Raw genomic sequence first — 61,238 nt, forward strand, 5'->3', positions numbered from 1 at the left:
TACAACGCAGACGCTCACAAAACATGCACACTCACTCCTATGAACATATATACGCAAATTGTATCCATGAGCTAGCAAATCTTTGAGATTGACGAAGTTAACGTTCTCTACCACGAAAAGCATAAACGCCGTTAAATCATGAAATATTTGCTCCACAAGAGTCGAATCTAGGACCTAAACTAGTATAGAGACTAACTAGGCTACGGACTTTTCGCTTCCAACAACAATATTAACTCCTTGCTATGGTCCCGTTCGGCTTACCTTATAATCCGTATTATTCAGTTTATTTTTTTAACCGGAGCAATATTTTCTTTTATAACAATTCAGCCAGAACAATGTTTTTCAGCCAATTCAGTCAAGTTTCAGCAAGCTGAACGGGACCTATATATCTAAAGAAGCCGCAATTTGTCAAGCAAAAAAAATAGTGGTTTCATATGCTCCCCCTCGTTCATGCGATAGTTACTTTGGACCCGTTCGCTTGGCTAAAAAATACGGTTCGAGCTAAATTGGTGTGAGAGAAAAATACTATTTCGACTAAAAAAACCAGCTAAACAGTGCCGCTTCTAAGGTCACCCAAACGGAGCCTTTATGACAAGTGGGCCAGCCACGTCATGATGACAAGTGGGCCTGCCACGCGCAGTTATGGCTATGGATGAAAACGGTACGGATATTTATTCGACCGTCCGTTCGACCGAACAAATATGAACACTTATCTGGATAGTTACTCGGATATCCGTTTTTTTTTCGGATACGGATACTAAAACGGATATCTTAGGCGGATATCAAATACGGATGTAATATCATCGATATCCGGCAGATATCGGATAATCCGGATAAGTGTCGGATATATCCGGATATTTAAAAACGGATATTATCCGGATATTTATTCAAAATTTAAAAATCACAAATTTGAACCATCCAAACTATCTCAAATGGAAAGTTGACCAAAACAACAATTGTAGATCTTGATGGGTTGAACAAACTTGGTATTCAAAACTTTTCAATTTGAAGTCATTTAGAGTTCATAATACTAGAGTCAAAGTGTTGTTTTTTCATTTGACCAAATTTGACTTGGTCAAACTTGCTCAAATGAGACACTAAATGACCTCAGATGAAAAAACTCTGAATACCAAGTTTGATCATCTCAGCAAGATCTACAATTGTTACATACCTCATTTTCCCATTTGAGAAAGTTTTATCAAACACTAGTCATAAATTCTTGAATCTCATATATACTTTCTGAAACTATGTCACACACTTATGAAATTTGAACTATATTTTGTTCAAACTTTCTCAAATGAAAAAATGGCCTATATAAGGATTGTATATATTGATGAGATGAACAAATTTGGTATTCAAAACTTTTCAATTTGAGACAATCTAGGGTTCCGAAAACTAGTTTGTAAACGTCAAAATTTAAAAATCACAAATTTGAACCATCCAAACTATCTCAAATGGAAAGTTGACCAAAAACAAAAATTGTAGATCTTGATGAGTTTAACAAACTTGGTATTCAAAACTTTCCAATTTGAAGTCATTTAGAGTTCATAATACTAGAGTCAAAGTGTTGTTTTTTCATTTGACCAAATTTGACTTGGTCAAACTTGCTCAAATGAGACACTAAATGACCTCAGATGAAAAAACTTTGAATACCAAGTTTGATCATCTCAGCAAGATATACAATTGTTACATAGCTCATTTTCCCATTTGAGAAAGTTTTATCAAACACTAGTCACAAATTCTTGAATCTCATATAGACTTTCTGAAACTATGTCACACACTTATGAAATTTGAACTACATTTTGTTCAAACTTTCTCAAATGAAAAAATAGCCTATATAAGGATTGTAGATCTTAATGAGCTGAACAAACTTGGTATTCAAAACTTTTCAATTTGAGACAATCTAGGGTTCCGAAAACTAGTTTGTAAGCATCAAAATTTAAAAATCACAAATTTGAACCGTCCAAACTATCTCAAATGGAAAGTTGACCAAAACAAGAATTGTAGATCTTGATGAGTTGAACAAACTTGGTATTCAAAACTTTTCAATTTGAAGTCATTTAGAGTTCATAATACTAGAGTCAAAGTATTGTTTTTTCATTTGACCAAATTTGACTTGGTCAAACTTGCTCAAATGAGACACTAAATGACCTCAGATGAAAAAACTCTGAATATCAAGTTTGATCATCTCAGCAAGATATACAATTGTTACATAGCTTATTTTCCCATTTGAGAAAGTTTTATCAAACACTAGTTACAAATTCTTGAATCTCATATAGACTTTCGGAAACTATGTCACACACTTATGAAATTTGAACTACATTTTGTTCAAACTTTCTCAAATGAAAAAATAGCCTATATAAGTATTGTAGATCTTGATGAGCTGAACAAACTTGGTATTCAAAACTTTTCAATTTGAGACAATCTAGGGTTCCGAAAACTAGTTTGTAAGCATCGAAATTTAAAAATCACAAATTTGAACCATCCAAACTATCTCAAATGGAAAGTTGACCAAAACAAGAATTGTAGATCTTGATGAGTTGAACAAACTTGGTATTCAAAACTTTTCAATTTGAAATCATTTAGAGTTCATAATACTAGAGTCAAAGTGTTGTTTTTTCATTTGACCAAATTTGACTTGGTCAAACTTGCTCAAATGAGACACTAAATGACCTCAGATGAAAAAACTTTGAATACCAAGTTTGATCATCTCAGCAAGATATACAATTGTTACATAGCTCATTTTCCCATTTGAGAAAGTTTTATCAAACACTAGTCACAAATTCTTGAATCTCATATAGATTTTCTGAAACTATGTCACACACTTATGAAATTTGAACTACATTTTGTTCAAACTTTCTCAAATGAAAAAATAGCCTATATAAGGATTGTAGATCTTGATGAGCTGAACAAACTTGGTATTCAAAACTTTTCAATTTGAGACAATCTAGGGTTCCGAAAACTAGTTTGTAAGCATCGAAATTTAAAAATCACAAATTTGAACCGTCCAAACTATCTCAAATGGAAAGTTGACCAAAACAAGAATTGTAGATCTTGATGAGTTGAACAAACTCGGTATTCAAAACTTTTCAATTTGAAGTCATTTAGAGTTCATAATACTAGAGTCAAAGTGTTGTTTTTTTATTTGACCAAATTTGACTTGGTCAAACTTGCTCAAATGAGACACTAAATGACCTCAGATGAAAAAACTCTGAATACCAAGTTTGATCATTTCAGCAAGATATACAATTGTTACATAGCTCATTTTCCCATTTGAGAAAGTTTTATCAAACACTAGTCACAAATTCTTAAATCTCATACAGACTTTCTAAAACTATGTCACACACTTGTGAAATTTGAACTACATTTTGTTCAAACTTTCTCAAATGAAAAAATAGCCTATATAAGGATTGTAGATCTTGATGAGCTGAACAAACTTGGTATTCAAAACTTTTCAATTTGAGACAATCTAGGGTTCCGAAAACTAGTTTGTAAGCATCAAAATTTAAAAATCACAAATTTGAACCGTCCAAACTATCTCAAATGGAAAGTTGACCAAAACAAGAATTGTAGATCTTGATGAGTTGAACAAACTTGGTATTCAAAACTTTTCAATTTGAAGTCATTTAGAGTTCATAATACTAGAGTCAAAGTGTTGTTTTTTTATTTGACCAAATTTGACTTGGTCAAACTTGCTCAAATGAGACACTAAATGACCTCAGATGAAAAAACTCTGAATATCAAGTTTGATCATCTCAGCAAGATATACAATTGTTACATAGCTTATTTTCCCATTTGAGAAAGTTTTATCAAACACTAGTCATAAATTCTTAAATCTCATACAGACTTTCTAAAACTATGTCACACACTTGTGAAATTTGAACTACATTTTGTTCAAACTTTCTTAAAATAAAAAAAATGGCCTATATAAGGATTGTAGATCTTGAATCCATGACCATGACTCCATGAGACCCATGAAGCAATGTGCTTGGCTATTTCTACTCATGCCGCGAAGATTGGTGCTTATATGATGTTTGATGTATCTGTATCTTTATCTTATTTGTTGCTTTACTCTTTAGTCTTTCGGCTTAATCTAGATGGATTATGGACTCATAGAGTGGTGTAATGGTTTGCGCACGTATGATATATATATATATATGCTGCTTTTACTCAATATCCGAATAGATATTTGTATCCGACCTTCTCCGAATCCGATTCATACCGTATTCGATACTCATTATTCGTATCCGTAACCAAGTCAATCCGTATTCGTATATGTATCCGAACGCTATCCGTGTCCGAATCCAAATCCGAACAGAAATATAAAAACAAATATAATATGAGTGATATCCGTTCGTATCCGATCCGTTTTCCTCCTAGTTATGGCGCCACCCCCCGCCACGGGACACGAGCCAAGAACCGGTAGGTGGCGCGAACGACTCGTCGTCGTCGTCGTATCCGCGGGCCGGTTCCCGTTCCTCCCGCGAATGCGATGCCCCGATCCCCGCCCTGCTCCCCGTTCTAGTTCTAGACTAATCCCGCCTTTAATTATTCCCTCGGCCTCGGCTCGCGTGTTAATTCACGGATTAAACTCCCACACTGCACGAGTGCCGGGCGCAGAGCCATTCTCGCCCTCGCCCTCCGCCTCCGCAGACGAACTAATTGCCGGCTCGGTCCAAGTTTAGCGCGTCGGACCCTCGCTCCCCAATCTCAGAGGAATGGAGGTGGAGGCGGCGAGGCCAGATAAGCTGGAGCCTCCTCCCTCGCCGGTGAAGGGGGCCGGCGAGAATGGCGCGGCCACCAAGCTGCAGAAGGTGTACCGCAGCTACCGGACCCGCCGGAAGCTCGCCGACTCCGCCGTCGTCGTCGAGGAGCTCTGGTATGGCATCTTCTCCGGACCCTTTTCCTCTCCGGGGCCCATGCCTCTGGTGGTGTGGACATGTGGTTCCTTCCCCTCTGTTCCGTTCGATTTGGTGCTGAACAAGAGCGGCGACATGCGACCCCCTTTGGTCTTCTTGGGGATTGGCTTTTCCCTGGTTCTTGCGGGATCGTGTGTTGCGTTCCGTTCCATCGGAAGTCCACTCATTTGGAGATTTTGCTGTCCCAGGGGGGGAAAATGGCTAAATTTGGTTCTTGATGTTACGTTACGGGTGTTGGAAATCGGTTACACTTTACAAAAGAGTTTTCTTTTTTCCTGATGAGGTAGAGTTTTGATTGAGACTGATAGGATTTGTGATTGGGATGATCAATGAAGGTGGCAGGCGCTGGACTACGCGCGCCTGGAGCACAGCACCGTCTCCTTCTTCGACGAGCCCAAGCCGGAGACCGCTGCCTCGCGCTGGAACCGCGTCAGCCTCAACGCATCCAAGGTCAACTCCCAACTGCTACCACTACCAGAGAAAAGCCCCTCGTGTTCACCACAAACCAATTTGCTTCAGACTTCTTCAGTCCTCCTGACTCCTGTTGCTCATGTCACTGGCTTGCAATTGCAACAGGTGGGTCAGGGTTTATCCAGAGACGGCAAGGCCCTCAAGCTGGCTTTCCAGCACTGGATCGAAGCGGTGAGTACATAACCGTACTAATAATCCACTAGTACCGCCTTTTAGTTTAGTACAATTGCTTTGGATTTGGTGGTGTTCCTATGCGTCTGTGTGAAAGGAGGCTGCTTTCCATTATCAATTGACTTGGACTTTAGTCATGTGTGAACATGGTTCATAAAAATGCCCACCTGTTCAGCTCATAAAAGTTATGTCCGTTTCTTTGATACATTGATAGTCAGTTGTTTGCAATGCTAGATTGCAATGGAGCCTTTATAGCTGTATTCATTTGTTCTGTGTATGTAGATCGACCCGCGGCATAGATATGGGCACAACCTGCACTTCTACTATGATGAATGGTGCAAAAGCCAAGCAGGCCAGCCATTCTTCTATTGGTAAGAACCTCACTGCAATTCCAGAAGCTGTAATCACATTGGCAAATTCTGTTATTTGGACAAAATAGCACAATCGGCACAGCAGATGGAAAAGAGATGTACATATTAAAATGTCTACTCGTACCAGAGATTTCAGTTACCATAGGAATGTCTGTTCATACCTGGAATTTCAGTTATCAGTTTGATGGCATGACAATTTAAGTTAGTTTTTGTTCATACGTAGGCTTGATGTTGGAGAAGGAAAGGATCTAGACCTTCCTGAATGTCCAAGAGCTTTACTAAAGAAGCAATGCATTAGGTATCTTGGTCCGGTAAGATACGTTCCACCAACGGCTGCCTATCTTTATTTAGAGTCTGTGACATATATCCTTGCTGAAACTTTTCTGTGAAGAGCAGTAAGATGGCTTGACTTACTTCATCCACAAAATCTCATGTCGGTGTAATTATCATTATCTTTTCTAATAAAAAACTTTTCCCCAAGTTTGTCTTTATTTTTTTTATCAAATAAAACATGTATGTTTCATCAAGTGACTAAAATAAAACTGTTTTATGTATGAACTGCATTTGATGTAGCCTCAAGTCTGCATTATTGTTACATCTGAAATATGAATGGAATCCAATCACACCCTGGCCTGCTATTATTCACATTATATTTCATTTGTTCATCAATCTGGATGACTAATAAAACTACAATTGTTTTTTTTTGCAACGTTAAACATAGTTAACAACAGGAAAAGGGGTTTGTTTTAAGTTTTAACAGACTCTTTGGATGACTAATAAAACTACATTTGTCCATTGTTTTGCAGCAAGAGCGTGAGCATTATGAATACATCATTAACGAGGGAAAAGTTATCCATAAACAGTCTGGAGAACCACTTGATACAAGGGGTCCTAAGGGGACTAAATGGATATTTGTTATGAGTACAACAAAAAAACTTTATGCTGGCAAGGTATTTTGTCTGCTTTTACTGTCTTACAATGACTTTGCACTCTGCTGAAACAATATTATACCTTTGTTGCATTTCGCTACTTTACTTCTGCTAAACCTATTTCTATATATCCATCAGAAACAGAGAGGCGTATTCCAGCACTCCAGCTTTTTGGCAGGAGGTGCAACTATAGCTGCTGGAAGATTTACTGCAGAAAATGGAGTAATCAAGGTATTATTTTTAGCGACCAATGCCTACTGGAATGTTTGTTTTGTATCACAGTATTTTACTTTCTTGTATTCCTGCTTGTGCTATTCTTACTTTTGGTCAAAAAGTTTTATTTGTGTCTATGAGTTGATTCATTCACTGTGTGTGATCCTCCAGACCATTCTTTTCTGTTCCATAGGTTCACATGATTACCTATTTTTGACAATCCATTTGTAAAGGACAAATATGAAATATAAACCAGAACATTGATATAATATGAAATATAAACCAGAACATTGATATCCATGTATAGAGTATATTTTGCACAACTTTTTTGGCAGTCTATTGGTAACTATAGTTTCTGAATCTACTAATGTCTAGTACACATCAGATATCTACTTATCTTGATTCAACCACTGTGCAAGCTGATGTGGACTCTAGATGACTATGTTGCATCCTTCTACTTTTGAGCTATGCGGCATATAACAATCTCAGTTTGTTACTTTGATTACACCATGTTAGTGTACTTTTTCATTGATGCACTTGGCTAATTCTTTTATTTGTTCTGGATTAAGTCCATCTGGGCGTACAGCGGTCACTACAAACCTAGTGCAGAGAACCTCCGCAATTTCATGAACTTCCTTGAAGAGAATGGAGTCGACCTCAAAGAAGTTGAGGTACACTATCTTAAACATTCACAGTTGAAATTATGCTCGTGCCACCAAATGGTAGATGGTTTCATTTAGTGAGCTTTGTTTTTGGTCGCAGGTGCGCTCATCCACCAGAGAAGACTACAACGAAGATCCAGTGCCTAATGACTCACAGAAGTTTACTTCAGCTATCATGGAACCAGATCTTCCACAAGTGGTTCCCCCTCCAAACACCACAGAAGGCAATGAAGGAGACAACGCTCCTGAAGAACAAGCCAGGCCAACCTACCAAAGGACCTTATCGGGTGGTCTGCAAAGCCCTAGAGCCACCGAAGTCCCCCAGAAGGCGATTCTCGAGAGGATGAAATCCAAGAGCGAGTCCAAGTCCTATCAGCTCGGGCACAGGCTGTCCCTTAAATGGAGCACTGGGGCTGGTCCGAGAATTGGATGTGTCAAGGACTACCCAATGGAGCTCCGGATGCAGGCACTGGAGATGGTGGATCTGTCGCCAAGGGCATTGACTCCGTCGGCGTCAAGGAAACTGCCTCCTTTGTCCCCCACTAAAGTCACATCGCCAACATCACCGCTTGCGTCAATTCAGGCCTCCCTGCCCCAGCCAAGTTAGGAACTTAGAGTAGCTTATTATGCCACCACGCAAATAGCACGAAACCATGCTGTTCAGCTGGCCAGTTACTGCTATTCTGGAATATCATTTTTCAGCACTGCAAAGATCACATGCCTGGTTTGTCCATGCTGCTTCTCCGCTGTCCTGTGGTTCCATTCAGAGAAGCACAGTGCAATGTTCTCCAACTGAAATAGGCTATGGGCAGAATCTGTCACATTTCAGATATGATAGCTTGGAAGCAGATGTGATAGTATGTTTCATTACCGTGGTTAAGGAACTTGCTTTTATATTGTATCCTTTGTAAATGGAATAATGAACACAGCATTACATGTGTCAGTCCTCAGAGCTCAGCAGTAGTCTGCTGGCCATCAGATAAAACCGCTATGCATTCATCAAGAACAAGGTGTATACTCTCAAGTCAGCACATCAGTATAGCAGCCTTAGCATAACATGATGTATTTTGCCTGTTTTGCATTGACCATTGAAAATTCTTCAGGGGTCCTCAGACCTCAGCAAACACAGGTAGCTGCAGAGTGAGAGCCTTTGTGCTGAGCCCATCATTGCAGACGGGCCTAGGAATCATTTCTTTTCCTTCCAAAGATGGGCCTCGCTAGAAGTTTTCTCTTCCCCTCGGAATTCTGTTTTCTTCGTGCTCTGTATTTTGACGTACAGCTCTAAAGAGAATATCGTTTCAGGACAAAAAGCACACACGTCAAGGGTCAAGGGTGAAGCTAGGGGAGAAAAGGTTCTTGCTGTCTGAGTGATGAAATGAGTTACTATGGATTACAAATATACACTTTTTCTGCATCTGAATTCAGTTAAAAAGTCAGGATGTCAACTAGCCATCAACAAGCACACAATCTTCTTTAGATAAGGGGGTGTTTGGTTCCACGGACTAAATTTTAGTCCATATCACATCGGACATTCGGATGCTAATTAGGAGGACTAAACATGAGTTAATTATAAAACTAATTACACAGATGAAGACTAATTTACGAGACGAAATTATTAAGCCTAATTAACCCATCATTAGCATATATTTAATGTAGCACCCATCATTAGCACATATTTAATGTAGCACCACATTGTCAAATCATGGACTAATTAGGCTTAAAAAATTCGTCTCGCAAATTATTCACAATCTGTGTAATTAGTTATTTTTTTAAGTCTATATTTAATACTCAATGCATGTGTCAAACATTCGATGGGACATGAACTAAAATTCAGTCCAAGGAACCAAATATGCCCTAATTACTTCACATGCAGTACGCCATGAACAAACACGCATCCGTGAGCAACCTGGTGTCCTATCACTCTACCAGACATTCAATCTTTAATGCAGAAAATGCAAAACCTCCTAAATACTTCTGCTCCATAGATCTCTCTCTTCCAGGTTTAACTTACAATTAGCTTCCTCAACATAGCAATGCTACGATATTTCACGCAACAAAATGGTCAGCGCCGAAACTACAACACTTGGATACAATGTTTTCTGATCCAATACACCTAAACACATAATGCTGAATCAGCCAGTCTCATGCAAGATGTGTCAAGCTCAACAGTTCTTTCGAAACACAGGATGGATACTAACAAAACCTCTCACACCGAGCAACAGTTTCATTTATTTGCTCAAGTACCTTGGGCAAATCCGCAATATTAGCTTTGATCTTGGATTTGAGGATCTTTACTTTCTCAAGCTCTTGGTCATCTTCGTTGACTGATGTTTCCAAGACAACTGGAACTTCTGCAATATCAATGGACGTGTTAGCAGTTATATTATGGTATAAATAAAAAACTATAACATAATAAATCAAAGCATGCCGAGCCTGGGAAACATCAGTTGTCTCTGAAAATGTTGGAGTTTTCAATTTCTGAAATTATAACAGACCAATACAAGCGAATTGTGGCAACTGGCAAACTAGCAACAACAGATGTAAAAGACTAGCCATTTTTAAATTTTGATAGGTATATTTGAACTGTGCAAGCATAACTTGGTACATAAAGTCAAACTTCTCTAACTTCGACAATGTTTTTAGAAAAATATAGTAAAACTAGAGGTTTAAATAAATGCAATATCAAAACATATTTCATAGGTGATCTTTTATCCTGTATCCACCTGTTGGTGTATTTTTCTATAAACTTGCTCAAAGTTTACGAAGCCTGGTTTAGGACAAAGTAAAAGTGAACTATAATTGCAATGGGGGGAGTATTAACATTGCCACAACTAGCAAAGGCAGTGGAAATTGGTGATTAGTACCATTTAACAACGGAGCGCTGTACGAAAATTCACTAAACCACATCCATAGGCAAACAATGGATTCTGAATATAGGCCAGAAATTTGCCATGCCAGGAAAACTAAATCTCTTCATTTTTACTCTCGCTCAAAGTCATAGGCTTTTAGACAAATATATATAAACAAAGGCTTCCCCAAATGTAACCACGCAAAACCGGGTGGCCTTGCGTATCCAAAATTAATCCCCCCTAAAGTGACAATTTCTTCACGTATGCCGCCGAGAACAAATCCACGGAACACACACAAATAGCATCACCGCCACACAACACAAGAGGGCGGAGCAGTCTCAAACCCTAGCACGGCACGGTAGCTTGGCTGGCAGGAAGAGGGGGCGTACCGAGACGTGCGGGAGGGCGGAGCGCGGCGAGGCGGGAGAAGGCAGCGTCGGGGAGGCGCGTGGCGGTGCGGCGGAGGTGCTCGAGGGTGCGGCGGTCCAGATCGGCTACCTCGCTCTCCACCTCCGCCTCGTCCTCCGCGGCTGCAGCGGGGGCCGGAGCCTTGCACTTGCGCTGGTCGGGCGGGGCTCCACCAGTCTGGCCTGGCGCGAGCGAACCGCCAGCCATGGTGTGGATTTGGGAGCGGCCGGCTGCAAGGAGGGGCTGGCAGGTCGCGAACAGGCCGGGGCCGACGAGGCAGGGAGCAGAGCGGATTCAGTTTGGGGGAGGAGCGCAGGGTGCGACCGTGCGTGACGAGCAGATAGGCCCGGCCCGGTTCAAAATTAGGGGCTCCTCAGACATGGGCCCCGCATGGGTTAGGTCGGCCCAGATACGAATGGAAAAATTAGGACACATTCAGAGCAGAAATACAACTAAAAAACGAAACACTTGCAACATACATCTAAAAGCAGATAAAATACTTGAAACGTGCATCTGAAACACTTACAAAAACACATAAAAAACACTTGAAAACCGTTGTAAAACATACGCAACATCCAGATAAAACACTTGCAATATATGTGTTAAACATATGGAACATTCAAATAAGCACACTTACAACGTAAGTCTAGAAAAAAAATAGGCAAAACATTGGGAACAGAAGATTGCAACATACGTGTACAACCATTGCAACATATATGCAACGTCTCGATCTACTTTTGCAACATCCGTATTAAACACTTGCAACATATCTCTGAAACATCTGAAACACTTGAAACATACACTTGCAACATGCGCTTTCAGTACAATGTCACCTTGCTGCTTGGACGAATGGACGCTCGTCGTTGCAGAGCTCGATGGCGGCGCGGAGGTCGACGGCGGCGCATGGAGCTCGCTGGTGCAGCAGTGGCATGACCCTCCTGCGATTCTCTATCGCCTGCTCACGGCCTAGGCTCGCGCCTATCGGCGTGGCCCTGTTGCTCTCGCTCGACCGTAGTCGTGTCCAGCGTTGTCCGCTCGCAGGGGATTGGGGGCAGTCGGCAATGGGGTGCAGCGCGGTGGGGGAAGGGCACGACGCGATGCTACGACGGGGGATGGGACATGGTGGGAAAGGGGGCGTAGCGGGGCAGGCGGATGAGCGGCTCAGAATCTCAGCACGCCGCGACGAACAGATGAGTGGAGTGAGGATTTTTTTTGAGAGGCCGATCTGCTGCGCTGCGCAAGACTGGGAGCCAAGTCCGATGGGACGGACGCCCGGGAATGAGACGGCAAGCTAACCAGTAGTAATCATTTTTTTAATTTTAACCGTTTTTTGAATATAATTTTAAATCTAACACTGTCGGATTTTTTTTAAAACTAACACTTTTGGCCGCGCCTATTTTCGTGGCGCGGCAGAGGGCTGACATGGTGGTGACCCAGTCCGCTGACCGCTGACGGGGCAGGGCTCTGCCGCGCCACCGGTTTTGGCGCGGCACTGCCGCGCCCTGATTCATGGCGCGGCAGGGCCAAATAAATATAGCGCGCGAGCCACCCGCCCGCAAGCACCCCTGCCCGCCCGCGCATGCCGCCAGCCAGCCGCCGCGCCCCGCCGCCGCCCAGCGCACGCCTCCGGCGCCCGCACGCAGCCGTGCCCGCCCACGCCCTCGCCGGCCACTCCCGCCAGCCGCGCCCGCCCGCGCCTCGCAGTACCCTCGCCGGCCGCGCCACGAACGCCGGCGCGTCAAGGCCGCCCGCTCCTAAGGTACCTCTCTTGATTTAAAGTTATTTTGATTGTTATTGTATTATGATAATTAGTTTGTGATTTACGTAGGTAGTTTTTAGATTTTAGGTATTTATTATTTAGTTTGTGATTATTATTGTTTTAGGATATTTAGTTTGTGATTGATTAGGTATTTATTATTTAGTTTGTAGTTAGTTATTTAGTTAGGGATTGTAGCGAGCCAGTCGAGGGATTGTAATTCATTCGAACGTTTCGATCGTGGGTTAATCCTATCGTGGCCGTAACGCTGAGCGTAACTCGCTCCCTCGCTTCTTGGTTGGTGTTTATTTTACGATCTCTAGCCCCTATCCACGTCCATAGCACATGACCATCGGGCTTTACCTCTTTCGCTCGCTTGTTTATCCTAGCCTTGTACCGATATATACATGTGCTTTCATATTGCATTACAAGTAGTTCAAATTTTGCAATGCTACATAATGTTAATTTAAATTTTGTTAATTTGAATACTCTAACGTTTTGTTTATCAATTTGTAACAGGATGGCCCCTCCCACGCAGCACCCGTTGTACCCCATTCTTGAGGTGGAGTATGACGACCAGCACCGAGCACACATCTTGAGCGACAACGACGCAGAGGTGGCCTTGCCTCCTTTGAGGCCCCGCACGCACACCAGGGCGCATCAGTGGGACGAGCGTTACGTGCCGTACATACGGCGTGCTGGCTTTCTCGAGCTTGTCCGTGTTGTCAACCACGGTCTTCCGCCCCTTGACCCAGCACTACTTACTGCAGCTGTAGACAGGTGCGAGTGCATTCATTGTACGTAAACTTTCTTTTAACAAATTTGAGACTACTAACAGTCGTTCTATTCTTATAACAGGTGGAGGCCTGAGACCCACACGTTCCACCTACCTTGTGGCGAGATGACCTTGACGTTGCAGGACGTGAAGGCTATTTTAGGCTTTCGGTTGGGAGAACTTCCAGTGACAGCGATAGTTGTTAACGATCACTGGAGGGAGCTGGTGGCTCAGTTTACTGGTTTTCTTCCACCAGACAACGAGGCCTCCAAGAAAAATAAGTGAGAAATTCAAGTCTATTTAATACTTGCATTGCTTTACAGCTGGCATCGGGTCTCATTTTCTTTGATCAATTACAGGAAAAGTTCCGGTGTTTCGTCGTCCTGGATCACAGAGCGCTTTGAGTACTTGGATCCACAAGCTGAGGAGGCACAGATGGATAGGTTCGCTCGAGTGTGGCTCTGGCACTTTCTTGGTGCTTTCCTCTTCCCAGACGCCTCGGGCAACACCATCAGCTGGATCTTCCATGACATACTTCGCCAGCCATGGGAGAACATAGCAGGGTACAGCTAGGGCAGCGCAGTCCTAGCATGGACGTATCGATAGCTATGCGTTGCCTGCCGTCGTACCTCAGGACATGCGAACATTGGCGGTTGCTCCTACCTACTCCAGGTTTGGTGTTGGGAACGATTGCCCGTTGGGAGGCCCCTTAATAATGGTTTACCGGTAAGTACTTTGGTTCATTATATTCTTCCAGGCAGTTAGATATGATGAGATTATTTGTTGCTAATTCGTTATCGTATTGAATGCAGCAATGGAACGGGCATGATACACTCCCTACAGCTCTGTATATCTGGACGGAAGCACAGTTAGTTAGAGGGAATGCGTGGCGCAAGTACAGGGAGTATACGGATGGTCTCGATGTCCCGACACAGCACCAGGTTACGCTCTCTATACTATCGTAGCAGTGTCTTCTTCGATGTACACTATATCACAACCTAACACAATTACGAAATTTCAGGTGTTTTGGTGTCCTTGGGATTCTCCGGAGCTCTAGGACTATCTGAGTCCTATCACTAGGGACGAGTCACACGAGTATCGCTGCGACGTCCCTCTTTATTTTCTTCCATGTGGTCGAGATTCACTTACACATCCGGGTCTGCAGACAGTTTGGAAGAATGACATGGTGCACACCACCGCTTTACTCTACCAATCAAGAATTGCATGGGTGCGTTATCGATTAATAACAATGCTACAATTTAGAGGTGTGTTCTGTACAACTAACATCGTTTTGTTGTAGGTTTGACTGCAGGAAGAGGTACAAGACCAAGGATTGACGCGTGACACATAGCTCGTACATCCATTTGTGGCAGACCAGAGTACCACATGCGGTCCTTGAGGGTCCTCCACACGACCAACACACCTTCGATGAGTACCTGCGGTGGCTTCATAGGTCTACGAGGACACATATCAAGCCCCCGTATACTGACGTGGCGATTGACGAGGACTCAGAGGAAGATGTCATCGAAGATGTGTACGGCATCACCACTAGGGAGGACACACAGCTACAGAGAGCCCCGCTTCAAAGATACGTGGTAAGATACTTGAATGGTACAATTTGTTATCCATTTGGTATTAAGTATGTGTACTAAAACTATCCAACCGCGTTTCTATACCCAGGCGACACAATTGTCAATGATGTTGAACAAAGCAGCGTTCCGGCTTCACGAGTCTAGAGGGCAGGGGCCAGGCGTTCTCGCGGCTTTTGTGGAGGTAAACATAAACTTTTCCTTTTCGAAAATATTTCTTTATTGTATATGCGTTTGGCTAATGAACTAACTTTAACGTCTATTTATGCAGAAGGTGAAGAAGAGTTGCAGGAAGCTAGCTCAGAAGTTGAGCTGCATGGACACCCCTTATGAGGAACCGCCACTCCCCGCGCGGTCGGGTGGCACGTTTTCAGCCTCTTTGAGGACACCAGCCGGCTCTTCTCAGGCGATGACGCAGGGTGCCACTTCCGCGGTGCGTACACCACCACATCTTAGCGCTGGGAAAGACCCTACAACCGAGGACGAGGAGGACGATGACGAACCCCCAAGCTTCCGTGGACAGCACGACCAGTGGGACGAATGGTCGCAGGACGAGATCGGCATGTCTCAGCTAGGTGGTGCCCCATTTGGCACCCAAGGAGCCTCACAGGTACTAACAAAGATAGTTTGTTTCAGTACGTAGGCTCCATGAACTAACGATCATAAAGAATTATAAGTAATCGTGCATATCATATACCTGCAGGGTACGAGCCGTACGCACCGTCGACGCGACCATACCGACGTTGGCTACACTCCCAATGTGTTGCCAACAAATTCGAAGAGACAGTGGCGTCCGAGGGATCCTTACACTCCTGGGTCTTAGTTTGTTTAGGTCAAACGAATATTGACATCTGAAACTTGCGGGGTTATTTGGTTATTTTATGTCAAACTTATGTCAAAACAATGAATATGTTATGTGGCAGCTTGTCAACTTGCTTCTTATTCGTTTCGTTGAGTCACGGCAACACTGCCGGTGAGATTAAGTATCCTGCAGTCCCGGCGTATCTAGACACCGATGGTAATTTTTCGTAGTTGATTAGTTAAAATGGTGCATAACCATATTATGAAAGACGAAAAACTAATCATTGGCTTATCAAATTCTCTATTCGGCCGTAAAAAACTCAACAATATACTGGCGCGACGCGTTTCGATTCTACCATCCATGTAGCCCGGGCCGGCGGCGGGCGCAGCGGCCAGGTGGTGTGGCTGCTCGTGCGGTATGTTTGGTCCGGCTGCGCCACTCAACACGGCGCGTCACTGCCGCGCCATGATGGGTGGCGCGGCAGGACCGGCCACGTCAGCGGCCCCCGGCCGCCCCACGCCACGTCAGCCCTATGCCGCGCCACCATGCATGGCGCGGCACAGGCATTTGGCCGCGCCAGGGCAATAGGCGCGGCCAAAAGTGTTAGTTTTTTTTAAAAAAATCGTCAGATTTAAAATTATATTCAAAAAATGGTTAAAATTAAAAAAAATCTAATCAGGCAACTTATTAATTATACGACAATCATCCATGTTTAGTGAAGTTGTCACTAACATATGGCATTGCCACGACTTCACGAGCTCAGGTTAGGATTAAGGTTGAGGACGACACAGAACACGATGCTCCCACGCGTACCTGCTGCGCGCGTTTGATGATTCGCAGGCCAACGGCGCTGTCGAGCTCCGATCGGGCATGGAGCGAGAGCGACCGGCCGCCGGCACCAACGAATGATATGCTCTGAGCGTGACCTGAGCCGAGAGCTAGCGATGGAGGACGAGAACTAACGCGAATGGGAATGTGATGCTCCGCCTCCTGTCCACAACGTAGCATCATATGGTCTGTGGTGTGTGGTCTGTCTCGCGCCGCGCGCTCGAGCTCTCTTTCGCAACCAAACCAAGCTGCTGCTTTGTTGCTCGTTCCTTCGTTCTTCTGAGATCGAAGTCGTCAGGAAATGGAGGCGGCGGCTCTGCCTCGTCCGGCGGCGGCGGGGAGCGGCGGGAGTGGCGCGGCGACCAAGCTGCAGAAGGTGTACCGCAGCTACCGGACCAGGCGGAGGCTCGCCGACTCCGCCGTCGTCGTCGAGGAGCTCTGGTAAGTGGTAACAGCGAAACAAGTCAAACAAACCGTTATCTGAGTTTTGAAGCGATTGCAAATTTGCCACAGTTTTGAATAGTTATATTCGAATATATTGACAGTTATAGCATGAGACTTAAGATCTCAACAAAAACAATACCCAAGCAAAAAAAAAAAGTGCAGTCATGAAAATATCGAACTGACAAGCAAAAGTATACAGGAAAAAAAAGGAATGTACAGTTCTTCCTCTTTTATGAAATATATGTTTCAAAAGGATCCAGTAGAAGGCAGAGGGGATTATCATAATGTTTTGGGAAAAAAAGTACGAAAAATATTCGTAGGAATCATGCAGGAATTTTATAGGAATCAATTCAATTCCACAGAAAAAACACAGGAACATGAATTATTTTCCGTGTTCAAAACATGCCCTAAATTCGTGAGAAGCAGGGTGAGCCTGCGAGAGAGAAAGAGACGAGTGAGAAAGGAAATGAGAGGAAAGAGGAGTCTAGGAGGGTGACGTCAGCAAGCCCAAGTATATTATATTAGCCTTTTTTACATATATTTTGCTCAAGATATTGTTTAGAAAATATAACGTGGATTCTAGATTTCAGCTTGCACTTTCCAAATGGTATGGACTCCTATATAAGAGGTGATCAAATTAAATAGTTTGCATCCAGTTATGAAGTTAATTTGGAGCAAACCCAGAATGGAAAAAACATATTAGATCAAAATCCACCATTTTTATTTTGTTTCTATTTTAACATATAAAAAAATCTAGAATTTTTTCTATCACATCACATACATATAAGTACATAACACAGTATAGTTTAAGTAGACTGGTACGTGCTCATATGTATGATTTGTTCCATGAAAAAAAAATCTCATTTCTCAAATATTCTGGTGTTCCAAGAAAACTGAATTGATTCTTACTGTATTTAAATAACTTTTAATTGACATCGAGGGGTTAAGATTTGATGGATTAATGAAGGTGGCAAGCACTGGACTTCGCGCGACTTAACTACAACACTATCTCCTTCTTCGACGAACCCAAGCCTAAGACTGCAGCCTTGCATTGGAATCGTATTAGCCAAAACGCGTTGAAGGTTGTCTCAGTTGCTACCTCAAAAATCTTGATTAATCATACATTTTAGGATATCTGCTTTTGTTCAGAGTTCTCATACATATTGTTCTTATATTGATAACTTTTGGCCATACTTATGTGCCTGACACAGGTGGGGCACGGTCTCTCCAGGGAGGCCAAGGCTCTCAAGTTGGCTTTTGAGCACTGGATCGAGGCTGTGAGTACAATTAGTACAAACCCACTAATATTTATCCACAAAATCCATTTTACTACAATAGTATTCTTAAGATTTTCTGATGTGTCTACATGTGGGTGAAAAGAGGTCACTTTCCAATATCACTTGATTTGAAAATTTTACTTAGTGTGAACACTAATCATTAGAAGTCCACATATTGCTCTTAGACAAATTTCTTTCAATCTCTCTATAAAATTTTTTATTTGCAACATTTTAGAATTAATGGTGGCATGATATCACTATATACATTTGTTATTGTGTAGATTGACTCGCGACATCGCTCCGGGCACAACCTGCGCTTCTACTATAATTTATGGTGCCAAAGCCAAGCTGGTCAGCCCTTCTTCTATTGGTGAGAACTTGTAATATTTGCATGTTGCATTTGTGGAACAAATTGAAGCAATTTGCATATAACATATATATGACAATAGAGATACATAAAAAAATGTTTGGAGGTATCAATTGGTAGTGTTATTGCTGGAAATTTCAGCTAGCTCCTATGCATTTGTAGGCTTGATGTCGGGGATGGAAAAGATGTGGATCTTCCCGAGTGTCCAAGAACTTTGCTGAAGAAGCAATGCATAAGATATCTTGGTCCTGTAAGAAATGTTCTACTATGGATGGCTATCTATCTAAAAATCATATATATTATGATCAAAGTATTTCAAGAAGAGTTGTATAAGGGCTTGATGAAGTTCACCACCAACACACCCCTGACTTTGGTCCAGATAAAATTTTGTAATTAAATACCACTATCCTTTTAGTATAAACACAAGTGATCATTTTAAAAAAAAAAATCTCAAGCTCAACAAACTTTTGTTAGGTTTCTTGTAATATTGTTATTACTGTTATGTTACCTTGTATACAATGCAAACTGCATTTTAGATGGCATCAAGTCTCGATTGTTGTTACACAAGAAACAGGAATATAATTGGGCATTCCTGGTCTACTTCTTATCACACAATTATTCCTTTTCATCATGAATCATGACATATATAAAAACTTTCGAGTTCAAAAACAACACAACACTAAGAACTGGAAAAGTGAATTACATGTCTTCATTTTATTTCTAGTATACCTATTAGCAAGTGGTTGTAAGTTTCCATGTCTTCATTTTGTTTCTAGTAAACCTATTAGCAAGTGGTTGTATGCTCATATATACTTCGTAAATGTTTTGTAGAAAGAACGTGAGCTCTATGAATACATTATTACCGAGGGAAAAATTATCCATAAGCAATCTGGAGAACCACTTGATACAAACCAAGGTCCTAAAGAGGCTTATTGGATTTTTGTCATGAGCACAGCAAGAAGACTTTATGCTGGCAAGGTAGCTTGTCTACTTTTACAAGGATTTCCATGTGTGCATTGCTAAGAAACAGTCTTTTATCATATTTGTTTTAGCTTATGATTTGGACCACTACCTATCTCTATAACCTGATTTATTCATCTAGAAGGAGAAAGGTGTATTTCAGCACTCTAGCTTTTTAGCAGGAGGTGCCACCATAGCGGCTGGGAAATTTACTGTAAAAGCTGGAGTAATCAAGGTAGTATTGTGTTGTGCAATAATGCCCTATGAAAACTTGTGCTTTATTGTGATATAATTAATTATTGGTTCAAGAAACTTTATTGGTATCATATTCTTATGTAACATAGTGCTATCCACCCTCCCTCCCATCCTAGTATTTCTTTCCTAGCTATTCCTTGATTTCATGTCTATTGTATACATTTTCTAGATTACATGCAATATTTACCTAGGATTAGTGGATATTTGAAAAATATATGATGTGATTTCTGGAGTTAGAATAGCATAAAGGTATGTTGTATATTTCTTACTATACTTTTCGATTTGCTACTTATCAAGCTATTGGACAATAGAACATCGACTTTGTTTCCCTATTTCCTTTTTATCCATGAGCAAATGATAATATTTTTTTCATATTCCATATATTTCCTTGATTTTGTGTTTATTTACATGTCCAATTCTGATTTTTTTTTACTGTCTTATCTTGATCAGTCCATCTGGGCATATAGTGGTCACTACAAACCAAGCACAGAGGATCTCAATAATTTCATGAAATTTCTAGACGAAAATGGAGTTAATCTCAAAGAAATTGAGGTACATCAATGCAACCATAACTTTGACTTACCTATACATGTCCGCCTAGATGGTTTTATTATATATATGGAGCTTGTTTTGGTTATTCAGATGAGGCCATTCACCAAAGAAGACTACCATGATGGTACAATGCCTAGTGAAGCACAAAACGTTGTTGTTGATACCAATCCTCCACAAGTGCTTCTCTCTCCAAACACAAAGGAAGGTCATGAAGGCAAGGATGCTCCTACAGAACAAGCAGAGATAACATATCGTAGAGCCTTATCAGGTGGTCTACACAGCCCCAAAGGCACCGATGTCCCTCAGAAGGCAATTCTTGAGAGGATTAAATCCAAGAGTGAGACTGAATCTTATCAGCTTGGCCTCAAGTTATCCCTAAACTGGAGCACTGGAGCTGGCCCTAGAATTGGATGTGTGAAGGATTATCCAACAGAGCTTAGAATGCAAGCTCTTGAAAAGGTACACCTGTTAACAGGGGCATCAACAATACCACAACATCGCTGCTCGAACAAGCTCAAGAATGTCATGACCCGGCTAGCAAGTTAGAAGCCTAGAAGATCTTATGACACGTGCACAACTCAGCTACCGTGCTCGACGACATGAAATAAACCTTATGCAGTTTAGCTATTGGAACTATATATATAACTATAAAGATGCATTGTGATTGTGTTGTGTACTGGAAAGCTTATGCTCTTGGTGTTTTCTTGGATCTACCTTTGAATTTACTGTATTGAAAAGTTCATCAAGTGTTACGAGCTATCGATTTAAGTTGTTGCAGAAATAGTGTTAGTACATAGTAGTGCAAGTGGCCTAGGCATATGCGTATCCGCCGCCCCGCCACGGCCATGACATGGAGCGGGGCATCGACGAGGCGACGCTCGAGGCGTTCCCGGCGGAGGCGAGGAAGGCGCCCGCGGCAGCGCAGGCGTGCAGCATGCTGCTGCCCCATTTGCCTCGACAAACGACAACTACAGCGACGGCGACGTGGTCCGGGTGCTCCCTGACTGCGGCCACCCTGTTCCACCGGCCTGCGTCGACCCCTGGCTCTGGCGGCGGCGGCCCACGTGCACGTGCCCGGTCTGCCGTCGCCGCTACCGAGCCCCATGCGCACGCCGCTCGCCGAGGTCACACCACTGGCGACCTCAAGTGCGCGCAGCTGCAGCAAGAGCTCCCCGAGTGACCTCCCATCGACCTTGACCGCAGAGGCATCTCCCGGTGCGCGGCGCGCCTTGCTGCCGCGTGGTCTTGGTCCTCAGAGTCGTCGGCGGCCCAGCTGAGTGAGTGCGGGAGAGGGATGCGGCAGGGGAGGTCACTCGGGGCCTGCGTCGTGCTGTATGACCTGGCCCATCACTGTCCACGCTGGCTGGCACGGGTGAGACAAACATAAACATGAGCCATGACCAATGACGAATAAAAAAAAAACATGAACCATGAGGACATGAGGTCGGCACTCTGGGAGGCGACCATCACTTTGGGCCGGGGCCGCCAAAAAGCTGGTACGTTTCGTGCTGAAACCAGCCCAACAAGGATGACGACTACACTTGCGTTGCTGGGCTCATCCGGTCGAATGAGCCCATGGCTAAGGCATCATCATCTTGGAGTCTTTTTTTTTTAATATGATTTTTTGCGATCATCATCCTTTGGTTTGGAGTCAAGCATCCAACATTATGGTGGATGGATTCTTCATCACTGGCTGCAATTTTTTTTAAATGTTTTATTATTAATTAATAATCGACGCAACAAGAAAAAGAATCGCTGGTTCGGGTGACGAGTCACTAGTGGGACGGACCCATGTCTCTGTCTCTCATGTTCACTACACCTGAGGTCACCTACAGGGAAGATGCAGTCACGTCGTTCTCACATCACATGTAACTAGAGTACATCCGGTGGCGTCTCTGCTCCTTTTTTTTTTCCTTTTTCGGGAGGGAGGGAAGGTGCCTGCTTTGGGGCAGCGACTTTCATCTGCGTCAACGGTACACCGACTTGCATGCATTTTATTTATGCCACGTCACATAGCATGATCATTGTAACTGCAGTTCCTGCGCCCTTTATCCAGCCCTTTATTTACCCCCTTTATACACCCAGCCGCTGGCATATGCATCTGCTTTTTGCAGTGTGCAGCAGCTGGAGTACCATCTTTACCTCTTTGGTGAATCAGCAATCCATGCTCCCCATCTTTTTACCTTTTACCTGAGAGTGCCTGAGCAGCAACAGGTAAAGGTCGCTCAGCGATCGGCCGGTCAGCGATGCACCACGGCTGCATTGCATCTGCTGCAGTCTAGAAGTAGGCGCCCACCGGTGCAGACGCGCGGCAGTACGTGTTCGATGTTTCAGCCGACGTGCACGAGCGCGGCGCGCCGGAATCTCCACTGGCCACTGCGCCGCTCCCTCATCATCACCTCGGCGTCTCGTGTCCCTCGGTTAGAGCCCAAAGCCTCAGCCCTGGCCCAGTCCACGCCGCGGCCGGACTCATTGGTGCCCCGGCCGGCAGCCCAGCACCGCGTATCATTCGCATGCCCCATGTCTGATGCCTGCATCCCCCGCCATTCTGGAGTATCACGATGAGCAGCTTCGACCAATGACTTTGTACTACTACGTAGTATCTTGCTTGGAACGTACTAATACAACAAGTGACACGATTCCAACATGATACAAATCCTGAGGTCCTGCTTGGAACACAAGACGTTCGTTCACCTCTGACATTTCCTGCGTTCCAAGCAGCACCCCCTAACATATATTAGAACAAGAACGCTACAGCCTACAGGGACAGGGTTGTCCTGACCAAGGCAGCCAGGCGTCAATGGCACGGCGCGCGGCCGCCAGGTTATTGGGTAAAGCCGGGACACGAGCTCTCTCGGAGTCGCAGACACGCAGCCGGCAGCCACTTGAGGCGACAGCGCGCCCTGCCTCCTCCGTCAGCCCGTCCGTCCGGACGCCTCGTGCGCGCCATGCGCCGTGGTCCATCCGCCCCCCACCACTTGCACGCGCCTGGCCCCCGCCGGACTCGGACAAGAGGAGGTGCCTGCCTGATTGGGGCCCACCCCACCCCGGCGAGACGACTGAACCGACCTACCGACCGACCGGCAGTGCCGCGCGCGGCTTCTTCCTCGTGCGCGCACGCCCGTACGACCAACGCCGGACAGACACGGCCGAGGCTTCTTCTTCTTCTTCTAGTAGTACTCCACGGGCGTGCCAGGACAACTATCGTCCGACACGTCGCCGTCATCGTCGCCGCAGTCGCCCTTGCCGTTGCTCCCGCCACCACCAGCCTTGTTGGCGACGCTGAAGGGCGGCGGCACGTAAGGCGGCGTGGCGCAGCGGAGGAGCGCCCAGTTGACGCCAGCGAAGAAGGGGTGGCGCTTGATGGCGGCGGCGCCGACGGTGGCGCCGAGCCTGCGGGCGGGGTCCTTGGCGAGCAGCGCGGTGACGAGGTCCCTTGCGGCGGACGACACGGCGGGGTCCCGGGGAAACTCGAGCGCGCGCGCCACGATGTTGGCCAGCGTCATCTCGTTGTCGTAGCCCTTGAAGGGCGTGACCCCGTACAGGAGCTCGAAGACGAAGACGCCCAGCGTCCACCAGTCCACCGAGCTGCCGTGCCCTTCCCCCGACACGATCTCGGGCGCCAGGTACTCGTGCGTGCCCACGAACGACATGGAGCGCAGCTCCACCGGCTCCGCCACGAACTCCAGCTCCAGCCCGCTGCTACCACTGCTGTTGCCGCCGTTCGACGTCGACGACGGTTTCTTGACGCGCCAGCGCCGGCGCCCGCGCCCGCGCCCGCGGCCCGGGAAGAGCTGGAAGCAGGAGGCGGCGGGGACGATGCAGGAGGAGATGGCGCAGGACGTGGAGGTGGCGGGGCGGGCGGCGAGGGAGAGCGGGTCGGAGATGACGTGCGCGGGCGTCGGCGCCGTGGGGTCGCACTTGAGGGAGAGGTCGAAGTCGGTGAGCATGATGTGGCCGTCGCCGCGGACCAGGACGTTCTCCGGCTTGAGGTCGCGGTACACGATGTCCATCATGTGGATGTACTCCAGCGCCGCCACCACCTCCGCCGCGTAGAACCTGCGTGCACCCGTCGTCAGTCCTCACGCACCGGCATTAGTCTTGCGTTTTTAGCTATAGTAGTATAGCAGTACTAGATTCGCTATAAACATTCGTCACTTGGCAATGCCATCATGCAAAGTACACTACTGCCTTCTTGCTCACAATCTATCTCAAAGTTTCGTTTCGTTTCATTTCATCATTCAGATTTCCATCACGCATGCGTACAGTGCTTGTTTGCTCTGCATGACTATGATTGCAATTCTTACGTTTAGCACGCATCATCAACTGTAATTGCATACTACTCACGTCTGTACTGTCTGCTGTAGTAGAAAAGCTACTTTTTTTTCTTTGATAAGCTAGAAAAGCTACTTGCAAGCGAGGCGCGCATGGCCATGGCTTTACTCACGTCTGTAATGTAGCCAAAAGAGCCCACTCCAGACCGCTAGACGGCCACGGCGCACCTGTGCTGTGCAACGACTAACGATAAGGGTGAGGCGCGTGTGCTGTGTCTGAATCAAGTGCCGGCATGTTGGATACGACCGTATGCTCTGCTCCAGCTCCAGTGCAGCATGCAAGCGAACGGAGCACGGGAGCAAGGGTCACACGTAGGTAGGTAGGTAGGTGGGCAGCAGAGCAGACGGCGGAAAAGGCACCGGACAGTGCTCGAATTGGCGCATCATGGCTGTTGGAAGTTGCACGGTGGGGGCATCACACAGTCTCGTGGGTCTCTGTTGTAGCTGCAGCGAAGGTAGGGACCCCATGTGTGCACGCATGGCCAGTGCCCAATTGCCAGTCCCTGTGCCTAGCGCATGTGTGGATCAATTGTTCCCTCGTTGGCTGAGATTATTAGTAGATTAGTCCCTACAAGAAATGCCCTACAGAACCCAACCTATAGTAGCTACTGACCTAGGTGTACGTGTATGTGTTTCAGAGCTGTCATTCTCGAGGATCACATGGATGGCGTAGGGGTTAATAAAGGCCTCCTTGACCAAAGCAAACTAAGCAAGTGCGTACAGTGTCATCTAGCCCATTATAAACAGAGCATCAGTAACTACCGTACTGATTGCACTGCATGGGTAGCGACGGTGTCACGTTCCCGGGCGGAACGGCCGGCGTGACTCCAGCACCTCCTGCGCCTGCGCCGCCGCCGCCGCAGCGCACGGGGGGCGCCGCTCGTGCGCTCGTGCCCCGGCCGCCGTACCATGTGCGCGCCATGACCATGATGCGCCGATGACGACTGTAGTGGTCGCTGGTCGCCTACCAGCGCTACGGTTACTGCCCCTGCCGCCTGCCGGCTGCACTTCCTGGTGGCAGGCAGCCCGGACGTACGTGTCCTGGAACCGTTGCCGCGTCTCACGGCGCTGGCCATGGATTCGTGACCCGTGCGAACGCGACGACGACGTCGTACGCCACCGGCGCGCAACGCTCTGGTTGCGTTGCAGACTTGCAGGACGACCCATGTACAGGTCCGCGTCAACTGTACTGTACTAGCATGCATTGAGATTCGAGAGTCCAAGGCGTGGCGGGGCGAGCAAGTAGACACACGCACGCGCGCCATGATGCCGCAATCGACGGAGCGGCCGTGGCAGCAGGCAGCAAGTGCAACTGTTGCAACCAGCCAACCAACCACTACGGTCAGTCTACAGTCTTAGCGTAGGGAACTACTAGGTACTCGTACTACTGTACGTGTCTTGGCTGGTAGTATAGTGAAGTCTCTGTCTTCTGCAAGCCAAAGTAAAATCCTGCATCCGTGAATGTACGTACTCTACAGGATGTATAATACGTGCTGCTACCGCTTGTTACCGTACGTACTGATGAAGGCAGTAAACAGAATCTGGGTCCTGCCTGCGTGCCTCTACCTACGCTACGCAGGACAGGGTTTGCAGGTTTGCAATTGCACGACGACGACTGGTGCAAGCGCGTGTGGCACGCACACAACTTTTACTACTTCCCACATGGACAGGCTCGGGCCCCGTTCGCTTCGGGGAGGCTGAAAAGTACCGTTACGTAAGTCCGTGTTTAGTTCGCGAAATTTAACAATTCGGGTACTGTAGTACTTTTGTTTTTATTTGATAATTAGTGTTCAATTATGGACTAATTAGGTTCGAAACGTTTGTTTTTATTTGGCAATTAGTGTTCAATCATGGACTAATTAGACTTAAAACGTTCGTCTCACGATTTCCAACTAAACTGTGTAATTAGTTTTTTTTTGTCTACATTTAATGCTCATCGCAAGATTCGATGTGATGGTTACTGTAGCATTTTTTGGAAAACTTTTTTAAACTGAACAAGCCCTAATTTCGTGGTGGGAGAACTGCCACGACAAGCCAAGGCTGACTTGAGGACTCTGGTGTGCTCGTGTGGCTCAGGCTCACTCAACTCACAGTCAGTCCTCACACGGTCACAGCATGCACGGCAACAAAAGCAATGCAATATACTGTGCTGCTGTGAGCCTGTGACAGTGAGCTCCATCCATCTAGTCCTCAACTCTAACGAACGCATTTTTCTCTGATGGATGATGCCACAAACGTGGTGACCATGGTGGACGAGTGTTTCCTGATCTGGTCTCCAAACCATCTTTTTCCCCCCTTCTTTCCATTGCCTTTATTTCTAATAATAGTCAGGTATAGTATCCAATTTTTCCTCATCATCAAATCAACGGGAGAAAAGAAAAAAAATGGTCTTGTTGCCCACATGTCACATCACGCCTACGTAAGTTTCCTGATGATCGTGTGTCCCGGTTGTTCCAGGACCATTTCATCAGGGATGCATGGACGGATGCAAAATTGCAAACGCATCCAAAAGGCAAGAGCGGCAGCGACCTGATGCTACGCTGTAGTGTGTGTGCGTGTGTTGGCCATGATGAAGCGCATTCATCATTCAGCAGGTTTCAGAGGAAGGGAGGAAACCAGGCGGATGCGTGCCCAACCGAAGACACATGGGGCCGGCGCTGCATCCACTGGATCCTTAAACTACGCCAGCAGCAACACCGTACGCAAAGGAAACAAAATCAAGTGTAGAATAGTAGGAAAATTTTATTAGGCAAGGAAACAGACAGAGCGCCGCGGCAATCACAACCCGCAGGAAACCTGCCTGATTCTTCTCCTCCGAAAAAGCCTAGAATCGCTAGCTTACTAGCCACGGATCGTCAATGGAGCCCAAAACACATTTATTTATTTTTTTGAAAAATATTCATACGATCTTCAAATTCAGTAACTACTGCTAGTAGTACTAGCACGGATTTTGAAATGCACGCATAAATGATTTTCGTTGTTGCGCGAGTAATAAGAATAAGAAATGCTGATCACGGCGGCGGCGAACGAAGGTTTGGCATGGCATGGCGGGGGGGGGGGGGGGGGTGGGGGGGGGGGGGGGGGGGGGGGGGGCGACGCACCTGACGGCGGCCTCGGAGAAGCGTCGGTGCGGTTGGCGCTGGCGGAGGACGTGGAGGTCGCCACCGGGGCAGAACTCGGTGAGGAGGCAGGACCAGCGGCCCCCTTCCGCGACGCCGTAGAGGCGGGGCAGGAACGGGTGGTCGACGGCCTCCAGGATCTCGCGCTCCGTGCGGGCGCGGCCCTCCTTGTTGCGGCCCTCCAGCTCCTTCCGGTCCATCACCTTGGCGGCCACCACCAGCGGCGTCGGCGGCGGGTGTTTGTCCTTCTCCTTGTCCTCCGCCTTGGCGGCGGCGGCGGGTGGCCTGACCTCGGCCAGGTACACGCTGCCGATGTCGCCGGCGCCGAGGCGACGCAGGAAGCGGATGTCGGAGAGGGCGACGGCGCCGAGGCGCGGGATCTGCGTCGTGGATGCGGCGGCGGAGGAGGTCGGGGTCCGGCGAGAGGGAGGGGGCGGGAGCGAGAGGTGGTGGTGGAGCGGGCCCGACGAGGAGGTGGAGCAGGATGCCGTGGCCGTGGAGACCGTGGAGGCGGAGCGGGAGCGCGAGCGGTCCGAGGAGGAGCCGAAGCTCAGGCTCTGCAGCTCGTCCGCCGCGATGTCCGCGCCCGTGCCGCCCGCCGCGTCGCCCTCCGGTGGCATCGCGGATGGCAGTGCTGGTTCGGGGGTGGCGGAGAAGCTGGGAGGAGGGAGTGAGTGGGCTGCTGGACAGGGGAGGTGGAGGTGGAACCGTGGAAGGGGACGAAGCAGAAGCGCAGGGCAGAGCTTTGGATGGAGAGAGCAGAGGATTTTTAATTTGAAGGGGACACGAGGGAGAGGGAGGTGGAGGTGGAGGTGGGGCGGTGATTGGATGGTGATGGGCCGGGCCGGGATTCCGTGAGACCCGTTTCATTTCTAATCGGTTTCTGGCTTCTGTTTTTTTTTAATAATACACTACTTACTTGGTAGTAGAAGCTTGGAAGAATTCCGGTTCCGGGGAACATGCAGGCCCTGTTCTCCGGGGGCGAGATCTCGTTTGTTTCCTTCGTCGCACTATCGATGGGTGCATGGAGGAACATTCCACCGTGATTAGATAGATTCCACTCCAATTAACTTTACGATCAAGATGGATGCTATGCTATGCTGCTTTCCGTTCCATAATTTACTTGCATCAGTGACTTTGACCTAATTTGCATTAGTTATATCGTCGAAGTGTAGGCTGCAGTAGCTTACGGCCGGGAAAGCCTATGGTTTGCCGTCCGTGCATGCATCATCAGGGCCGCTTGACCATTTGCTGTTGTCTGTCAGGCTTGCATGGTCTCTCATCTCAAAATCCCATCGCATCTCGTGATGTGAAGCAACGACTCTCATCTCTCAGATAATCAATCAGGCCTCCAGGTCGGACGGACGTTTGCGTTTGGCGCCACGCGCACGAACCCCTCGCGCTGTCGACGCGGTGGCACCAAGGCTAGACTAGAGCCGTGCTACCGCTACGACGACGATGAGGACGAGACGAATGGCAGACAAGAGAAGAGCGGCGGGGGGAGCCCAGATTTTCGAACCGGTGGGCCTACGAGCTGCGGGCCTACTCTGACGCGGACTTGATTGGATTTGTCCGGGTCCAAGCGGAAGAGCCGAGACAAGAAGAAGCGAGTGGACCAACCAACCAGCCGATGGGCCACTGGGCCGGGCCAGGCCAGCCAACGCTGGGTTCTCTCCGTAGCCCGTCGTAGCCCCCGCAGGTGAGAGCAGCTTGTGTTGTGTTCCCTCGTCTCATCACCGGTGGTCATCTTTCTTCTTCTCAGTCATCTTCATCTTCTCCCGGTCAGTTCAGTGGTTCTTTAGCGTTGGGTTGCTCTCATGTGTGGATACAGTGACATGAGAGAGGAAAAAAAGAGAGAGTGTTTGATTGGTTATGATGGGCGAATGCGGTGGCCCTGCATCCATCTATGAATACAGTATTTGGTTATGTACGTATATAGAGATTCTTGGAGCGAGGGTGACGCGTGAACTAGCATGAGTGGCATTGCATAATCATCTATCTATCCAACAGGATGGATAGATGATTATTAAAGCTCTTTTGAACCGTGTGTCCGTCATGTAAATTGTATCCACTCGACAGTGGACAGGCAACCAAATAGGTAGCCATGTGTTTCGGAATGCCCATATGTTGTGTGTGCACACGATGGAGCGGAGGAACCCACCAGCAGGGCTCCCCATCCCCGCTCAGGTCTGACTTTTGAGCGGAGCATAACAAGATCAAAACGTGAGGTCGTCACAGATGCTAGCATCCGGGCTGCATCAGGCGCCACAACATGATGCTTTCCATGTTTGTTAGTAGTAGAATCCATGTGCTCTGTCGGCAAGAGGTCCAAGAGTACACACAGGACTGCGTGTGTGTTAGCATCTACTTGCTAGAGAAGTAATGAAATGGAATTCAGGCGACAACGAATTAACGATGAGTGCTTTAGAGCGACAAATTCAGAATTCGGTTACAGGGTTCGTGACCCGTGCTTCGCCTCCTTCTCCTCTTTAATACTATCCTATTACAGCCAGTCTGGGCCGGCAACAAATGGGTTGGGCTTCTTCTCCCAAATGGGCCTGCGCACCGGGGGTTCTTCAGATGAATGGCTTGGCGACCTAAAAGCTGTTGTCGGATGCTGCACAGTGTTAACATTCCCTCCCTCTTGAGAACCAGCATGTCCCCAGACTGGTGCGCGAGGAAACTACTGTCGTAGCTGCTCATATGGTTCCCAGGTAGCAAGAGTTGCAGGCATCATGGACCACTTGATGAGTACTTGCTCAACTGGATGATCACCAGATGTCCACCGACGTTGCAGTACAGCTTCAGGTACCTGGAACTGAACATCAGAAGAAGGGGGTTCAGATGTTACTGGCTCATTCCCATTGGACTTCTTTAGTTGAGAAACATGGAAGACCGGGTGAATCTGAGATGAAGTTGGAATGCCAGACGGTACGCCACATTGCCAATCTTGGCTTCAACTCTGTATGGTCCGAAGAATCGGAATACGAGCTTCTGACTAGACCGCTGGGCAACAGATGCCTGAGCATACGGTTGCAATTTTAGAAACACCCAATCTCCAATCTCAAAGGTTCTTTCAGAATGGTGTTTGTCAGACTGCTTCTTCATTCTTGCCTAAGCTCTAAGCAAATGCTGCCTGACAAGATCTTGCATCAAGGAGCGTTCAGAAAGCCATTCATTAAGATCAGGAACATCAACACCAACCATTTCAGCAGATAAGCCCAGGTGTCTTGGGGCATAGCCATACAGTACCTCAAATGGTGTTTTGCCCAATGCCGAGTGAAAACTTGAATTATACCAGAACTCGACTAATGACAGCCATTGCTTCCACTTGGTAGGGCATGCATTGACAAAACATCGAAGATATGTTTCCAAGCATTGGTTGAGACGTTCAGTCTGACCGTCTGTTTGTGGATGATAAACAGTACTGAACCTTAACTCAGTGCCAGCTAACTGAAACAACTGTTTCCATAATGCATTTGTAAAGATTTTATCCCTATAAAAAACAATGACCGATGGAAGCCCATGCAATTTGTATACCTGATCCATGAACAACTTGGCAACTGTTTGAGCATTGAATGGATGGTGTAAAGGCAAGAAGTGGCCATACTTAGTGAACTTGTCAATAATAACCAGTATAGCATTAGCTGATCCTAAGACTGGCAAACCTTTCACAAAATCCATACTGATAATATCCCAAGCAGCAGATGGAACCAGTAAGGGTTGCAACAGTCCAGGGTATTTGCTCCTATCAGGCTTAGCTTTTTGACAGATAACACAAGACTAAGCTAGGGACCAAATGTCAGACTTCATGGTTGGCCAGGAAAACAAGTGTTTGATTCTATGATATGTAGCAGGGGCACCAGAATGGCCTCCCAAAGCACTGCTATGTAGAGCATGAAATACCTTGGCATGAAGATCTTTATTTTGACCCAACCATATTTTGCATTTATAGCTGATGATTCCATGAGCTAATGAATAATGAGGAACATGAAAGCTCTTGTTTGGTTTTGGTGAATTGATGAAACCCTAAGTGCTAACCTAGTTTATCAAGTGATCATGAGATAGGTAGCACACTTCAAGTGGAGAAGCTAATGAAGATCATAGCATGACAATGGTGATGGCATGGTGATGATCAAGGGGCTTAAACTTGAAGAGAAGAAAGAGAAAAATAAAAAGCTCAAGGCAAAGGTATAAACCATAGGAGCTATTTTATTTTGATGATCAAGACACTTAGAGAGTGTGATCACATTTAGGTTTGATAGCCGTACTATTAAGAGGGGTGAAACTCGTATCGGAATACGGTTATCAAAGTGCCACTAGATGCTCTAACTCATTGCACATGCATTTAGGATCTAGTGGAATGCTAACACCCTTGAAAATGTTTGTGAAAATATGCTAACACATGTGCACAAGGTGATACACTTGGTGGTTGACACATTTGAGCAAGGGTGGAGAAGTTAGAAGTGAAATGGAGTTGGTCGCAATGATGCTGGCGTCGGTCTACTGACCGGACGCCGGGTCACTCAGCGACCGGACGCTGAAGGAGTGCGTCCGGTCATGTTGTCAGTCGGCATAGTGTGTAGGGTTTAGCACCAGACGCTGGGCTGTGTCTGGTCAGCATGACCGGACGCGTCCGGTCGGCAAAAACTCATTTTGGACCCTTACTGTAAATGACCGGACGCTGAGGGTTCAGCGTCCGGTCAGTTCTGCCGGAGCGTCCGGTCAGCTTGTCGACCGTTGAGATCAAACATTCACTGTTGAACGTAGGAGACACATGGCCTCCATCGGGCGACCGGACACTGAGGAGCAGCGTCTGGTCAGTTGGACCGGAGCGTCCGGTCAGCCCGATCAGTACCCAGTGAAGGGGTACAACGGCTCTATTTCGTGGGGGCTTCTATTTAAGCTCTATGGCCGGTTCAAGCTCACTCTCTTGACCATTTGCATTGACATAGCAACCTTGTGAGCTTAGCCAAAGCCCTCCCACTCATCTCCATCATTGATTCATCATCATAGTGAGATTGGGAGTGATCCAAGTGCATTGCTTGAGTGTTTGCATCTAGAGGCACTTGGTGATCGTGTTTCGCTGCGGATTTCGCTTGTTACTCTTGGTGGTTGCCGCCACACCTAGATGGCTTGGAGTAGCGAGGATCGTCGAGCGGAGGAGGTGATTGTCTCTGGCTCCGATCGTGGTGATTGTGAGGGGTTCTTGACCTTTCCCCAGTGGAGCGTCAAAAGGTACTCTAGTAAATTACTCGTGGCTTGTGTGATCCTTATCTTGTGTTGGTTGTGCGGCACCCTATTGAGGGTTTGGCGTGTGACGCCAATTAGCGCGTGAACCTCCAAGTGAGTGAATCGCCACAACGAGGAGTAGCTTGCCGGCAAGCAAGTGAACCTCGGTAAAAATCATTGTGTTCATCATTTGATTCCGATGTGATTGGTCTCCATTGTTATTCTCTCTTGTGATTGATTGGCTCCTACCTCTACACGACGGTATAACCTTCTTGATCACTCTCTTTACACTACTGCAAACTAGTTGTCAAGCTCTTTAGTGTAACTAGTTGTGAGAGCTTGTTTGCTTGGTTGGTGTGGCTCTTTAGTTAGTCTTTGAGAGCACACTAACATAGGATAGCGTCTTTGCTATTGTGTGGATAGACACTATCTAAACTAGAATTGTGGTAGGTGGCTTGCTTTTTGGGTAGGCTAGCGCAATACTCGCTTCGCCTCATAATTGTCTAACTGTTTTATTAAGTGTTGTTGTAGAAATTTTTATTAGGCTATTCACCCCCCTCTAGCCATTAGGACCTTTCAAGTGGTATCAGAGCCAAGGTCACCGTGATTTGAGGCTTAATAACCTTTGGTGTAAAAATGGCTCAAATCAACAACACCAAGAAGCCACCCCAATTTGATGGCTCAAATTATCCTTATTGAAAGTCAAAGATGACCACACACATCAAGTCAATCAATAGAAAGGTGTGGAAGGTGGTAGAAACCAAAATTAAGATTGGTGATCTGGAGAATCCTACCACCGCCGAAGAAGTGCTCCTTCAAAACAATGACATTGCTCTAAGTGCTATTCATGATGCAATTGATGAGAGAACATTTGAGCAAATCAAGAATATTAAAATGGCTCATGAAGCTTGGAAGAAGTTGAAAGAATCATTTGAGGGCACTCAAGCCGTGAAGGGTGCAAAGGCATACCTTCTCAAAGAGAAGTTTGCAAGCTTCAAGATGAAGGAGGATGAGAGTGTGCCGGAGATGTTCCATAGGCTTCAAGTGCTTGTCAATGATCTCAAAGCACTTAGAGAAGAGGTGAAGGACAAGGACTTCTCCCACAAGTTCTTGAGATGCTTGCCTTCAAGATTTGGTACATTGGTCACCATTCTAGTGAGAAGTGGTTTGGACACCATGACATCAAACCAAGTGTTGGGAGATATCATGACCAATGATACATATAGAGATGAAGATGAGAAGGAAGAAAAGAGGGAGAAGAAAGATGAGAAGAAGGATGACAAGAAGAAGAGCGTGGCATTCGCGAAGTTTGTGGCTTAACACAAGGATGAAGAAGGATGACAAGAAAAAGAGAGAGAAGAAAGATGAGAAGAAGGCCACATCATGACAGATGGGCAAGCCACAAACAAGATGTTGACGCAAGACAAACACGAAGTTTTATCCAGGTTCGGCCGCCAAGAAGGCGTAACACCTACGTCCTGCGTCTGATTTGTATTGCTGTATGTCAATGAGAGATGTTTTTTAGAGGGATCCCCTACCCGCCTTATATAGTTCGGGGGGCAGGGTTACAGATCTGGAAACCAATCCTAGTCAGTTACAATTGCCATATGTGGCCAGATAAGGATTCCTATTCTAACCGACCAGGATCCTACTTGATCGCCAAATCCGCCTTGACTCCTTGTGCGGGACTCTGATCAGGTTGGCTGGGCCGCACGTCATCTTTCGGGTGGACCAGACCCATCGATCCGAGCTGGCCCAAGCTTAGCCGTAAGGGTATGGGGGTTAATACCCCCACAGCTAGTCCCCGAGCACCATGTATTCTGATGCGACACGCCGTTTCAACCTTCTCCGAACAGCGAGGCTTGAGTTATTGACATCTTCGACCACCTTTGTCGCCGGAGAAGTAGGTTGTTCGAAGAATGTATGGTGCTCTTAAGAAGAAAGAAAAAGATTTTCGTCTTGGGAAGTGTGCCCACTTGTATTTTTGAAAAGAAACGCAAGTGCGTCTTAAAGCGTAGCGTCCTTGATCATCAGAGGCGTAGGGGTCGAAAAACAAACACATTCACCGCTAGGTGAAGTGTGCCCACTTAGTCCCCGAGCCTGGTAGTAGGTGACGTAGGCACGTGGTGCCAGGGTCCAAAAAGAAGTCCCAATTAATTTGAGAACCCAATTGTCGAACAAGCAATACGAGATGCACCGGCAGATGCATCGTACCGATGTAGTTCCCGAGCTTGCTGGAAGGCGATGTATGAACCTTGTAGCAAGGTCTAAATAAATGTCTCTCAACTGTATGTGAGTACAACTCACATGTAGCCGAGGAGAACCATTCTCCGAGCAGTGGTCGGGACAGTCCCCGAGCACATTGATAATCCCTACAATCATTCAAAGCACAGGGGTCAATTAAAACACATTCACCGCAAGGTGAAGTGTGCCCACTTAGTCCCTAAGCCTGGTAGTAGGTAACGTAGGCACGTGGTGCCAGGGTCTAAAAAAGAATTTCCATCGAAGTTAAAAATCCAATCGTTATACAGGTGATACAAGATGCACCGGCAGGTGCACCGTACCGACATAGTCCCCGAGCTTGCTGGAAGGCGAAATATGAACCTTGTAGCAAGGTCTAAATAAATGTCTCTCAACTGTATGTGAGTACAACTCACATGTAGCCGAGGAGAACCATTCTCTGAGCAGTGGTCGGGACAGTCCCCGAGCACATCAGTTGTCGGAGTAGTCCCTGAGCACAGCAGTGGTCGGGACAGTCCCCGAGCACATCAGCTGTCGGAGCAGTCCCTGAGCACGGTAGTGGTTGGAGCAGTCCCCGAGCACATCAGTTGTCGGAGCAGTCCCTGAGCACGGTAGTGGTCGGAGCAGTCCCCGAGCACGATAGTGGTCGGAGCAGTCCCTGAGCACGGTAGTGGTCTGGGCGGTCCCCGAGCATTGTAGGAGTCTGATCCACCCTTGAGCACAAAACAAGCATCGAAAATACGAACGCCATTAATGTACTTATTTGGTGTATTTATTTATCTCCTTTCTCTGCCAAGTCCAGTCTGACATGCCTAGTCAAAAAAGCAGATGGGTATAGTACGTCATTCTGTCTTCTTACTCTTTTCTGGCAAACAGTCACTTGGCACCTGTAAAGAGGTGCGTCAGTGTGGGCCCTCTTACACTATCAACGAAGAGGCGCGTTCACTGGTAACGAAGGAGCGCGTTTATTGGCGTAGATCTTGAGGTTGTGTGAACAACCGTCTGCGGCGCATGCGCACATCTCCCAATAATCTCGGGCGGACGAAACGACGGATCTCTTTGTTATTTATAATGTAGATCTGGTAAGTTACTCATACCGTTCCCCATTGTCATTCACCGCCGCAACCTTCTTCTTCTTCTTGCCGAACCATATTCCTCCGAAAATCATCGCCAACCCTCTCGCCACTTGTCCCCCTTAGTAAAGACAGACTAATGGCGAAGAGAGACACCCAGAAGAAAGGCGGAGTCATGGCGAAGGAGTGGTGGAAATCGCAGAGCAATGAGCAGACCATCGAAGACCTCGTCGCCATGGGAGTGCTCCACAACAAGGCACTCGTGGGATGGCGTGCACCGGAAGGAGAAAGCTTCCCCGATCCACAACCAGGTGAGATTATGGTGTTCGAGGATTTCTTCAAACAGGGTTTTGGGGTTCCAGTGCACCCTTTCCTTCAGGGTCTCTGCTTGTACTATGAGATTGGGATTTGCAATCTGCATCCCAACTCGATTCTTCTTGTCTCCACCTTCATCCATCTCTGCGAGGCTTATGGTGGCTTCCAGCCCCATTTCGACCTCTTTCGCCACCTATTCTGTCTGCGAAAGAAAGGGAGCGGCGGCTCGAAGATAGCCAGAGGCGTCTACCTCAATCTTCGTGACGGCATGAAGACCCAGTACCTGCACTGTCCCTGGAATACCTCGCTGGACGAATGGTACAAGAAGTGGTTCTACATCCGTGAAGAGTCAAACACAATCACCCTCTGCGACGTGGGGTTGATTCCGGAGAGGAAGAACAGCTGGTCGGAGAAGCCCGAGAACTTGGAGCAGATCACAGAACTGCTCGGGATGATCCCGTGGAGAAAACTGGATGGTCCAAGCGTGGTTGGGAACTTCGTCAGCCGAAGGATCCAGCCCTGCCAGAAGAGGGTACATCCTAGCTTCGAGTACTAGGGAAGCGCAGATCCAACAAGGACCAGGAAAGAGGCGCTCGACAAGACAGAAGTCAAGGCCAGGATTGGGGAGCTATTCAACCTGGCCGATCCCAATTACATCAGGTTGAACGACATCGAGCACGCCTTCAAACTGGCCTAACCTCCCCCAAAGGTAAATAATGCTTCCTTTTTTTACTGTAGAATCATGTTGTAACAAGAAATTGACTGTTGTCTCCGTTATGCGTCTCAGAGTAATGGTCGTGACCGGGCAGCAGTGTTCGTGTCTCTACCCCCCGGTGTGGATTGGCCACAAGTTGTCAGCCTAGCTGCCCAGACCAGCGCCAGGACCAACGATGTCCACTGGACGGCACTCGAGGCTGTGGAGGATGCATCGACCAGAGCCGCTGGCAAGCGTCCAGCTGTCAACAAACGACGCCAAGCCATCTTCCCTCTTTTGGACGATGAAGCAGAGGATGCAGACATCTTCTGGCTCGTCCCCCGAAAGAGGAGGAGACAAATGGGGTCGACGGAGCAGGGTGGCTCCTCTGTGCCAGCAGTGATCGCATCACCGAACACTGCAACACAGAGGACAAACGAAGGAAATGCCAAGCATCAAAACCCGACGCCTGTACCGGTGGTGGAAAGAGTTCCGGTGGAAACTACCGAGCACGCAGAGCAGGGGCGGTCGAGGAGACGCTCCTTCGCCACGTCATTCCATGCTTCGAAGCTGTAAGTATCTATAACTTTGATGTAAGCTCGTAATTTGTATTGAATACTATTATCTTCTGAACTTTTCTCTGATAAATTAGGTCGGCGTCCACCGAGAACCCCGACCAGCTAGCCGGGTGCGGCACAACTTCGCCAGCAATGGTGGGAAAAACTGCTCGGCAGCCAGTCATGGAGGAGCCTATAGAAGGAACTCCGCCAGGACCTCAGCAAGCGGACGACCAGACATTAGTCCCCGAGCGGCTGGTCAAGAAGACAGCCGAGCAGAGTACAAGTGCTCCGAGCACAAACCCTGCTGAGGCGGATACCTTGGCGCCAAGGGAGCCGAATCAAGCCGAGGAGCAGCAGCTGGAAGTGGCACAGAGCACTCTTGCAGATGCAACGGCTCGTGGAAAAGCTATGGTGGTCGCGGAGACTGCAGACTCCAGACCAGCGCCGCCCCCCGAACAGGAGGCTGAAGAGGACGAAGTAGAAGAGGTCCTGGGCCGTCCTCGAGATAAGCGACAACATATATATGTGTCGCGCTGGCGGAACGACGAATGGGTTATGCACGAAGAAATCCCAAAGGTCGAAGAGACCCTAAGAGTCGAACGGGCGGCAAAGCGTCTGGTGACAGAAGTCCAGGTATGTTTAGCTTGACCACTTGACCCTGTTATGTAGTCGATCTGTCTGACTTAGCTTATTTATGTGCAGGACTTGATGAAGACTGCGAAGTACCGAAAGAGGTGCTTCGACCAGATTGAGGGGATCACGGTGAATAATAAAGAACTGGTAGCCGAGGTAGAACACTTGCGCCGCCAACTTGAAGCCTCCGACCAGAAGAGGGCAGAGCTAGAGGCACAAAACCAGAACCTGGTCGGCCAGCTTAATAACAAAGAGCGGGAAAGAATAAGTAAGTTGTCACTTTATCACAGCAAGTGTATAACACGTATTGTTGTGTTGTTGGTAGTGACAGCTGTAATGCAGGCTTAGAAGCTGAAGTAACCCGCCTGCAAGAGGGGAATAGCCACGTGACCTCAGAGTGTGGTTGTCTGAAGGAAGACAACGAGAAACTGGCATGCAGCCAGTCTCAACTCCAGGACCACACCACCAAAATGAAGGAGGAACTGAAAAGTAAGTATTCCAGACCACCTTTCTCATTCTGTTGCCCGCCTTGTCTTGTCGTGCCATAACATTTTGATGTCTCATACGGTGTTCAGTTTTAAAAGTCAATGCCAAGAGGCATTTGGAGGCCGTGATCAAAGAGCGTGACGGCTGGAAAGCATGATGCCTTGAGGCCACCGAGGAGCGGGACATGTGGAAGAACCGGTGCCAAGAAGTGGCAACTGGCATTGTCCCCGTCCTCGACCTTATCGACCTGGCGCTCATAGAGGAAGAGCCAAAGACGCCCCAGCTCAGACTGGTCGAGAGATGCAGACAAGCGTGGGGATGGTTCCAAGAGTTCATGAAGGAGGCAGGTGAGTACACGGGTGCCCATGTACTAAGCATGGTACGTGCTCACTACCCCCTGATCGATCTCAAATGCCTGGAGGGTGGGTACCCGAAGGAGGTAGACCTAGACAAGGCGGAGGAGCTTCGGACGGCCTAGCTGGACTTGTCGTCAAAGATAATTGGCGACATTAACCTATGTGGAGGTGGGACAGCACCTGTATAGGGTACGCCATTGACGGGTCAACTGGAAATGCCATCAGTTGTAAACCAACCAACGAAGCCTGCGGTCTCGACCAGCCAGGCATTGGCGGGGCCATCCCCTTCAGCTCGACTAGCACAAGAGTCCCCGAGACTCGAGTAGGATGTCGGAATCGGCGAGCAGTAAGTGCCACATGACCCGACCAGCCAATGTAATAGGCTTAGAGCTGTAGAAGGAGGACATAGTTGTGTTATTGTAAACTTGAGCCTCTTCGGGCAAGCTTGTAATAACGTAACTATATATCATTATAAGCTCGTTTGCTTTGTATGAAACGTATTTAAGCTTGAAACTTTATGTTGGTGTAACTAAGTGAGAACATGTTAACGTTCTGTTTAGTTGTACCATTTTGCTCGACACGTCATCCTAAAAAGTTTGTGCGGCCCTAGCTTGGCATGTGGTTGGAGTGTGAGGTACAGTGACCTGTGCACACGTAAACGCGGACAAGTCAAACCAAGGGGGACCTACCGATCACCCGTAACGTAGAGAGCGGATCCCATGCACGTGTTGGGAGGAACCGGAGACAGGGCCTGCTCCAAAAACCGTAGGAGTGGTGGTCGGTTTTTGCTAGCCAAGTTAGAATAACCATAAAATTTGAAGTGACACATTAGAGTGGTTGGAGGAATCATAATTGCTTTATTGAAGTAAATCGAAAGTACAAGAGGAGTACATATCTCAGTAGTTAAGCATAGAAACGTCTAAGCTTGTCGATGTGCCACGAGTTTGGTACGTCCGTACCGTCCAGGTGAGCTAACCTGTAAGACGTTGGTCGTGTGACTTCCTTGATCATGAAGGGTCCCTCCCATGGGGTTGTGAGTTTATGGACACCAGCCTGGTTCGTTTTCCACTTCAGGACCAGGTCCCCGACCACGAAGAAATGCTCTTTAACGTTCTTGTTGTAATACCTGCGCAAAACAGCAAGGTACTTGGCCGTACGTACACAAGAATCGAGCCTTTTCTCTTTTGCGATGTTCACTTCTAGCTCCCGTACTTCATTGACCTTGCCTTCGTCAAAGTTCTCTACCCATGCTGATCTAAAAGCTATATCTGGTGGGAGGACTGCCTCAGCGCCGTAAACCAAAAAGTATGGTGAGACACCGGTGTTTCGACTGGGCTGAGTTCTGAGGCCCTAGACCATGGCTGGTAACTCTTTGAGCCATCGTCCGGGAGCTTTGTCGTTTTCTCTATATATCCTCTTCTTCAATGCGTCCAGGATCATACCATTTGCCCGCTCGACTTGTCCATTAGCTCTAGGGTGAGCCACCGAGACGTATTTTACTACTATGCTCCTTTCATCGCAGAAGTCCCAAAAAGCGTTCCCGGTGAACTGAGTTCCCAGATCGGTGATGATGCTGTTGGGTACACCGAAACGGTGGATGACCTGGTCGAGGAACATGACAGCCTTCTCTGAGGATGCCTATACCAAAGGCATGTATTCTATCCACTTAGAAAATTTGTCGATCAGCACGAAGACACATGTAAATTTCCTAGGAGCCAGTTTAAAAGGCCCGATCATATCCAGTCCCCAGCATGCAAAGGGCCAAGAGGCTGGAATCGTCTGGATCTCATGTGCTGGTACGTGGATTCTCTTGGCGAAGAACTGATAACCCTCACAGTGGTGGACTAGCTTCTCTGCGTCGGCTACTGCTGACAGCCAATAGAACCCTGCTCGGAAAGCCTTACCGACCAGTGTTCTTGAGGCCACGTGGTTACCGCAGGAGCTAGAGTGGATTTGGTCTAGGAGATGTTTGCCTTCCTCCTGGGTTATACACTTCATCAAGATTTCCTCCTTTGCGTTTTTGCGCCATAACTTGCCATCGACGAGCAGATACTGCTTACTACGATGCATCAGGCGCTCGTTTTTTGTTCGATCAGTATAACCGCTGCCATCTGTTAAGTACTTGATGAAAGGTACTCTCCAGTCAGGCTCATGAGTGGTCGGAGGCGGCCCGATGGTGCTCGGCGCCAGAACCATAGCCACCAATTGCTGGTCTGGAGGCTTGACTGCCGTGGAAACTTCCTCTTCGATGGAAGGCGTGAGCAGGTCTTGGACGAATACGCCATGTGGGATTTTGGCTCGGGATGATCCTAACTTTGACAGCGCATCCGCTGCTTGGTTCTTGTCCCGGACCACGTGTATGTACTCGATGCCATAGAACCTGCCTTCTAGCTTTCTTATCGATTTGCAGTATGCGTCCATCTTTTCGCTTGTCGTGTCCCAGTCCTTGTTGAGTTGGTTGATGACTAGAGCTGAGTCTCCGTAGACATAGAGACATTTAATACCAAGCTCAACCGCAATGCGTAAACCATGCAGGCATGCTTCATATTTGGCAGCGTTATTAGATGCCGGGAAATAAATCCTGAGGACATACCGGAGCTGCTCCTTGGATGGTGACACGAAAAGAACTCCTGCTCCCACACCGTCAATGTTGAGAGAGCCATCAAAGTACATCGTCCAATATTCGTCGGATCCCAGAGAGGCAGGCGTGCTTAAGTCTGTCCACTCGACGATGAAATCGACGAGTGCCTGAGACTTGATTGTAGTACGGCTTGCAAATTCCAAGGAGAAGGGGCATAGCTCCATTGCCCATTTGACGATGCGCCCGTTCGCATCCTTATTGCGAATGATGTCCCCCAAAGAGTACTCGGTCATGACCACCACACGATATCTATCGAAGTAATGTCTCAACTTTCGGGATGTTATCAGTATTGCGTAGAGCAGTTTCTGAATCTGTGGGTACCTGGTCTTGGATTCGTTTAGTACCTCACTGATGAAATAAATTGGCCGCTGTACCTTATAGGCATGGCCTGGCTCGTCGCGCTCGACCACCATGGTAGTGGAGACCACCTAATTGGTTGCCGCAATGTAAAGTAGGAGAGTTTCATCTTCTCTGGGAGCAGTGAGGACCGGAGGTGATGTAAGGTATTGTTTTAGCTGCGTGAAGGCAGCGTCTGCTTCCTCCGACCACTCAAACTTCTCGGATGCTTTGAGCAGTTTGAAGAACGGTAGCCCTTTTTCTTCTAATCTTGATATAAAACGGCTGAGAGCAGCCATGCATCCGGTAAGCTTCTGGACATCCTTTACCTTTTTGGGGGGCTTCATGTCTAAGACAGCTTTGACTTTCTCTGGATTAGGGCGTATGCCGTCGTAGCTGATGACGTTGCCTAGCAATATACCAGAAGGAACACCAAAGACGCACTTCTTTGGGTTTAACTTCCATTGGAATGTATTGAGGGCTGCAAAGGTGCGTTTTAGGTTGTCAACAAGGGTATGTGCTTCCTTGGTTTTGACAACTACATCATCCACATAGGCCTCTACAAGGTCATCTTTTATTTCATCTGCGAGGCAGGCCTGAATGGTGCATTGGTATGTAGCCCCGGCGTTCTTGAGCCCGAATGACATAGTCGTGTAGCAGTAGGCGCCGAAAGGCGTGATGAAAGACGTCTTGATCTGATCGTCCTTCTTGAGAGCGATCTGGTGATAACCAGAGTAGCAATCGAGAAAGGAAAGGAGCTCGCAACCGGCGGTTGAATCTACGACCTCGTCTATGCGAGGTAAGCCAAAGGGGTCCTTAGGGCAGTGTTTGTTGAGATCAGTGTAATCAACGCACATTCTCCATTCAATATTCTTTTTGCGTACAAGAACCGGGTTGGCTAACCACTCCGGATGATACACTTCTTTGATAAATCCGGCTGCCAAAAGCCATGTAACTTCTACCCTAATCGCCTCCTTTTTGTCGCGAGCGAACCATCATAGCTTCTACTTGATAGGTTTGGCCTTGCTGTTGACATTCAAGGAGTGCTCGATCAAGTTCCGAGGTACACCGGGCATGTCGGCAGGTTTCCATGCGAACACATCCACGTTGCTCCTCAAGAACCCGATGAGCGCGTCTTCCTATTTGGGATCCAGGTTGGCCCAGATAAGGGCCGTTTTGCTGGGGTCGCCGTCGACCAGCTGGATCACCTTGTGCTCCTTTGACTTGATGTTCTTGCGTGGAGCCTCGAGCTCTTGGATCTCCAGGTGGTCGGCTAAGGTCTTCTTAGCGTTGAGCATGGTCTCGGCCATGCGAATAGAGAGGTCGTGGGCCTCTGCTATTTTGAAACTGTCGTCTTTGCAGGTGTAAGCGGCGTACACATTACCTCGGAGGGTTAGGACTCCTTTCTCGGTAGGCATCTTGAGCACCAGATACCTATAATGAGGTATGGCCATGAACTTGGTGAGCGACGGTCGACCAAGAATAGCATGGTAGGTGCCATCGAAGTCAGCGACCACAAAGTTGACGTAGTCGGTGCGGAAGTGGTCCGGGGTCCCAAACTGCACAGGTAGCGTGATCTGCCTAAGAGGTATAGAGCTCTGTCCAGGGAGAACACCCCAGAACTGTGCCTCGTATGGTTTAAGATCTGCCTAAGCTATCTTCAGGGCAGGCAGACTGTTCTTGAACAGTATATCGATGGAGCTACCACTGTCGATCAGTACTCTGTCGAACTGGACCTTGTTGATACAAGGATCGAGGACCAGGGGAAAATGTCCTAGCTCCGGTATTGCGGCCCATTGGTCCTTCCTGCTGAAAGAGATTTCGCAGTGAGACCACGGAGGGAGCCGGGGATCGGCGAGGAGGTTATCGGCGTTGGCCACGTTCAAGCAAGCACGGGCGAGTAGCTTGCATTCCTACTTGGTCTCGATGGAGACTTTGCCTCCGATGATGGTGTGTACGCGATCGGTTGGCTTGACATACTTGTGACGAGGGTCTGCATCGTTGTCGTCGTTATCCTCATTGCGCTGTTCCGCTGCATCGTTAGGCTTATCGGATGTATCCGGAGCCTGTTGACATGTATAAATAGACTTGAGAACGCGGCAATTCTCCATAGTATGGTTTGACTTAGGATGGAGCTGGCAGGGCCCCTTCAATGCTTTGGCGTAGTCGCCTTCATAGTTACGACGTCCGCCACCCTTTTTAACGGTATTGACCTCGCCGTCGTCTTCCCGAGCACGCTTGCTCCTGTAATCGTCATGGCGGTTGCGCCGCTGATTACGTTGGTCGCGGTGGTCGCGGGAGTCGTTGTGCTGGTTGCGGCGGTCAAAACTATCATTCCGACCACGGTTGCCGCGGTAGTCGTCGCGGTGTGAGGGGTGGTCGGAGCGTGGAACCCTTGCTGCTTCTTCAATAATTATCTTCTTAGCGTCGTTGGCGTCCGCATATTTCTTAGCGGTGGATAGGAGCGCTGTGACCGATTCAGGTCTCTTCCAGAGGAGCTTGTCTCTTAGGGCGTCGTGGAAGCGGAGGCCAGTGATGAAAGCCTCGATTGCATCGTTGTCAGAGATTGATGGGACCTTGATGCGCATCTCTGAGAAACGCCGGACGTACTCGCGCAGTGGCTCATCTTTCTGATCTCGGATCCGTTGCAGATCGTACTTGTTGCTCGGTTGTTCACAAGTAGCGATGAAATTGTCGATGAAGGCTTGCTTAAGCTCCTGCCAAGAATCAAAGTAGTTCGCCAGCAAGCTGACCAGCCATTGGTGACCTGCATGGCCAACGACGACTGGGAAGTAGTTAGACATGACGTGCTCGTCAGCCATGGCTGACCTGCATGCGGTTTCGTAGAGCATGACCCATAATTTGGGGTTTTCTTTGCCATCGTACTTCTAAAGTTTCTCGAGCTTGAAATTCTTGGGCCATATGACTTGGCGAAGGTGTGGAGTAAACTGCTTCAAACCTGGCGGACCGTGGGCAGTGTCATACTCCATACGGCGATAGCTTTTGTGGGATGCTCGATCGTTGGCTCTCTGGTTGATGCGAGCGCGCAGATCGCGTCCACCGAGGTAATGGCGGAGATCATTATTGCCATCCCGGCGATCTCGATTGCCATCTGGATTAGCCCTGCGATCGCGGTTATCGCGGCGATTGTCATGGTTGTCTCGGTGATTATCGTCCCGGACATCGCGACGGTTGTCCTCCCGACGGCGGTTGTCATCCTGACCACCGTCATGGCCACCGTTTCCGCCTTGACGGTTGTCTGATGGGTCTCTGTTGCGCGAGCCACGTGGGTTGAGTGGCCATGAGCGACTTGGAAGCTGGTGGCTGTGGCTTGACTCGACTGAGATGGATGGAGCCCGGACTTGATTTACAATCTCTGCGGTCTGGGCCATGGCAGCCGTCAGATAGGCTTGTATTTCATCGCGAACCGCTTGGGTTTCCGGGGTGTTGGGTAGCCGTTGCATTGTTGCCATGGCGACGGCTACGTTGGCACTTGGAGTCCTAAAGACCTGTTTGTCCCCCACCCTGTCGAAAGCATCGTTGAGGTCGCGTGGCTAGACCCTTATGCGTCGCGCCTCCCGATCTGCTTCGGCTTCGATTTGTCGGCGATTGAACCGGTCAATATTGCGTGCTTCGCGCGCGGTCCTTTCTTGTTCTGTTTCGCCAACCGCCGGTGGTTCGTCATTGCTAACAACATGGATCAAATCCCCTCGTCTTGGCGGGAAAGGCGAGAATTGTGAAAACCCTGGGGCGTGGTCTGGCAGATCCAGATCGTACTTGGTGCCGTCATCTTCGTGATGCTGAAGCTCGGTGTGTACAGATGCTTTAGATGTGATGCCAGACGAGGAGCAGGAGTCGCCCTCTTGGACTATGTGGACGGATCCTTCTTGATAATCTTCAGTCCGGATCATGTTGATAAAGTCGCGCGGCTTCGGCCGAGGCCGGTGCATAAAACACAGATCCAAGCGGTGTTGTAGGTTATACGCGTAGCTAGAGGCAGCGTTTCGTAGGCCGTAAGGCTGGACCTGGTGGTTCTCCGTCGAGGCTTCGTACTCGGAGAGCCGGAGACCCATCGCGGAGGCTGGCCGACGACGAGCAGAGCACCCTTCAAGAGTAGATATGACCACGAGATCTGTACCAAGTTGTGTAGGACGACTGGTCCGAGCTGGTCGGGTAGATCTATTATGGGGAGCGGTTACCTACTTGTTAGGTTGACTTTGAATCGTACTTACCAGAGCTAGGGTTTCAGCGAGTTTGGTGCCGACCCGATCGATGGAGTTGAGCAGGTCGGTGTTGTCGATCTGCTACCCTTTGTAGCGGGGAAGCGGACGACGAGTCGTCAGCGTGGCTGAAGATGATGCAGGCGTGGTCGGAGCCAGATGTACCGTGGTTGGAGCTAGATCCATCGTGGTCGGAGCCAGACGTACCGTGGTCGGAGCCAGATCCATCGTGGTCGGAGCCGTACCCATCGTGGTCGGAGCCGTAGCCGATGTAGGTGAAGCAGTGGTCGGCGCAGACTGAATCCACGCCTCCTCCATGGTCATGGCGATGAAGTCGTTGGAGCCGGTGGTCCAGGTGATCTGGCCGACGGTGAACTTGAGGCCGTTCAGCGTTGCCATGGAGGCGGAGACGATGACCATCTTGTTTGCTTGGAGAGTAGTACGCACACCCCCTACCTGGCGCGCCACTGTCGACGAAATATGGTCGGCAGTCTACCTAGGGGTATGCCCAAGGTAGTAGATTGTCGGCAGACAGATGCGCAAGCCACAAACAAGATGTTGACGCAAGACAAATACGAAGTTTTATCCAGGTTCGGCCGCCAAGAAGGCGTAACACCTACATCCTGCGTCTGATTTGTATTGCTGTATGTCAATGAGAGATGTTTTTTTAGAGGGATCCCCTGCCCGCCTTATATAGTCCGGGGGGCAGGGTTACAGATCTGGAAACCAATCCTAGTCAATTACAATTGCTACATGTGGCCGGATAAGGATTCCTATTCTAACCGACCAGGATCCTACTTGATCGCCAAATCCGCCTTGACTCCTTGTGCGGGAGTCCGATCAGGTTGGCTGGGCCGCACGTCGTCTTTCGGGTGGACCAGACCCATCGATCCGGGCTGGCCCAAGCTTAGCCATAAGGGTATGGGAGTTAATACCCCCACAAAGTGTGGAAGCAAAGATCATCTTGTTGCCCAATGTCTATACAATAGTGACAATAATGATGACAACAAGAAGAATAAGAAGAAGGACAAGAAGGAGAAGAAGGAGAAGAGGGACAAAACAATCTTCAAGAAGAAGAAAGGTGGTTCATATGTAGTCACTTGGGATAATGATGCATCCTCATGAAAGGTCCTAATGGCTAGAGGGGGGGTGAATAGCCTAATAAAATTTCTACAACAACACTTAACAAAACAGTTAGACGATTATGAGGCAAAGCGAGTGTTGCGCTAGCCTACTCAAAATGCAAGCCACCTACCATAATTCTAGTTTAGATAGTGTCTATTCACACAATAGCAAAGACACTACCCTATGTTAGTGTGCTCTCAAAGACTAACTAAAGAGCTACACCAACCAAGCAAACAAGCTCTCACAACTAGCTACACTAAAGAGCTTGACAACTAGTTTGCGATAATGTAAAAAGAGTGATCAAGAAAGTTATACCGCCATGTAGATGAAGGAACCAATCAATCACAAGGATGAATAACAATGAAGACCAATCACCTCGGAATCAATGATGAACACAATGATTTTGTACCGAGGTTCACTTGCTTGCCGGCAAGCTAGTCCTCGTTGTGGCGATACACTCACTTGGAGGTTCACGCGCTAATTGGCATCACACGCCAAACCCTCAATAGGGTGCCACACAACCAACACAAGATGAGGATCACACAAGCCACGAGCAATCCACTAGAGTACCTTTTGGCGCTCCACCGGGGAAAGGTCAAGAACCCCTCACAATCACCATGATCGGAGCTGGAGACAATCACCACCCTCTGCTCAACGATCCTCGCTGCTCTAAGCCGTCTAGGTGGTAGCAACCACCAAGAGTAACAAGCGAATCCCATAGCGAAACACGAACACCAAGTGCCACTAGATGCAAACACTCAAGCAAAGCACTTGGATCACTCCCAATCTCACGATGATGATGAATCAATGATGGAGATGAGTGGGAGGGCTTTGGCTAAGCTCACAAGGTTTCTATGTCAATGCAAATAGCCAAGAGAGTGAGCTTGAGCCAACCATGAGGCTTAAATAGAAGCCCCCACGAAATAGAGCCATTGTACCCTTTCACTGGGCAAAACTCGGGACGACCGGACGCTCCGGTCCGATCGACTGGACGCTGGACCTCAGCGTCCGGTCACGTGATACTCGCCACATGTCCCCTCCTTCAAACGTTGTTCGTCAGATTTCAATGGTCGTCTGATGACCGGACGCGTCAGTTAGAAAGTGACCGGACGCTGGACCTTAGCATCCGGTCGTTCCAGTAAGGTTCCAAACGTGATTTTTCCCGACCAGACGCGTCCGGTCATGCTTGACCGAACACAGCCAGCGTCCGGTCACACAACGTCTCCTCTGTACACCCTACGTCAGTGTACGTCAGCACTGACCGGACGCACCCTGCCAGCGTCCGGTCGTTAAGCGACCCAATGTTCGGTCATGAAACCGAAACGCACGTCCTCTACTGCCACCGACCGGACGCTTCGGTCCAACTGAGTCCAGCGTCCGGTCACTCACAGTGACCTCCGTCTTTTCTGTCTAGGGCACCGGTGGCACCGTCGGACTATCCGCACTCTACGGGCAGACACTCCGCCGGTGGAGTTTCTTACCCTTGCACCCAAACTTCACCACCCTTGATCAAATGTGCCAACCACCAAGTGTATCACCTTGTGCACATGTGTTAGCGTATTTTCACAAACATTTTCAAGGGTATTAGCACTCCACTAGATCCTAAATGCATATGCAATGAGTTAGAGCATCTAGTGGCACTTTGATAACCGCATTCCGATACGAGTTTCACCCCTCTTAAAAGTATGGCTATCAAACCTAAATGTGATCACACTCTCTAAGTGTCTTGATCACTAAAACAAAATGGCTTCTACAATTTATACCTTTGCCTTGAGCCTTTTGTTTTTCTCTTTCTTCTTTCCAAGTCCAAGCACTTGATCATCACCATGGTATCATTGTCATCATGTCATGATCTTCATTTGCTTCACCACTTGGAGTGTGCTACCTATCTCATGATCACTTGATAAACTAGGTTAGCACTTAGGGTTTCATCAATTCACCAAAACCAAACTAGAGCTTTCACCTCAAGTGATGATGATGATAGTGATGATGACAAGACCACCAAGAAGAAGGTGTTTGCAAGCATTGCAATCAATGAGAAGCCTTCTCTCTTCGACTTTCCATCATGCTTCATGGTTAAGGCCACAAAGGTACAATCTTGTGATGATGGAAGTGATGAGGAACATGATAATGAAAGTGATCATGAAAATGATAGTGATAGTGATAATGATGAATCTACTAAGGATGAATTATTTGACATGCTAGAAGATGCTAAGAAATACTTTGACATTAAAAGAAGGGAATGCAAGAGCTTGAATAAGGAGGTAAAAGCCCTTAAGCAAGCCCTTGATGAGCTCAAGGCATCTCATAAGAGGCTAGAGGATGCCCATGAGAAGCTTGGCAAGGCTCACAAGAAGCTTGAAAAAGCTCATTCCTCTTTGCTTGATGAGCAAACTAAAAAGAAGCATGTTGAAACTTGCAATGTAGGTTTAACTTGTGACTTAATTGATACATCACTATCTATGCCTAGCATTGTTCCTCCCACTAACCCTTCTTGTAGCACCTCTACTTCCACCTCATCTAGTAGTGATGGTCTCACTTGTGACCCCTCACTAATGGTTGAGAATGAGAATCTCAAGAAGGAGGTAACTAGGCTCACTCACTCCTTAGCTAAGGCTTATGGTGGTGAGGACCGCTTGCTTATGGCCTTGGGTAGCCAAAGTGCTTCTCTCTACAAAGAGAGATTGGGCTATACCCCCAAGAAAGGCAAGGCGGCCTTTACTCCTCACAAGACTAGTTTTGTGAAGAACAATGATCGGTTTTGTATTAGTTGCAAGCAAGTTGGTCATAAAGACCAAGAATGCACCAACAAAGGCAAAAATGCTAATGTATCCTTCATAAAGCTTGATTCATGCTATATGCTTACTAAGGGTACAAATGGTGTAAAGGCTAAGTTCATTGGCAAACCATGGATGGGCTCAAAGAAGAAAGCCATTTAGGTGCCAAAGAGCTTGGTTACTAACCTTCAAGGACCCAAGCAAGTTTGGGTACCTAAAAAGAATTGATCTTCTTTTGTAGGTCAATTACAAAGCCGAAGGAAGGCATTGGGTTTTTGATAGTGGGTGCACTCAACATATGACCGGTGATGCAAGAATGTTCAACTCAATCAACACCAATGGCAATAATGGTTATGATAGTATCACATTTGGTGACAATGACAAAGGCAAGGTCAAAGGGCTTGGTAAGATTGCAATAACCAATGACATGAGCATATCCAATGTGTTGCTAGTAGAGAGCTTGAACTTCAATTTGTTATTCATGGCTCAATTATGTGATCTTGGATTCAAATACATATTTGGGGTAGATGATGTAGAAATCATAAGTGTAGATGGTTCTAACTTGATTTTCAAAGGCTTTAGATATGAAAATCTATACTTGGTTGATTTCAATGCTAGTGAAGCTAGATTATCTACATGCTTGTTCACTAAGTCTAGCATGGGTTGGTTATGGCATAGAAGGCTTGGTCATGTTGGAATGAAACAATTGAATAGATTGGTTAAGCATGGCTTAGTTAAAGGCTTAAAAGATGTTGTGTTTGAAAAGGATAATCTTTGTAGCTCTTATCAAGCCGACAAACAAGTTGGAAACACCCATCCTAAGAAAAGCATGATGAGCACTAGTAAAACATTTGAGTTATTGCACATGGACTTGTTTGGGCCAACACAATATACTAGTATTGGTGGTAACAAGTATGGCTTTGTGATAGTGGATGACTACACTAGATACACATGGGTATTCTTTCTAGTGGACAAAAGTGATGTGTTTGCAACATTTAAATCATTTGTCAAAGGCATTCACAATGAGTTTGAAACAACCATCAAGAGAGTTAGAAGTGACAATGGTAGTGAGTTCAAGAACACTAGAATTGATGAGTTATATGATGAATTTGAAATTAGACATCAATTCTCGGCCAAGTACACACCACAATCAAATGTTCTTGTTGAGAGGAAGAATAGGACCCTCATTGATATGGCAAGGTCTATGCTTAGTGAATACAATGTGAGTCAATCTTTTTGGGCCGAAGCTATCAACATGGCTTTCTATTGTAGCAACCGCCTCTATTATCACAAATTAAAAGAGAAGACACCATATGAGCTCTTGAATGGTAGAAAGCCCAACATTGCATATTTTCGGGTCTTTGTTTACAAATGCTATATCTTGAAGAAATACACTAGATTAGGCAAGTTTGACAAGAAATGTGATGAAGGATTCCTACTTGGCTATTCCACAACAAGCAAAGCATAAAGAGTATGGAATTTGGATAGTGGTACTCTTGAGGAAGTTCATGATGTTGAATTTGATGAAACCAAGGGTTCACAAGTAGAGAATGAGAACTTAGAAGATGTTAGAGGCATTTAACTTTCAAATGCCATGAAGAACATGGATATTGGTGAATTGAGGCATAGGCAAGTAATTTATGATGGAGATGATCAAGTGCAGGTGCTCTCCAACTCAAATGTGCAAGATGATACAAATCAAGCTAGTACAAGTGGCTCTCATGATATTAAACAAGATCAAGTGGCTAGCACATCATCTCCACCCAATGATCAAGCAAGTGCAAGCAATCAAGTTCCATTGCTCCAACCAACAAGTATTGCTAGAGATCATCCTTTGGACACTATAATTGGAGATATTTCAAGAGGTGTGCAAACAAGATCAAAATTGGCATCATTTTGTGAACACTTCTCATTTGTGTCATCCATTGAACCAAAGAAGATAGATGAAGCTTTGAAGGATGTTGATTAGGTCAATGCTATGCATGAAGAGCTAAATAACTTCACAAGAAATCAAGTATGAGAATTAGTAGAGAGACCAAAGATACACAATGTGAATGAAACCAAATGGGTCTTTAGAAACAAGCAAGATCAAGATGGGATAGTTGTAAGGAATAAAATAAGATTAGTAGCACAAGGCTATACACAAGTTGAAGGTCTTGACTTTGGAGAAACATATGCCCCGATTGCTAGATTGGAAGCAATAAGAATCTTGCTAGCCTATGCTTGTGCTCACAACATCAAGCTCTATCAAATGGATGTAAAGAGTGCATTTCTTAATGGCTACATCAATGAAGAAGTATATGTTGAGCAACCTCCCGGTTTTGAAGATGACAAGAAGCCCAACCATGTGTATAAGTTGAAGAAAGCATTGTATGGCTTAAAGCAAGCACCTAGAGCATGGTATGAGAGATTGAGGAACTTCCTCCTCTCTAAAGGGTTCACAATGGGCAAGGTTGACACCACTCTTTTCATCAAAAAGATTGAAAGAGACTTGTTTGTGTTGCAAATCTATGTTGATGATATCATATTTGGATCAACCAATCAAGATTTTTGTGATGAGTTTAGAAAGATGATGGCTAATGTGTTTGAGATGTCCATGATTGGAGAATTGAGTTACTTCATTGGTCTTCAAATCAAGCAATTGAAATATGGTACATTTATAAGTTAAGGCAAGTACATCAAGGACATGATCAAGAAGTTTGACATGAGTGAAAGTAAAGCCATTAGCACACCAATGGGAACCAATGGCAACTTGGATAGTGATGCAAGTAGAAATATGGTGGATCAAAAGTTGTATCTGTCTATGATTGAAAGCCTACTCTATGTGACCATATCAAGGCCGGATGTCATGTTTAGTGTATGCATGTGTGCAAGATTTCAAGCCTCACCAAGAGAAAGTCATTTGAAGGCTACAAAGAGAATATTGAGGTACTTGAAGCATACACCAAATATTGGTTTATGGTATCCCAAAGGAGCAAAGTTTGAGCTAGTTAGTTACTCCGACTCGGATTATGCGGGATGCAAGGTTGAAAGGAAGAGCACCTCAGGCACATGTCAATTGTTGGAAAGATCACTTGTTTCATGGTCATCAAAGAAGCAAAATAGTGTTGCATTATCAACCACCGAAGCCGAATACATATCCGCCGGTAGTTGTTGTGCACAAATTCTTTAGATGAAGGCCACCTTGAATGACTTTGGAATCAAGTTTGAAAAAGTGTCATTGCTATGTGACAATGAGAGTGCAATCAAGCTAACCAACAATCCGGTGCAATATGCAAGAACAAAGCACATTGATGTCCGCCATCATTTCATAAGAGATCACCAACAAAAAGGGGACATATGCATCGAGAGTATAGGCACCGAAGATCAACTTGCCGATATATTCACCAAGCCATTGGATGAGAAGGTTTTGCAAGCTAAGGAATGAGTTGAACATATTGGATTTCTCAAATATGTGTTGATGCATCCCCCATTTATATGACATGCCTCTCCTTCGAGCTATCAAAGGTAAAAGTGGTTTGGCATGACATACATTCTTGCTAAGGACATGTTTAGTGCATCTAGTCATTCCTCATTTCATTAGGACCTACTTATTAGGCTCATTCATGAAAATCAAATGACTTTGATGTTTATATGGTATCACTATTGCTTCTATGCTTGACTTGATCTAGTGATAGCATATAACATGTTTGTGGGCTTGTAAACCTAGTGTTTAATCTAGAAAATGAACTATAAGTGTTTAACTCAACATGGTACAAGATAACCCTCATTTCGAGGTATGAAGAAGCTTGTCCTTGGATCAAATCGAGTTAAATATCTTTGCTAAATATTCTAGTTTCAACCAAATTTGGAAATATGATCCTCACCCCATTGATTGACTTTGATAATCTCTACCTATCTTTATTTTAAACCATTGTGATCATTGATGACAAAGGGGGAGAGAAATGACAAAGATAGAAAAGGAGAGAAATGAAGATATAAATGATAAGAAATGACAAAGGAAAGGGATCAATTAGTACATAAAGAAAGAAAAGGGGGAGAGAAATGACAAAGATAGAAAAAGGGGAGAGAAATGAAGATATAAATGATAAGGAAAGAAATGACAAAAGAAAGGGATCAATTAAAACTTTGAGCACACAAGTAGGGGGAGCAAGCTCATAAACTTGCATGATGCATTTGAATGTGCATCTCATATGTTTGCTTGCATGGCATAAGTTTTAAATTTCAATATCCATGCTTGTGTGATGTATGCTAGTTGTAGGTTTGAATGATGAAATGAAAAACTAGCATGCATAGGATATCTAATGATTTCATTTCCAAGTATTTCCAAGTGGTATCTAGCTATCAAGTGTTCAAGTGATATCTTGCTAACCATGGTGCTAAGGATGGTATAATGGTGCACTCCGATTGGTATCACGCTTCAAAGGTCTATCTCTTATACCTTAGCATCATTTGGTAGACATTAACTCCTATATTTTCTATCTAATCATATGTGCAAGCTACAATCTAAACTCTTAGCACATATGTAGGGGGAGCAATTGCTACCATATAGGATTCATGAAACTTGTCCATATCCTTTACACATGATAAATATGCTTGGGCAAGCAACATGGATTCAATTGAATTTTAATTTATATCTTTGTATAAGAGTTGTCATCAATTACCAAAAAAGGGGAGATTGAAAGCTCTTGTTTGGTTTTGGTGAATTGATGAAACCCTAAGTGCTAACCTAGTTTATCAAGTGATCATGAGATATGTAGCACACTTCAAGTGGAGAAGCTAATGAAGATCATAGCATGACAATGGTGATGGCATGGTGATGATCAAGGGGCTTAAACTTGAAGAGAAGAAAGAGAAAAACAAAAAGCTCAAGGCAAAGGTATAAACCATAGGAGCTATTTTGTTTTTGGTGATCAAGACACTTAGAGAGTGTGATCACATTTAGGTTTGATAGCCGTACTATTAAGAGGGGTGAAACTCATATCGAAATGCGGTTATCAAAGTGCCACTAGATGCTCTAACTCATTGCATATGCATTTAGGATCTAGTGGAATGCTAACACCCTTGAAAATGTTTGTAAAAATATGCTAACACATGTGCACAAGGTGATACACTTGGTGGTTGGCACATTTGAGCAAGGGTGGAGAAGTTAGAAGTAAAATGGAGTTGGTCGCAATGATGCTGGCGTCGGTCTACTGACCGGACGCCGGGTCACTCAGCGACCAGACGCTGAAGGGGTGCGTCCGGTCGTGTTGTCGGTCGGCACAGTGTGTAGGGTTTAGCACCGGACGCTGGGCTATGTCCGATCGGCAAAAACTCATTTTGGACCCTTACTGTAAACGACCGGACACTGGGGGTTCAGCGTCCGGTCAGTTCTGCCGGAGCGTCCGGTCAGCTTGTCGACCGTTGAGATCAAACATTCACTGTTGAACGCAGGAGACACGTGGCCGCCATCGGGCGACCGGACGCTGAGGAGCAGCGTCTGGTCAGTTGGACTAGAGCGTCCGGTCAGCCCGATCAGTATCCAGTGAAGGGGTACAATGGCTCTATTTCGTGGGGGCTTCTATTTAAGCCCCATGGCTGGTTCAAGCTCACTCTCTTGGCCATTTACATTGACATAGCAACCTTGTGAGCTTAGCCAAAGCCTTCCCACTCATCTCCATCATTGATTCATCATCATAGTGAGATTGGAAGTGATCCAAGTGCATTGCTTGAGTGTTTGCATCTAGAGGCACTTAGTGATTGTGTTTCGCTGCGGATTTCGCTTGTTACTCTTGGTGGTTGCCGCCACCTAGATGGCTTGGAACAGCGAGGATCATCGAGCGGAGGAGGTGATTGTCTCTGGCTCCGATCGTGGTGATTGTGAGGGGTTCTTGACCTTTCCCCGGTGGAGCGCCAAAAGGTACTCTAGTAAATTGCTCGTGGCTTGTGTGATCCTCATCTTGTGTTGGTTGTGAGGCACCCTATTGAGGGTTTGGCGTGTGATGTCAATTAGCGCGTGAACCTCCAAGTGAGTGAATCGCCACAACGAGGAGTAGTTTGCCGGCAAGCAAGTGAACCTCGGTAAAAATCATTGTGTTCATCATTTGATTCCGAGATGATTGGTCTCCATTGTTATTCTCTCTTGTGATTGATTGGCTCCTACCTCTACACGATGGTATAACCTTCTTGATCACTCTCTTTACACTACCGCAAACTAGTTATCGAGCTCTTTAGTGTAACTAGTTGTGAGAGCTTGTTTGCTTGGTTGGTGTGGCTCTTTAGTTAGTCTTTGAGAGCACACTAACATAGGATAGTGTCTTTGCTATTGTGTGGATAGACACTATCTAAACTAGAATTGTGGTAGGTGGCTTGCTTTTTGGGTAGGCTAGCGCAACACTCGCTTCGCCTTATAATTGTCTAACCGTTTTGTTAAGTATTGTTGTAGAAATTTTTATTAGGCTATTCACCCCCCTCTAGCCATTAGGACCTTTCAGAACACCTTCAGGATGTTTTGCCAATTGACTTAGCAGTTTTGTAGCCACAGGATCAGATACATAACTAGACTGGATATCTTCTAGCCATTGTGGCTGTACTGTAGAGATTGACAAGAGCTTGTCAGTAGTTGGGCATCTAGATAAAGCATCAGCTGCATTGTTGTCCAAGCCTTTCTTATAAATGATCTTGTAATGTAAACCCAGCAACTTAGTGAACACCTTTTGCTGCCAAGGTGTGTGTAGCCTCTGTTCATTTAAGTGGATCAAACTCTGTTGGTCAGTATGAATATAAAATTCACCATGAAGCAAGTAATGTCTCCACTGCTCAATAGCAACCAAAATAGCCAAATATTCTTTTTTCATAAGTAGACAAGCCCTGGTTCTTTGGTCCCAATGATTTACTGATATAAGCCAAGGGATGACCTTCCTAAACAAGAACATCACCTACACCACTGCCACCAACATCGGTTTCTATATGGAATGGCTTGGAAAATCTGGCAGAGCTAAACAAGGTGCTGAACTGAGAGCTTGTTTTAGAGTTTGAAATGCCTCTTCATGAACACGAGTCCAAGAAAATGGTGTGTCTTTGCACAAAAGGAGTGTAAGAGGTTTAGCAATAATTCCAAAATGCTTTACAAATTTCCTATAATATCCAGCAAGGCCCAAAAACCCTCTAACATCCTTGACACAAACAGGAGTAGGCCAATCCTTGACTGCCTGAATTTTAACTGGGTCTGTTGAGACTCCTTCATCACTTATGATATGTCCAAGGTAAGAAATTGAATGCCTGACAAACTTACACTTGGAGAACTTGAATTTCCATTGATCTTTGGACAACCACTCAAAACCCTATTGCAGATGATAGATGTGTTCTTCTCTTGTCTTGCTATAGACCAAAATATCATCAAAGAACACTAATACAAACTTCCTGAGTCCTGGTGCCAATGTACAGTTCATAGCCCCTTGAAAAGTGCTTGGTGCACCAATCAACCCAAATGCCATGACCTTGAACTCATATTGGCATAGGTGGGTCTGAAATGCAGTTTTATATTCTTCACCAGGTTGCATTAGGATTTGGTGAAAACCAGCTCTTAAATCCAATGTAGAGAACCACTTGGCATTAGATAGTTCATCCATAAGTTGATCAAATATAGGAATCAGAAACTTAGACTTCCTAGTGATAGCATTCAATTGTCTGTAGTCAACACATATTCTATAGCCACCATCCTTCTTAGGAACTAGCAATACATATGATGAAAAAGAGCTGGCACTAGGCTGGATAATACCTTGTTGTAACATGTCCTTGACTTGGCTTTCCAATTCATCCTTGAGCTTTAGAGAGTATCTGTATGGCCTGATTGTAACTGGATCAGCTCCAGGGAGCAATGGTATAACATGGTTGTAAGCTCTAGTTGGTGGCAATCCTGATGGTGCTACAAATAATTGCTCATAATGTTTGATTAACTCCTGAATGTTAACTGGTAAATCTAACAAATCAGGTAAATCACTCTGTGTAGAAGCACAATAGATTTGCAACAACAATAGCTCTTGGACATCATCTTGAATGCCTTGCAGCCTGATAACTGAACCCTGGTATGGAAATTGAAGCCACTTGGACTTCCAATGAATCTGCATAGGACTGAACTTCTCTAGCCAATCCATGCCAATGATGAGATCAAATTGTTTTAGGGGCAACACCTTAAGATCAGACTAAAAACAGTGATTGTCAATGCACCAGGTAACATCATGCAATATTTCATTACTGATCAAAATGCCACCTCCTGCTACATGGACTGAAGTGGGACTAGAAACAACTGTCTGTGAGCTCAACTGCATAACAATACTATTACTGACAAATGATGAAGAGCTGCTAGAATCAATTAGTATTGTGAGAGGTATACTTTCCAATGTACCTCTAAATTGGATTGTTCTTAGAGCAGGAGCACCCTTGATTGCACATTTGGACAGAGCAAGAAATAGGTGCTCTAAACTACTAGAGATTCCTCCAGAGATATGCTGCAATCATCAATAGACAATGTTTCCCACATATCATGAATGGCATGTAGAACTTCAGGAGCACACTTGTGATCTCTTGACTATTTCACACCACATTTGTAACATTAGCCCATTGCCTTCCTGTAAGCTTTAACAGCTGTCAGCTTGGAGTCCAGAGTGGATGAAACACTCTCCAGAGCAGCTCATTGTTTAACTGCTTTGGGAGGTGGAGGAAGGAGCAATGCTGTTCTAGGAATCTTAGAAAATTGGGCAGCACTAGATCTTGTCACCTCAGTAGTACCACCAGCCTCCTCCTGCAATAATGCCAAAGTGCAAGCAAAATAGACTCAGATCTCAGGCCGTCAATGAACCAGGTGACAAAATAGACTAGATCGACACCCTTGTTATAGGTTATGAGCTGGTCATTGGCGGGGCCATGAGTTGTGGGTGTGGGTGACCCAAACTCAGGAGCCCGTGTAGTCGTGGCGATGTGGTGCCCGCTGGGCAGAGTGGCAACGCCAGCAGATGAGTCCGCGGCCGCCAATGTTGAAGATGACATGACGCCGGGCTGGTGCGACGTTGTGTCGAGCACGCCACGGTCGCCGATCCCGGTCACCTTCTGAAACTGGAGGCGGAGTTCATCAACGCGTCCTTCGAGCTCAGGACGCCACACGGTCACGTTAGCAGCAACCGTCTCTAGGGCGGTGACGCGGGCGTCACAGTCGTCGTCGGAGATGACCACGCGATTGGACTCGATCGCCTCCAGGCGCTTGGAGATGGTGGCTTCGTTGTTGACGTAGGCGGACTCCAATGTCGCAAGACACTTGATGATGTCAGGGCTGATAGGCGTGGAACCACAGGACTCCAACTCCGCAAGGCGACGATCGACGTGCTCGTCGCGGGCGGAGAGGCTGCGCTCCAGCCCGGTGAAGCGGCGCTCCCAGTGCGTCTCGCGATCGTCGAGGCGCTTGGTGAAGCCGTCGAGCTTGTCGATGACATCTTCAGATTGGGGTCCATGATGCCGCGCGCGCGCGCTGTCGACGGGTGTAGTGCGGGTGGTCGGGGACGGTAACCTCCAGGGCAGCGCACAGCGGTGAAGGTGGACGGCGAACTCTGGACAGAGTACGGCGTGGAACGGTGGACGGCGAACTCCAAGCAGAGTTCAGTGTGGATCGACTAAGTCTGATACCAGATTGTTAGCATCTACTTGCTAGAGAAGTAACGAAATGGAATTCAGGCGACGATGCGTGCTTTAGAACGACAAATTCAGAGGGTTCGTGACCCGTGCTTCGTGTCCTTCTTCTCTTTAATACTATCCTATTACAGCCAGTCTGGGCCGGCAATAAATGGGTTGGGCTTCTTCTCCTGAATGGGTCTGCGCACCGGGGGTTCTTCAAATAAATGGCTTGGCGATCCAAAAGCTGTTGTCCGATGCTGCACAGTGTTAACAGTTTGCTGCCATGCCAGCCAGGCATCGCATCGTGGTCAGTTCGTCTCTGCCTGCCAGGGCTCTTTGACCCCCGTTCCTTCGATGTGTTCGTCTAGTTGCTGCGCGTTGCAGGTATGAGCTATGATTTTTTTTTTTTGAGTTATGGATGAGCCGGTGCTTGTTTTTTAAATACGAAAGGAGGCCCAGCCCAACGATCTAATAAAAGCTCAAGTGGATCCATGTGGGCCAAATCGCATCAACTATTTGACCAATTCAGCCCATACATGGTATGGTGACAATGTCATCTTTGCAAAACTAATTTTAGTGTGGGTTATTAGGCACTAAGCCACTAACTACAGTAGCTCAAATGGTAGAGCGCTCGCTTAGCATGCGAGAGGCACGGGGAGCTCTTTTTTTTCTTTTCTTTTTTTGCTTTCGTTTGGCTGGCGTAATCCTATCCGAACTTACGCGCTGTTCTTCCGTTCACTGCACTACTAATGTTCCGCCGAGCAAACGCTGTGCACGCTATTATGCAAAGATCCTGGGCTACGCTACACCCAAGTTGACAAATGCAAGTCTCTTAAAAAAAAAAGAATTG

The 61,238-nt window shown here is 46.7% G+C and overlaps 3 protein-coding genes and 1 pseudogene across 3 annotated transcripts; 2 read left to right on the top strand and 2 right to left on the bottom strand.

Annotated features, from left to right (window-relative positions):
- Positions 1-4,440: 4,440 nt before the first annotated feature.
- On the top strand, positions 4,441-9,132 carry LOC136481474 (IQ domain-containing protein IQM3-like). Its single transcript, XM_066478815.1, has 9 exons — positions 4,441-4,879; positions 5,255-5,369; positions 5,496-5,561; positions 5,844-5,932; positions 6,156-6,243; positions 6,739-6,882; positions 7,000-7,092; positions 7,644-7,745; positions 7,837-9,132. Exons 1-9 carry the CDS (start codon positions 4,719-4,721, stop codon positions 8,341-8,343), a joined length of 1,365 nt encoding a protein of 454 aa, XP_066334912.1. The 5' UTR covers positions 4,441-4,718; the 3' UTR covers positions 8,344-9,132.
- A 466-nt stretch (positions 9,133-9,598) lies between these two features.
- Positions 9,599-11,303, bottom strand: LOC136481475 (uncharacterized). The gene is made up of 2 exons (XM_066478816.1): positions 10,975-11,303; positions 9,599-10,087 (listed from the first exon to the last, which is right to left on the bottom strand). Exons 1-2 carry the CDS (start codon positions 11,198-11,200, stop codon positions 9,930-9,932), a joined length of 384 nt encoding a protein of 127 aa, XP_066334913.1. The 5' UTR covers positions 11,201-11,303; the 3' UTR covers positions 9,599-9,929.
- A 5,626-nt stretch (positions 11,304-16,929) lies between these two features.
- Positions 16,930-21,268, top strand: LOC136481476 (IQ domain-containing protein IQM3-like; annotated as a pseudogene).
- Positions 21,269-23,622: 2,354 nt separating this feature from the next.
- Positions 23,623-28,789, bottom strand: LOC136481477 (serine/threonine-protein kinase D6PKL2-like). The gene is made up of 2 exons (XM_066478817.1): positions 28,034-28,789; positions 23,623-24,657 (listed from the first exon to the last, which is right to left on the bottom strand). Exons 1-2 carry the CDS (start codon positions 28,669-28,671, stop codon positions 23,769-23,771), a joined length of 1,527 nt encoding a protein of 508 aa, XP_066334914.1. The 5' UTR covers positions 28,672-28,789; the 3' UTR covers positions 23,623-23,768.
- Positions 28,790-61,238: the final 32,449 nt, after the last annotated feature.

This window comes from Miscanthus floridulus, chromosome 9 (genome assembly GCF_019320115.1).
Source record: "Miscanthus floridulus cultivar M001 chromosome 9, ASM1932011v1, whole genome shotgun sequence".
In the NCBI taxonomy this organism is placed as follows: Eukaryota; Viridiplantae; Streptophyta; class Magnoliopsida; order Poales; family Poaceae; genus Miscanthus; species Miscanthus floridulus.

Coding starts and splice junctions, on each gene's coding strand:
- LOC136481477 (XM_066478817.1), bottom strand. CDS start 28,671: ATGCCACCGGAGGGCGACGCGGCGGGCGGCACGGGCGCGGACATCGCG. Junction 24,658..28,033: donor TTCTCCGAGGCCGCCGTCAG/GTGCGTCGCCCC, acceptor GGGTGCACGCAG/GTTCTACGCGGCGGAGGTGG.
- LOC136481475 (XM_066478816.1), bottom strand. CDS start 11,200: ATGGCTGGCGGTTCGCTCGCGCCAGGCCAGACTGGTGGAGCCCCGCCC. Junction 10,088..10,974: donor CCGCCCTCCCGCACGTCTCG/GTACGCCCCCTC, acceptor TTGATATTGCAG/AAGTTCCAGTTGTCTTGGAA.
- LOC136481474 (XM_066478815.1), top strand. CDS start 4,719: ATGGAGGTGGAGGCGGCGAGGCCAGATAAGCTGGAGCCTCCTCCCTCG. Junction 5,562..5,843: donor TCCAGCACTGGATCGAAGCG/GTGAGTACATAA, acceptor CTGTGTATGTAG/ATCGACCCGCGGCATAGATA. Junction 6,883..6,999: donor AAAAACTTTATGCTGGCAAG/GTATTTTGTCTG, acceptor TATATCCATCAG/AAACAGAGAGGCGTATTCCA.